The sequence below is a fragment of the Panicum hallii genome, chromosome 2 (assembly GCF_002211085.1).
Source record: "Panicum hallii strain FIL2 chromosome 2, PHallii_v3.1, whole genome shotgun sequence".
Lineage (NCBI taxonomy): Eukaryota > Viridiplantae > Streptophyta > Magnoliopsida > Poales > Poaceae > Panicum > Panicum hallii.
The window spans coordinates 39854589-39926677 of NC_038043.1; the positions used below are offsets into that span (position 1 = coordinate 39854589).

A 72089-nucleotide genomic window follows, 5' to 3' on the forward strand; every position below is an offset into this window, starting at 1 on the left:
CATATACACGACCTTTCGACAATTTTTCAAATACAAGCTTTCGGTTTCTTCTAGATAGTGGGTGCAGGCTTGGTATCCCTTGTTCGATTGTCCGATAGATTACCAAGTGCAGGCCAATCATTGATAGTTACGAAAAGAATTGCTCGGAGGTTGAAACTCTCCTGTTTGTACTCATCCCACACACATACACCTTCTTCCTTCCACAACAGTAAAAGTTCATCAACCAACAATCTTAGGTACACATCAATATTGTTGCCATATTATTTTGGGCCTTGGATAAGCACCAGCATCATGATGTACTTCTGCTTCATGCATAGCCAGGAAGGAAGGTTGAACATACATAGAGTTACACGCCATGTATTGTGACTACTGCCCCACTCGCCGAATAGATTCATTCCGTCCATAATTAAACCAAACCTTATGTTCCTTGCGTTGTTATCAAAATCTGGAAATTCTCTATCCATGTTTCTCCACTGTGACCCATCTGCGGGGTGTCTCATCTGATCCTGCTTACGCTCTTCTTTGTGCCACCGCATCAACTTTGCGTGTGCCCTGTTCCTGAACAAACGCTTCAAGGGTGGTATTATAGGGAAATACCACATAACCTTAGCGGGTATTTGTTTCTTAGTAGGCTCGCCGTCAACATCACCAGTATCATTTTGCATGATCTTATATTTCTCTACGCTACAAACATGACAAACATCCTGTTTCTCATATTCGTCGCCGCTATAGAGGATACAGTCATTAGGACAAGCGTGAATCTTCTGTACATCCAATCCAAGAGGGCAAACAATCTTTTTTGCTTCATATGTTGTCGAGGGCAGTTCGTTACCCTCGGGAAGCATGTTCTTTACGATTCTCAATAGCTCCTCAAATCCCTTATCGGTAATACCATTTGCTGCCTTCTACTGCAGCAATTCCAGTATGATACCCAACTTTGTGTGACCCTGTTTGCAATCTGGATACAACAACTTTTTGTGATCCTCCAACATCTTCTCAAACTTCTTTGACTCCTTCATAGTGTCACTGTCTTTCTGTGCATCTAGCAACACCTGACCTAGTTCGTCATGTGGTTGCTCTTCTACGGCATTTTCTTCAGCCTCGTCTATTGGTTCATCATCAAAGGCACCTGCTTCATACAAGTGAGCCAAGTCTGGAATATTGTTATCATCTTCATCGTCTTCCATCAGAACTCCAGGTTCACCGTGCTTGGTCCAAAGAGTATAGTTGTTATTCATCATCTTCTAGAGAATTCCTTGTTATTTCTGCAAATGCGGCATGGACACCACATGAAACCTTTCGATGACCTGTGGGCCTCAGCCGTATTGAGAAAAGATGTTAGGCTATTAATCCACGCCATGGTGCACCGATCGCCATACATCCATTGTTAGTCCATCTGCAGTCATATTATCCACGCCATGGTGCACCGATCACACTAATTTTAATAAGGAACTATAATCAAAGATGCATATTTTTAACTATTACAATAATATGAATAATTAAAAGGTCTGAAATCTCCATCACACAATGTGAATAATAAATTAAGAGGTCCTATATTAAAAGGTCCAAATAACACAATTGTCCAACATGCAACCTAAAAATTCATTCAACAACACAAAGGTCTTCAACCATCCTTTGGTGAGAAAACAGAATGCGCTAACGGATTTTTTGCTGGCGCAGAAGAAGATGGTGGAGCTAGAACCTCCGAGTTTGGTGGTGATGGAGCATAACATCTCAATAGGTCCTCAATATCAAAAGGAGGTTCCTCGCCCTTGCAACATATTGTTCATGTTCTTTTTCCAAATAACGGAGCTGTGCTCTCACCCAAGCTCCCGGTTTCTTCCACTTCTCATGAGGGTCTACTGGAGTTCTGCTCTTCCTTCGAGATGAACCATGATCACACCCACCGGCCCCACTCCCTCTAGCAACATCAGCCATGTTGATTGGGAAATACTTGTATTTTTTAAAATACGGTGAAACATTATTAGTATTATGAAGGACTAAATTTTATTTCTATCATCATATTCTATATTACTTTTCAAATGATTGCGTACCAACGCCCGAGCGGACGCACGACGCTCCAATGCATCACGTTGCAAAGCCATTTCTAGGGATTAAACCATCCAAAAAAAGTATACACATGTCACTTAAAAATAATTGAAAAAAATCACTCTACATTTGCCACAAGCAAGCTATCCAAAAAATCTTCTCTCAAATTCAAGTCATCCCTTCTATATATCTCAAATGAATGTATAATTCAAAAAATCATGCTCATTCTCACTCTTTCTAATAATCACAAATTTCTCTAACTATAGAGCATGAAACGAAGCATAAAGACCATCAAAGAAGAGAGGATGAAGTTGCTAACCTTTTGAGCACTTGGATGAGTGAAATCCCCATAAATCTTGAGAAAAATGGACAGCACCTCCTCTCTAAAATGCCATGGAGAAGAAGAAGCCCGAGCTCGGCCAAATGGTTGGCTCGAGCTCGGGAAGGAAGAAGGCAGATTAGTACCGGCTGGTGGCTCCAGCCGGTATTATATCTCTCCACTTAGTACCAGCTGGAGCCACCAGCCCGTACTAAATGAAACCACCAGCCAGTACTAAATTGCCTCCGAGAGATATCTAGCCGTTACCTCCGATGTGTGTAGGGCACTTTAGTGCCGGCTGGAGGTTACAGCCGGTACCAAAAGGCTCCCCCGGGAACTGTTCTTATGGCCCCGTATTAAATGCATGCCTTTGTACCGGCTCAAAATGCAGCCGGTACTAATGCCAGGGACGAATGCTCACTTCTCTGGCTGTGGATATGCATGACAAAAATACATAAACTCACACAGATGATGTACAAGCATCCGCCCATGGTGATGGATGCATGCCCCTATTTCTTCATCAATGCATGGTACTTCTAAATCTGCTTCAATAACCAATAATGCACAAATCTGCTCCAATCCCACTCCTTGGCTTTCTTTACATCAACTAATGGGTACAGGTACTCGATGCTGGGATATACTCTAGAGTTGACATAAGAAAGTCACTAGTGCAACGATAAGAAAATTGCACACAACCTCATCGTCATCTAGGTTGTCCTTCAACAGAATATCACCACAAGTCTTGGCAGATGGCAAAGTTGTCATCTTCATGATATTAAGAAACGCAAACTTTCCACTCTCGGGGTCTGCTTTTGAGATTGTTTTGCCGCCAATTGGTATGCCTAACACATCATGAATAATCTAAGGGGTGATGGGGATAGACTTTTTCTTCAAAACAATGTCCCAACTATCTATATTCACACGATCTACCAACCAGCGGGCAAAAGGGATGGGTATTTGACACTTATCAGACAACAAGAGGGACCCAAATCCATAAGACTCTATAACACGGCGTTTGTCTTTGTTTAGTAACTCGAGAACGTCAAAAAAAATATGACACATTGAGCCTAGTAATAGCCTTTGTCGCAGCAAAGTGCCCAGTGCCATGGTTGGACTTGCTACCACCAACAGATCTAGCTGCACTAGATATAAGCTGCCTCAAAGAACTGCACACCTAGAGAAGAAGAGAAAGTCATGAATCGATTATTTTACTTACCAAAAAGTGAAAAAATCAACTTGTAGTAGCTGATGAAACAACACAGAAAAAATATAAAGGCTTGCCGTAGGGAAAGTACACACCAATTTCTTAACAACACCAAATAGTGTCTCGTCGTCAAGACATGCTAGGTGCCCTTCCACAGAATTTTGTCCATGTGATCGCTGGTTTGCACCATCCATGTGAGTTTGATAATCAGTCTCGTCATCAGACTCAGCAACTTCATCATGGTCATCATCCAACTCATCGCATAGACTGCCCCCATCACTAGGCATCATCTAGTAAAAAAGTATATAAAAATAGATAGTATTATAAAGAAGAACACCTAGTTTATTTAAATCAATGAATGACTACATTGCATGGCTTTCAACTAATAATTATTCATTGGGTTCAAAGAAACACAACACAGACTACTATTTAGTATCCATTTACAAATCAGTCAGCCAACTGAAAAACAAACTGTAGTGGCTTAGAATAACAGAAATTAAAAAAGGGAGAGACAACACAATAATACATATCAAATATCTAGACTTACAAACAAAGCACAACCTAGTTAAACACTAAAATCCATGAAAATATAAGTTCCGCCAACAGTCACACAAAGTCGCAATACAAACTGGCCTCAAAACAAAAATAAATTCATCTTGCATGTCCTGTCAGAATAATTCAAGACATAAAAAACAATCATTTTGGAAATTAAAGACTAAGTACAGTTTTACAATAAAAATATAAAATTTCCTTTAAATAAAGATCAATCATTGACTAATGAAAAGAGATGTCTAATGAATATCCTACCCTACCAACCGACATGTTGCATGAACCAAAACATAAAAAAAATAAAACAAGCCCGATCCCATAGAAATGTCCAAAACATAGGCACATATAGGGTGGGATTGACAGTCCATGTAAAACATAGGAAATGAACCACCCCTATCACATACATCATATTGACACCACAACAAGTTAAAATAGAGAAAATCACCATAATCGACACCCCCAAAAAGGCCAAACCGAATACGAATCTAAAAAAAGGCGCATGAACAAGTGACACACGAAATCGAAATGGAATCCACCTCATGCCAACTAAAAAGCGACAAATAGATTCTAACAATAAATCATCACAAGGGGGAACCGCTTCTCTATAGCCACAAATCATCACGAGGGGTACCGCATCTTCACTTTTAACCCACCCACTCAACCATGCGAGTTCAAGGGCGTGGATAAAAAAATCGATAGTAGGTGAGGGGGAAGTGCTCGAGATGGGATTACCTTTAAACCAGATGTTCGCGCGGGCGAGGGCGTAGCCGCGAATCGAACAGCCCTCTCAATTGCCGCCGGTGTGGCAGCAGATCCGGGGATGAGACTTGAGATCCCCGCCGCTTGAGCTCCCCAGCCCCCCTACTCGGTGGCGATATCAAAGCTGGAAAGGCGAAAAGAAACCACGCGAAGACAGAAAAATCACTCTGCACCTCAGCCTCACCGTGGCCCCACACCCCACACAAACAGGTCCACAACTCAACAACCCATTAACCAAAACAAATGGGCGTGCAGGAAAAGACTTGAATGGGCCCGGTAGCATTATTTATGTGTGAGGCAATTCCCCCGTCGATCTCGCATCCAACGAACAGCAACGTCGATTGACAGGAACACAACTTCTCAAGAGTAATACACATATAATAAATAAATAAATATAAGAAGAAAAACAAAAAAAGCAAATTGTGGAAAGGCGATGTTGAAGCTGGAAAGGCAAAAAGAAACCACGCGAAGACAGAAAAATCATTCCGCGTCTCAGCCTCACCATGACCCTACACCCTACACAAATGGGTCCGCAACTCAAAACCCGTTAACTAGACCAAACGGGCACACAGGAACAGCCTCGAGTGGGCCCAGTAGCATTATTTATGTGTGAGGCATTTCCCACATCGATCTCGCATCCAACGAACATCAACGTCGATCGCTAGGAACACAAATTCTCAAACACGTCAAGCAAATCTACTAAACATATTGGAGCCAATGTGATCCCAACATACTCCTAGATATTGGTGGACATATCTTAACAAATGGCATCCCCAAACCATAACGGCTCCAACGATTCCAACTCTTAGGAGTACGTGCCGGTGAGCAGCAAGCTAGAGCTGGGTTCCTCCGCCTACACCGACTCTGAATCCAATGATAGCTAGCTAGTTCGAGCGACCACCCCGACTACCAGCTGCCAAAGAAGTTGGACGACAACATCGACATCAAGTTCAACCCTGAACCCTATCTCAATATCGACTCACCTATGTGTTACGGTCCTGCTCGGATCAATCGATCAGATAGACAAATTTGGGGGATAATCAGAGTGAGAATAAGGGTAGAGGAAGAATAGGGGATGGGGACAGAACAGAAGCAGGGTTGGGGAACGAGTTCAGGTGAGTCTATAAATCTCTTAAGGTGGCAGCTATAGGAACCATTACCTGAAGGATCGGTACAACTGCAGGACTGTTTTCAAACGTAGCGCTGCCTGATGATTCCACCAAAAGAGGAGAAAGATTCTATGCATGCAAAAGAGGACAAAAATAATAATATCACCCGCATGCTACAAATCCAAAACTACAAAAAGTCATAAATATTAAATCGAGCATCCAAATTAAATTTGGTTTGCACCATTGTCTTCCTTATGACAAGATCTTCAAAACAAACCGAACTTGCCTATGTTTGCATGAAATTTTGAAAAAAAAACTATACTAAATAATTAATTTCGGCTACTGCTACTGGGAACAAATATTATAGCAACATGAACAAATGATTATTTTCTACTAACAAAAAGTTAAACATTGTGGCAGAACCGCTCGAATTATTCCGGCTCAAGTGCGTTATTGATCGTCGTACCTTTGCAAATAGCATAACGCACTTCAAACGAAACAATCCTTTGGTCTGTTGGGTCTCCGCCCGATACAACCACGGTTCAGCAGGATCGAAGCAGGTTTACCTCGCACGATGGAGAGTTCACGTCACAGAATAGCTCATCAACTTTTAAATTTACAGCCATACATACTTTATTACAAACCGAGTCTCAAAGATAGGTAAACTTATACAAAACCATGTTCAACTGACAAGCATAACAGCTTGTCCAACTCACAGCGGAAGAAAAAGTTTTACGCGACTACATTCGTCGCGAAGGCGAACACCAAGCTTAGTCCAGGGCCTGGTGTCACTTCGGAGGGTCAGTGCCTGCCGGGGACGGGTCCCACTCCACGGACCAGCCATACGGAACGGACGTTGGCCACACAAGGTTGTCCGTGGGGTTTTCAAAGGTCATACCTAAAACAATTATAGGCAAGGCTGAGTATTCTAATACTCAGCAAGGCTTACCCGGGGCTGGGTATACTTTAGCCCATAACTAGACTCATGAAGGCATTGTAAAGGCTCTGGGTTTATTTTCAGCTGAAAAGCAACAAAGAGTATGAACTACTTTCAAGTTTTTAGCTTTCATCTTCTAGTTGAGTATTTATTCTAAATTAGCACCTACACTAAGCAAGCAAGGTAGTGATTATCATCCATCAAGATTATCCATCATTAGTTCCATTTCTTACTCAATGTGGCAGAAGGGATAAGCAGTCTCAATCCTCGTGAGAGGCGGACGATTCGAATCGAATTTAACCTTGCAAGGTAAACCTAACTCACACGCTCGGAATACCAACAGGGCATTCCGAAGCAACCGTTTCCCTCATATTCCGGGTTATGGATCAGGGCCACCACAAGCGACTGCAGGACCGTACGCACACCCAATGTGTACAGGACATACGACTGTAGCGCGACTACAAAACCCGTATTCCTGTCTGCCTTGCAGAACGTACTCCCACACGTCGGTGCGTGTAAACATAAAATAAAAGTCGACTGGTGGAGACAAGTCCATTTGCCGGGCCAATCGGGTACTAGGCTTACCGCTTACCATATTTCGCGGCATGTGGCTAGTACTTTCAAAAACTTAGCCACCACTACCACACATCTCGACCTTAAGGCTTATATCAAAACAGACAGGGTAAACTTCCAGGTCATGATACAGCACATGACCCTGTCCGTCATCCTTATAGTGGTTGCAGAAATGTAAACATGCAACTCCTATTTCGTGCGAGTGACAGGAAATCACCCGACTTCTACCGGTCCTATTAGCGAAGCATCTAACCGATAAGGACTCGGGAGCATTACATTGGATTCCTAGGATTCATGCATCTAGGGTTTCACTTCAATTCCTAGACTTAATGCAAGATATAATATAGATAGACATAGATTGCAGTGTAAATAAAGTAGTGGGAGATGTCCGGGGCTTGCCTTCTGGAGTGGGGGTAGGGGCAGGAGAGTCAGAGGTTTCCGAACTCGGGTTTGGAGCTTCAGTTAGTCCCTCGATGACTTGCGCTGGATCTTCTGGGAAGCCTTGGTCTTGTCCTAAGACCAATTCGTAGTCCCCGTCGTCGAGTGTCATTGATTCTATATGAGATGCAATAAAGTAAATAAGGTGAAATTTAAATTTAGAATTTCACATTTCAAATATTATAACTCATCCAATTAACACATAAACATACATAAAATAAAGAGGTTTTAGATTTAAAATACCATTTATATAGATATGGTAGAGTTTATTGTAATAAAAGCTAAAATATTTGCATTAAATTTGAAATGAACTAAAATTTGAATTCAAAACTTTTAAATAAAAGATTATAGAAATTTTATTATACATTAAACATTATAAAATATCACATTAGTGGATGATGAAAGATTCCAATTAGATAAGGCTATACATTGGGTTCATTTTAAATTTGAAAGTTTCAAAATAAAAGAGGTTAAGTTTAAATCAAAGTTAAGTTTGTGACTTTGTACAAAGTTATTTAGAGTCTCACAGAATATTTATGCCAAACTTTATAAGAAAAACAAAAGAGCATGAAATGACAAGGTTGAGTGTATATTACCCCTTAATCTTAGATTCGAAATACAGGTAGAAATATTTTATTTCAAATTAAACTCTATTAACAAAAGTCATAGAGTTTGAAATCTAGTTTCTAACAAAACTAGTTTTGCTATTTTTGGATTTTTCTGTGAATTGTTATGAATTTTACAAGACAGGAAATCATACACACATGAAATAACAAAATCACTAGGGGGGGGGTTGGATATTTTGCATTGGGGTCCCTAAAAGAAAGTTTCTTCTCACGAACAGACCCTTGCCCGGTCTCGACACGGCTGGAAGCCCGGCCTCCGGTGCGTTCCCACCGGCGGCGAGGTCGCCGGCGCTGAAGGGCCGGTCAAGCACGACCAGGAGAAAGAGAAAAACACGTTGGGCAAGGCGGGGTTCATCTGACAGAAAGGAAATCCGGCCGACGGCGAGAAGGGGCGGCGGCCGTGACGGCGCAACGCCGTTCCCGGTGAACGGCCGGCGAACACGGAGAAGTAACGCACGCACGAGCATCACTGGAGCACGGGAAAGCGATTTCCATACGTGGTTCGGTCGGGAAGATGGCGAGACGGCCTGTCGACGGTGGAGCCGAGCTCGGCGGCGCCAATGGAGGGGCGGCTCGGGGTGGGGCAAATCCGGCAAGGAGAGGGGTCAGGGCTGGTTTGGATCACGTGGTGGAGCAAGGGGGGGAGGTGGGGAAGCTCTGTGTCAGCGGGATTTGGGCGAGATGGAGTGACTGCGGTGTATGCCGGTGAGGAGTGCGGGCGGCTCCGGTGATGCAGGGAGGAAGAAAAGGGGAGAAACAGTCGAGGGCAGGGGTTTGGCAAGTGAATAAGCAAGGAAAACAAAGCAATGTAGAGTTGCTAATCCCACTGAGTAGAAGAGAGGGAAGGATAAGGCAAGCCGGTGGAAATTGCGGCGGCGGCAGGAACTCCGGCGTGCAGTGCTGGCAGCCGGTGGGAGACGTGGCGCTCGGGTGGGGCGCCGGCAGCAGAGAGCTAGAGCGGTGGGTGAGCAGGGGAGCAACGCGTGGACCGGGGGGAAAACAGAGGAGATGGCCGGCGATGACCAGAAGCGGCGCATTACGCCGGCGGCAGGAACACCAGGGGAGCAGAGCAGGGGGGGGGGCAGAGACGCCAGGAGGGAGAAGGGGAAAGAACTGAACTGAGGACTGATTTGTGAAATCAGAGAAAAACAGGGACCTTACTGAAAAGGACTTACAACTTTTAAACTAGTACTCAAATGAAGATGGTCCAAAAAGCAAAAGTGCATGGTTTTTCAAACTCTACAACTTCTCTTTAAGGTTCATCTGCATTTGAGCAATAGTTTTGGAAATAAAATAGACTTAGTAATAAATTCACATTTTATGTAAATCCCATGAGTAAGGTTACTTTTACACATATACCCTATGGTAATTTCATATATTTTTGCAATTTAACCACAGATATCACTTTTTGCAAACTAACCCTTATGCTTTTAAACTCTTCCCCCATCTCCACTCATTTTGCATAAAAGGACCTTTAGTAAATATTAATTACATAAACATCACTTCTTCCATAATATTACATACATAAAATACACATTTGCCAAACTTTGAACATACAAGCATACTAAAACTCTAATGTGTGACCAAGCTAATTACCTGAGTGTCACAGCCTTCCCCCTAAAAAGAATCTCGTCCCGAGATTCCGAAGCAGGATGGGACAGAAAGATCAAGCTCGAAGATTGGTTTGGAAGAATTCGGGAAAGTTATGCTGAAGATAAGATTCGGTTTCCCATGTTGCTTCTTCTTCTGTATGATGGTTCCATTGAATCTTGTACATTCTGGTGGTTTCTTTTCTGGTGCTTCTCTCTTTCGCGTCAAGGATTCTGATTGGATGCTCTATGTAGGTCAGATCTGGTTTGATTTCGATAGCTTGGGAATCGATGATTTCAGTGGGGATCCTAACACATTTTTTGAGTTGGTATACATGAAAGATGTTATGGATGGCCATTAGTTGGGAAGGAAGTTGGAGACGGTAAGCTACAGGTCCACAGATTTCAAGGATTTCAAAGGGTCCGATGTATCGAGGAGCAAGTTTCCCTTTTACACCGAATCTTTGAACACCTCGGGTAGGAGATACTCGAAGATACACGAAGTCTCCGACGTGAAATTGTAATGGTCTTCTTCGTATATCAGCGTAGCTTTTCTGTTGAGATTGGGCGGCCTTTAGATTATTCTGGATAAGCTTGACTTTATCCTCTACTTCCACAACTAGATCGGGTCCAAAAATTTTACGCTCGCCGGTTTGTGACCAATTCAAAGGAGTTCAGCATCGGCGACCGTATAATGCTTCAAATGGGGCCATCTTAATACTTGTCTGATAGCTGTTATTGTAAGAGAATTCTGCTAATGACAAGTATTTATCCCAATTTTTGTCAAATTGGAGTACACAAGCTCTGAGTATATCTTCCAGAATCTGGTTTATTTGTTCAGTTTGCCCATCTGTCTGAGGATGATAGGCAGAGCTTCGAATTAATTTCGTCCCAAGAGCGTCATGAAGTTGCTCCCAGAACCTAGCAACAAATTGTGCTCCATGATCAGAAATGATCGTTTTAGGTACTCCATGAAGTCGAACAATTTGATCTAAATAGATCTCGGCATACCTTTTGGCATTATATGTGGTATGCACGGGAAGAAAATATGCAGTTTTGGTTAATCGATCAACGATTACCCAAATAGAGTCATGTCTCCGGGAAGTGTTGGGCAGGCCAACAATAAAGTCCATACTGATATCCTCCCATTTCCACAAAGGAATGGATAGAGGTTGAAGGATACCAGCAGTCTTCAAATGACTGGCTTTGACTCTTTGGCAGATATCACATCCCGACACATATTTGGCTATTTCTCGTCGCATACGAGTCCACCAAAAGTTCTGTTTCAGATCCTGATACATCTTTGTACTGCCAGGGTGTATAGAGAATTTGGATAGATGGGCCTCATCCATGATTTGTTTACGGAGTTTATGGTCCTTCGGTACAACAATACGCTCGTTGAACCATAATACTCCTTCAGGATCTACTCGAAAGCATTTATACTTCCCTTCTCCTTGCATTAACTTCTGTTTAATGATTCTGACCCCTTTATTACGCTGTTGCGCTAGAACAATGCTATCTCTAAGTGTGGCTTCAACCGAAAGATGGTTTAAGTCACCTTGGGAAATGATCTCTAAGTTGAGCTTACTCATTTCCCAACAGAGAGTTTCGTCGAATGCTTCAATGGATAGGCAAGAACAATGTGATTTGCGACTAAGGGCATCTGCAACGACATTGGCCTTGCCTGGATGATAATGCACTTCCAAATCATAATCCTTGATAAGTTCTAGCCAACGCCTTTGCCTCATATTCAGATCTGCCTGGGTAAAGATATACTTGAGGCTTTTATGATGAGTATAAATGTGGCATTTCGTACCCATCAGATGATGTCTCCAGATCTTTAGGGCATGAATAACAGCTGCGAGTTCGAGATCATGGGTGGGGTAATTCTGTTCATGAACTCTAAGTGCTCGTGATGCATATGCAATTACTCGGTTGTCTTGCATAAGTACACAACCAAGTCCCGTACCTGATGCATCACAATAGATGTCAAAAGGTTTTGAGACATCTGGTTGAGCTAAGACTGGAGCCGTCGTAAGATGATTTCTGAGAAGATGAAATGCATCTTCGCATTTTTGATCCCAGGAGAATTTCACACCTTTCTTTAGTAGTTCGGTCATAGGTTTGGCTATTCTGGAAAAGTCAGGAATGAAACGGCGATAATAGCCAGCTAGACCGAGAAAACTACGAATTTGATGGACGGAGGTCGGGGGTTTCCAATCCATCACTTCTTGTACTTTACTGGGATCGACAGATATTCCATCACCAGAAATGGTATGGCCCAGGAATTTGATTGTATCTAGCCAAAACTCACATTTAGAGAATTTGGCATACAGATGGTGGTCTCTTAATCGTTGAAGGATGACATGAAGATGCTTAGCATGATCTTCTGAAGTTTTAGAATAGATCAGGATGTCATCAATGAAGACCACAACAAACTTATCAAGTTCTTGCATGAAGACGGAATTCATGAGGTACATGAAATAAGCTGGAGCATTAGTAAGACCAAATGACATGACAAGATACTCATATAGACCATACCGGGTGGAGAAAGCTGTTTTTGGAACATCACTGGGTTGAATCTTAATTTGGTGGTAGCCGGAACGAAGATCTATTTTAGAAAACACCTTGGCTCCAGCTAGCTGATCAAAGAGGATATCAATGCGGGGTAGAGGATATTTATTTTTGATAGTCACCGCATTGAGAGGACGGTAATCCACACATAGCCTCAAGCTACTGTCTTTCTTTTTCACAAATAAGGCTGGACAACCCCATGGTGATGCACTTGGACGAATGAAACCTTTGTCTAAGAGATCTTGGAGTTGGGTTTTTAATTCAGCCAACTCATTGGGAGGCATACGGTAAGGTCTCTTAGAGATAGGGGCTGTACCAGGTTGGAGTTCAATAATGAACTCAATATCTCTATCTGGAGGCATTCCAGGTAAGTCATCCGGAAATACATCTGGATATTCACAGACGACTGGAATGTCCTCTAGTTTAACCCCGGACGTAGCATAGGTGCAAGAATGAAAGGACTTTGGTTGTGGAAGATAAAGAATGGTAGGCTCATTTTCCGGGGAACCTATCTCCACGGTTCTTGAAGGAATATCTAGAGACACATGATGTTGGGTCATCCAATTTACTCCTAAAAGAACATCTATTCCTTTTAGGTCTAGTAAGAGTAAATCTGCCTTCATCAGATTGTTACCCATCTGAATTGGTACACTTCTACAAACTTGATTTGAGGAGATACTACCACCCGGAGTTGTTATCATATATACTCCATTAACAGGATAGATATCCAAACCTATTTTAGTCCCACAATCCATACTGATAAAACTATGGGTGGCACCAGTATCAAAAAGAACAATAACGGGATGATAGTTGATAGAAAATGTACCCGTCATTATCGGTGCCCCTTCAGGGAGTTCGGAGAGTGTGGTGAGATTCACCCTCCCTTGTCGGACCTGCACCACTTGTCTCCTACCCTTGCCCTTGTAGTTTGGATTAGATGTTTGCCCTTGGAATGATTTCCTAGGTTGAGGGCAATCCTTAATGAAGTGGGACGGGCTTCCGTAATTGAAACAACGATTATTGTTGTTTCCGGGAGTAGCTGGCGGAAAGCTCGGCCGCAGACCTTGTTGGGGTTGTTGTTGATTTTGGGGCAGGGGTGGTCGGTTGAATTGTGCTTGTTGGGGAGGTCGGGCTACCCATCTGCCAGATATATTGCCTCGAGGCGGAGCTCGAGGGGCATTACTCGGGACCAACCGATACCGTGGCGACTGTGGAGTTGCAAGCCCTATGGGTGCTTTTCGTTTCTTTTCCGCTCTATGGGCGGCAATGCAGTCTTCTTGAGTTATAGCCATGTTGACCAACTCATTGAAATTGTTGGCCTTCACTAAATTCAGCCATTCCTTGAGCTTGGTGTTTAGGCCTCGACGGAAACGATCACATTTGCGGGCATCCGTGTCCGCATGTGATCCCGCATACTGGCACAGGTGATTGAAATCCTGTGCATACTGTGTAACCGTACGGGTACCTTGGGTCAGACTTAGAAATTCATTGAGCTTCCGCTCAATGAGTCCTGCTGGTATATGATGTGCGCGGAAGGCAGTCCGAAACTCATCCCAAATAACCACATGTTCGGCGGGTTGCATTGCATGAAACTGGTCCCACCAAAGACGAGCATGGCCTCGGAGTTGTTGGGCGGCGAAGAGCACCTTGTTCTCCTCTGAACATGGAGCTAATAGTAAAGCAAACTTAGACTCGATAGTCCGCAACCAGGCATCTGCGTCCAGAGGCTCATCGGCCTTATGGAATAAAGGGGGTTGGGTGCTAAGAAAGTCCTGATAATTGGCCGACAAGGGTTCACCTCGGCCTCGAGGTTGTTGCTGGAAGTGGCCCATCTGAGCTTGCACAAGTTGATCTAGAAGCTCAGTTTGCCGGGCCATAACCTCGGCAAGATTTGGAGGTGGCGGTGGTGGTTGCTGAGAACTACCAGATTGTCCTGCCCGGAATCCTTCCGGGGTCCCACGAGTAGCTCCAACCATCTGAAATAAAGGAGACATCCATTATCAACCATAATCTTGCTCCAATTTTAGATAATATACGATTATCAAACTGAAATGTAATGCATATACTCCATTCAATCCACTCATAATAGATGCACCGATATTGAACTAGATAACCAAAACTCAGGATTTGGATTACTACATAGATACTAATATCCTTACACCTCATATTGATACACTCGCACTATTACAAACATTTACCTAACAACACATGCCACATATACAACCAGTGGCTCTATAACTAGGTAAACTACACACCACCTAAGTTACATCCAGTACAGCGAGGAGAGCGATAGGCTAAAAGTCATCAAGGTTTCCCACTGACGATACTCTTCCAGAAGAAGAGTGGTTAGATTGGGGATTTTGGGGCAGGATCACCGTGTTCAGAGTCAAGACCCGATTCTCCTTCTATTTCTTCTGACTCTTCTTCTTCTTCTTCTTCACTCTCACTTTCTTCTGGCTCTAGAAATGGTGCGGGTTGCTCATGGAGATCGTTGATATGGTTAACAGCATCATCAAGCTCAATGGTGAGATCTTGAACCTGATCCTGGAGGAACTCAATAATGGTATTGCGCTGGGCAATAACTGTCTCCCTCTCATGGATTTGGTTTTCTTGATTGTTGATAATCACATCACGCTGGGCCAATAGGTCAACTTGGGCATTTGTGACAGTGTGAAGCTCATTTAGTTCATCAAGCTACTGGGTGATAGTTCCATGGTGAGCTTGAGCTAAGTTAGACAACTGATTCATGCTTCGACGTTGTAGCAGCTGATATTGATGCTGCACGTTCATGAATCGGAATAGAGCTTGCAGCATCTCATGAGACAGATCTCCCAATGGATGACTATAATAAGAGATCCTGAAGGTCCACTCAGAGTCACGAGGATCTGTGGCTGGGAATAAACCAATCGGATAAGCAGCCACTTCTTCAGGGTGCTTGTCACAGAAAATGTGAATAGCTTCAAGTGCAGCAGACTCAAAGGTATCCACAAGGCGGTGGCCAACCGTGCAAACTGTGACAGGTTGCCACAAGTAACGAGAAGGATGCTGCGGAATGGTCATCTTCACCCTACACCAAGGAACGCCTGCTTCAACAAACTCATATCCATCATAGAGTGGGGGTACATCATAGCCGAATATCTGAAGTGACTCCCACAAGAGACGGGGAAAGCCCTCCCAATGCAAGGCATTGGTATGAGCGTGTCCTTCACGATCCCAGCGAATATTTGGAGTCTCAGCCATCTGAAGCAAGATTTCGAATGGTAAGATATAGAGATACAGCAACACCGAACAGGAGCCCAAAGGATTGAGGACACAATTGCATTGAATGGCTGAAATGCAATTATTTTACAGAAGACTCACAAGATAACTTTACTTGAGATAACCGATTCTGGTAACAGCAAAGGCTGGAAAACAGATGGAAAACTATGAATCTACATAAGATACCCAACCTAAAGCTATCCTTAACACTTCGTTAGCCCATTCCAAATACAAACAACATATCCTTCATATATGAAAATATTTTTGTTATTAAAGGATGCATGCGCGCACTACTCGTCCTCACAACCAAAACAATTGCCGAATATGTTCGGACTTACGTAGTTAATTCCGGTGGCATAACCATACGTCTCTCACTATATATAACTAGTCGATAAACCCTACGCATCCTAATAGCGTAAACGTGGTTAGTGTACCTGCAAAAGAATACACATATATATATATATATATATATATATATATCTCATGAACCTTTCATGGCAGCATGACATGAAAGCGTCCCCAAGCATTACTGTTCACTATAGAAACAGCATCTGTACAATTACCGCCGTACAGACAACGTTAACATACGTTATCGAAACAACGTATTCACGGGGGTACCGCAAAATGCGGGGGTATGAACAGCGATCGCCATACCCTGCGCCGAACCATATACTCCCAATATAATCAACCTCAGTTGGTATATTGGCAGCATCTCAAGTAGGCCACTGCTTGAGAAACAGCGTTCGGTTTGCATCACCGACAGGAAGGCCAAGCTCCCTCAGTTGGCTGAGGATCCTTACATCCTTACCTCCGTTCGTAGATGTCGTTACTGAAAGTAAAGTTGGATTGTGCAGAAATTTAAGTTTTGACAGAAAGTAGTGCTGCAAGTCAGATTTATATATATATATATATATATATATATATATATATATATATATACCAATAGCCACCTGATACTTTCCCATATAAACCCCTAGGGCTTTACGTTCTAATCACCAACCTTAACGGATCCAACGTACTTTGTAAACTCATTTGTTGGCAAATTTTATCCTGAAAATACTTTTGAAGAGCTTCTCCAGATGTAAGAGTAAACCTACAGCTCTGATACCAGTTGTGGCAGAACCGCTCGAATTATTCCGGCTCAAGTGCGTTATTGATCGCCGTACCTTTGCAAATAGCATAACGCACTTCAAACGAAACAATCCTTTGGTCTGTTGGGTCTCCGCCCGATACAACCACGGTTCAGCAGGATCGAAGCAGGTTTACCTCGCACGATGGAGAGTTCACGTCACAGAATAGCTCATCAACTTTTAAATTTACAGCCATACATACTTTATTACAAACCGAGTCTCAAAGATAGGTAAACTTATACAAAACCATGTTCAACTGACAAGCATAACAGCTTGTCCAACTCACAGCGGAAGAAAAAGTTTTACGCGACTACATTCGTCGCGAAGGCGAACACCAAGCTTAGTCCAGGGCCTGGTGTCACTTCGGAGGGTCAGTGCCTGCCGGGGACGGGTCCCACTCCACGGACCAGCCATACGGAACGGACGTTGGCCACACAAGGTTGTCCGTGGGGTTTTCAAAGGTCATACCTAAAACAATTATAGGCAAGGCTGAGTATTCTAATACTCAGCAAGGCTTACCCGGGGCTGGGTATACTTTAGCCCATAACTAGACTCATGAAGGCATTGTAAAGGCTCTGGGTTTATTTTCAGCTGAAAAGCAACAAAGAGTATGAACTACTTTCAAGTTTTTAGCTTTCATCTTCTAGTTGAGTATTTATTCTAAATTAGCACCTACACTAAGCAAGCAAGGTAGTGATTATCATCCATCAAGATTATCCATCATTAGTTCCATTTCTTACTCAATGTGGCAGAAGGGATAAGCAGTCTCAATCCTCGTGAGAGGCGGACGATTCGAATCGAATTTAACCTTGCAAGGTAAACCTAACTCACACGCTCGGAATACCAACAGGGCATTCCGAAGCAACCGTTTCCCTCATATTCCGGGTTATGGATCAGGGCCACCACAAGCGACTGCAGGACCGTACGCACACCCAATGTGTACAGGACATACGACTGTAGCGCGACTACAAAACCCGTATTCCTGTCTGCCTTGCAGAACGTACTCCCACACGTCGGTGCGTGTAAACATAAAATAAAAGTCGACTGGTGGAGACAAGTCCATTTGCCGGGCCAATCGGGTACTAGGCTTACCGCTTACCATATTTCGCGGCATGTGGCTAGTACTTTCAAAAACTTAGCCACCACTACCACACATCTCGACCTTAAGGCTTATATCAAAACAGACAGGGTAAACTTCCAGGTTATGATACAGCACATGACCCTGTCCGTCATCCTTATAGTGGTTGCAGAAATGTAAACATGCAACTCCTATTTCGCGCGAGTGACAGGAAATCACCCGACTTCTACCGGTCCTATTAGCGAAGCATCTAACCGATAAGGACTCGGGAGCATTACATTGGATTCCTAGGATTCATGCATCTAGGGTTTCACTTCAATTCCTAGACTTAATGCAAGATATAATATAGATAGACATAGATTGCAGTGTAAATAAAGTAGTGGGAGATGTCCGGGGCTTGCCTTCTGGAGTGGGGGTAGGGGCAGGAGAGTCAGAGGTTTCCGAACTCGGGTTCGGAGCTTCAGTTAGTCCCTCGATGACTTGCGCTGGATCTTCTGGGAAGCCTTGGTCTTGTCCTAAGACCAATTCATAGTCCCCGTCGTCGAGTGTCGTTGATTCTATATGAGATGCAATAAAGTAAATAAGGTGAAATTTAAATTTAGAATTTCACATTTCAAATATTATAACTCATCCAATTAACACATAAACATACATAAAATAAAGAGGTTTTAGATTTAAAATACCATTTATATAGATATGGTAGAGTTTATTGTAATAAAAGCTAAAATATTTGCATTAAATTTGAAATGAACTAAAATTTGAATTCAAAACTTTTAAATAAAAGATTATAGAAATTTGATTATACATTAAACATTATAAAATATCACATTAGTGGATGATGAAAGATTCCAATTAGATAAGGCTATACATTGGGTTCATTTTAAATTTGAAAGTTTCAAAATAAAAGAGGTTAAGTTTAAATCAAAGTTAAGTTTGTGACTTTGTACAAAGTTATTTAGAGTCTCACAGAACATTTATGCCAAACTTTATAAGAAAAACAAAAGAGCATGAAATGACAAGGTTGAGTGTATATTACCCCTTAATCTTAGATTCGAAATACAGGTAGAAATATTTTATTTCAAATTAAACTCTATTAACAAAAGTCATAGAGTTTGAAATCTAGTTTCTAACAAAACTAGTTTTGCTATTTTTGGATTTTTCTGTGAATTGTTATGAATTTTACAAGACAGGAAATCATACACACATGAAATAACAAAATCACTAGGGGGGGGGTTTGGATATTTTGCATTGGGGTCCCTAAAAGAAAGTTTCTTCTCACGAACAGACCCTTGCCCGGTCTCGACACGGCTGGAAGCCCGGCCTCCGGTGCGTTCCCACCGGCGGCGAGGTCGCCGGCGGTGAAGGGCCGGTCAAGCACGACCAGGAGAAAGAGAAAAACACGTTGGGCAAGGCGGGGTTCATCTGACAGAAAGGAAATCCGGCCGACGGCGAGAAGGGGCGGCGGCCGTGACGGCGCAACGCCGTTCCCGGTGAACGGCCGGCGAACACAGAGAAGTAACGCACGCACGAGCATCACTGGAGCACGGGAAAGCGATTTCCATACGTGGTTCGGTCGGGAAGATGGCGAGACGGCCTGTCGACGGTGGAGCCGAGCTCGGCGGCGCCAATGGAGGGGCGGCTCGGGGTGGGGCAAATCCGGCAAGGAGAGGGGTCAGGGCTGGTTTGGATCACGTGGTGGAGCAAGGGGGGAGGTGGGGAAGCTCTGTGTCAGCGGGATTTGGGCGAGATGGAGTGACTGCGGTGTATGCCGGTGAGGAGTGCGGGCGGCTCCGGTGATGCAGGGAGGAAGAAAAGGGGAGAAACAGTCGAGGGCAGGGGTTTGGCAAGTGAATAAGCAAGGAAAACAAAGCAATGTAGAGTTGCTAATCCCACTGAGTAGAAGAGAGGGAAGGATAAGGCAAGCCGGTGGAAATTGCGGCGGCGGCAGGAACTCTGGCGTGCAGTGCTGGCAGCCGGTGGGAGACGTGGCGCTCGGGTGGGGCGCCGGCAGCAGAGAGCTAGAGCGGTGGGTGAGCAGGGGAGCAACGCGTGGACCGGGGGGAAAACACAGGAGATGGCCGGCGATGACCAGAAGCGGCGCATTACGCCGGCGGCAGGAACACCAGGGGAGCAGAGCGGGGGGGGGCAGAGACGCCAGGAGGGAGAAGGGGAAAGAACTGAACTGAGGACTGATCTGTGAAATCAGAGAAAAATAGGGACCTTACTGAAAAGGACTTACAACTTTTAAACTAGTACTCAAATGAAGATGGTCCAAAAAGCAAAAGTGCATGGTTTTTCAAACTCTACAACTTCTCTTTAAGGTTCATCTGCATTTGAGCAATAGTTTTGGAAATAAAATAGACTTAGTAATAAATTCACATTTTATGTAAATCCCATGAGTAAGGTTACTTTTACACATATACCCTATGGTAATTTCATATATTTTTGCAATTTAACCACAGATATCACTTTTTTGCAAACTAACCCTTATGCTTTTAAACTCTTCCCCCATCTCCACTCACTTTGCATAAAAGGACCTTTAGTTAATATTAATTACATAAACATCACTTCTTCCATAATATTACATACATAAAATACATATTTGCCAAACTTTGAACATACAAGCATACTAAAACTCTAATGTGTGACCAAGCTAATTACCTGAGTGTCACAAATATGACGCACGCAAACATTTGATTGTATAGGGTGAATAATGGAAAATCAATATCGCGAACAAATGAGTCAATATCACCGAACAATTTATTCTATAAAGCATAAAATAATTTGGTACTGCGAACAAATTTGTTACACATAGATAAATAATTTAACATGAAGAACAAATGCATCTACATTGCAAAAAGTTTATGTTTATAAGCATACATACATGTGCTAAATAAGTTAGCATATAAAGAAAATAAATCATTTCACACCCCAACTTAAAGTCTACAATACAAATAAATTAGTATACATTCACCATAACTCACTCTTAAATGGACAAATAATTTTATACTATAGTAGTAGGTAGGTATAGGTCTGTTAATATTTGAAACAAATATGGTTAATATGAATTATTAAAGGTAAACAAGAAATTCAAATACAGATTATGTATATAACAATTATAATCAGAAAAGAAAGAAAGAGAACAATAAATAAATATATACAAAGGATTAGCAAAAGAAGAAAAACAAAAATGGAGGGAAAGAAATAGAAAATAGAAGAAAAGAACAAGAGGAAAACACATATAAAAAATGTATAAATATAAGAAGAAAAATAAAAAAAGCAAATGGTGGAAAGGCGACATCAAAGCTGGAAAGGCGAAAAGAAACCACGAGAAAACAGAAAAATCACTCCGCATCTTAGTCTCACCATGGCCCCACACCCTACACAAATGGGTCTGCAACTCAACAAACCCATTGACCTAATCAAATCGGACGTGCAGGAAAAGCCTCGACTGGGCCCGGTAGCATTATTTATGTGTGAGGCAATTCCCCCGTCGATCTCGCATCCAACAAACAGCAACATCGATTGACAGGAACACAAATTCTCAAACGGTTGATGTCGAGCAAATCTACTAAACATATTGGAGCCAATGTGATCCCAACATACTCCTAGATATCGCTGGGCATATCTTAACAAATGGCATCCCCGAACCATAACAGCTCCGACGATTCCAACTCGTAGGAGTACGTGCCGGTGAGCAGCAAGTTAGAGCCGGGTTCCTCCACCTACACGACTCAGAATCCAATGAAAGCTAGCTAGTTCGAGCGACCACCCCGACTACCAGCTGCTAGAGAAGTTGGATGACGGCACTGACATCGAGTTCGACTCTGAACCTTATCTCAATATCGACTACACCTATATGTTAGGATCCCACTCGCATCAATCGATCAGATAGACAGATTTGGGGATAATCAGAGTAAGAATCATGTTAAAGGAAGAATAGGGGTTGGGGACAGCACAGAAGCAGGGTTGCGGAACGAGTTCAGGTGAGTCTATATATCGCTTAAGGTGACAACAATAGGAACCATTACCTGAAGGATCGGTACAACTACAGGACTATTTTCAAATGTACGGCTGCCTGATGATTCCACCTAAAGAGGAGAGAGATTCTATGCATGCAAAAGAGGACAACAATAATGATATCACCCACATGCATACAAATCCAAAACATAAAAACGTCATAAGTATTAAATCGAGCATCCAAATTAAATTTTGTTTGCACTATTATCTTTTTTATGACAAGATCTTCAAAATAAGACCGCACTTGCCTATGTTTGTACGAATTTTTGAAAAATATTTTTAATACTAAATAATTAATTTTGGGTACTGAGAGGAAATATTTTAACATCATGAACAAATGATTATTTTCTACTAACAAAAAGTTAAACATGATGCACAGATATAATGTACTACAAAGAACATATTAAACATCGCAAACATTTGATTTGATTGTACAGGATGAATAATGGAAAATAAATATCACGAACAAATGAGTCAATATCACCGAATAATTTAGTCTATAAACCGTACAAATAAGTTGGTTTGCGAACAAATTAGTTACACATAGATAAATAACTTAACATGAAGAATAAATGCATCTCCATGGCAAAAAATTATATTTATAAGCATATATACATGTGCTAAACAAGTTACCATATAAAGAAAATAAATCATTTCACACCCCAACTTAAAGTCTACAATACAAATAAATTAGTATACATTCACCATGACTCGCTTTTAAATATGGACAAATAATTTTATACTATAGTAATAGGTAGGTATAGGTTTGTTAATATTCAAAACAAACATGGTTAATATGAACTACAAAAATATTAACTAGAAATTCAAATACAGATTATGTACAAAATGATTATAATCAGAATAGAAAGAAAAAGAACAATAAATAAATAGATACAAACGATTATCAAAAGAAGAAAAATAGAAAATGAAAGGAAAGAAATAGGGAACAGAAGAAAAGAACAAGAGGAATACACATATAAAAAGTAAAAAGTAAATAAATATAAAAAGAAAAGCAAAAGAAGCAAAAACAATGTACAGATGCATTTTGACGTATTAGAGATTAGCCAAACAAAATAGATAAGAAAAAAATAAAATAGTCTGACTACCTAGTGGATAGGTTTGCATGCACTAACGCCAAAAGTAAAGTCTAGGTTCACATCTGACTAGCTAGTGGATAGATTTGCATGCACTACTGACATCAAAAGCAAAAGTTTATGCACGTCCTTCTATACCTCACATGTATCATATCTATTTTCCGAATTCAATTGTAAAAAATAATGGTACATATCACGAATTTGGAGAAAAGAATCATATAAGCACTATAAGAGAAAAAAAAGAAAAGAGTAAGTACGAGGAATGGAAAAATAAAATAAGTAAAAAAGGAAAATAGAATAAAATGAAAACTACATGGCAAAAAAAGAAAACTAAATATGAAGAAAATAATCACTTATTTTTCATGGATGCAAAAGAAAAATATAATAATAATTAAAAAGGAGAAAAGAAAAGTAAAATAAAATAAAAAAATAAAAAGAGAATGCATGATACAAATTAAGAAAAATAAATAAATAACACATGGGTCAAAAGTTGAGAGAGAGAAATAAAAAAATTAAAAAAAAATAATACTTTATCGGCACACATAGCACACCTAGAGGCATGCAATGAAAGTGATATCTAGTAATTCTATACATATATCGGCGCACTAGCTGTATGCATGCATCAAAAGTCATATCTACTAGGTCCAACAATGATTAGACTTGATAGGCTGAAATAGTTTATTGGACCAACCCATCTCGGACCACCTAAAATAATCTTCAGGCGACAACCTAAAATAATCTTCAGGCGACAAGAGGATACTTTATAAGCAGGCGGTATATAGCCACGCCGAACGAGTTCAGCTATTCATTTCATACCGAAGGCGGTAGGCGGTCAGCTGTCGACAGCTTTGTACAGTTCATGAGCCATCGCTTTTAGGTTGCGTTTGGTTCTACTTTCTGAACCAAAGCGGTTCAACTTTTCTGCAGCTGCTTTAAAAAAGCTGATTTTGTATTGTACAAATTTGAAAGCAGATTGTACCCTGCTTTTGCAGCTTTTCCGAATTTGTGAAAACTACGCACCTACTATTGGTCACATATATACCCTTTCAATTTTTTTATATATAAGAAAATAAAGATTTTCATATATAGAAAAATAAAAATACAAAAATACAAAAAAGTTAACTCCAAATATTTTCATATATATAAAAATAAAGATTTAAAGGAAAAAGAATTTGATCATCACAAAGAAATATTGTATACTGTCAATTTGCATAAAGATAATATATAATTTTTTCACAGTCGATAACTCGCAGCAGTTTGAACCAAACGACTTTCAACTTTTTCGTAGCAGGTATCTCACAGCAGATTTTTCACAGCAGACATCTGACAGTAGCTTTTTCGTAGCTCACAGCTGAACCAAACGCACGCTTACACGGGCTCAAGGCCCAGAGGCCCAGATACGCTCGAGTCAACTCAGCAGCCCAAGCTTCCTCTACCCACTGGTAGTACGGCCCATAACACGATGCTAACAAAGAAACGAACTTAGAGTTGGGCTATGATTGTAGAACTCTGTGTGCTCCGGTTGTAAGCAACATATCCTTTAACGCCAATTTTAGTTTAGCGGAAAGAATACAATATACAATGCAAATCACCTGGTTTGTTTTCCAAAGAGAGCCGACACTTAGGGATGAGCGCAATACTTTTTTATGTCGGCTCTGCATCTCATCAATTATTTAAGGCACGAAAAAGGTCACATGTTGGCTTTCTAATTATTGATTTCGTCTTTACATCAGTTAATCAAGGATACCACTACGTGTAAAATCAACCATGAAACGGCTGTAAAAAGGTCACATGTTGGCTTTCTAATTATTCATTTCGAGCAGATACAAACACCAGGTAGATCTGGTAGGTACGGGCACACGTATATGTCATCCTTTACATGCGACTGTTTACTTTTGCTCGCTGTATCGCATGATCCCATGGACATCAACGATGCCGGGGGGGAACACCGGATCTGTCGCTGCTCTCACCGCAACCTTAGCAACGGAGGTAACACTCACTGGGGGTGTCAACAGCGGACCAACAAGTGGTAATCTGGTCAGTGGCTTTACGTTTTGGAGCACCTGCAGAGATAGATCACCTTCACATTTAATCAAGGCACAATGTGAAGAAATTCGTAACGAAATAAATCATGTAAACCACTAGGCAAACAATAATTTGCATTGAGAACTATGAAATAATAATCACAGCAGTTTCTGCCAGCAAATCAAGGAGGAGCGTAGCTGGGTTGGACGACCACATTAATACACAATAAATCATTGATATAATAGTTCTGACAAAGAAATAGAAAATAGCCACAACAGTTGCCACCAATTCTCTTTGCTGTATAAGGCATGAAAGATGCATTTCTGTATGGCAGTCAATCAATGATCCCATACGTTAACTTCTTTGGAAAACCTCGTCTCCAACTACATCCACCCTTTTATCTTTTGGGAAGATGGAAAGAGAGGGGTTTTGGTCAATGAATTTATCAGGAACTAATCCAATTAAAACCCTTCATTGCCATGAGGGACAAGGACAGGTTGTAGAAACATTTAGTTTGCTGTCCTATCAAAAGAGAAACACATCTAGTCAGCCACCTTGCAGTGGTTGCATTTGGCATGCAGTGGCTTCTCAAAAAGGTAATTTATACTAAAATATATTTTTGTTTACTTGCCGGATCAGTGCTAACTAGTTTCAAAATAGCATTTAGCTGCTGTCGGCGGATGCTTTTTCACAAACTGTGCACATTACTTATTTCAAATATAGCAGTTACGATTTCAAGAGTGGCATTATTGCCACCGCGACCCCTAATTGAAGATTTGCCATCCAAATTTGGCACTGAAAGTATTTCAATTCAGTTTGATTTGCCACTGGATTATACATGAATTACAATTACAAATCCATGGGAAAGGACCTATCACAACTGATTTTAGAAGCATACTTCCAACTAGTCTATTCCCGATGGCCGAAAACAAAAATATGCCAATGCCAAATATGCATATCACCCATAATAATAGAGCTCCACCTATCTTTACATGAACTGAAAGAAGCGAGGAGAGAGAAACCTCACCATTTCCATAGGGGCACCAACAACACCAAGAGGTATCTTTACACTGCCCACTCGACGAGTTCCATGAATAAAACCAGGCCTCAGTATCACTCCTAAAGGAACCAAAACAAAAAAAAGAATATGAAACCATCGTGCAAGTGTCAGACTCCAAGGATGGGGGCAGATAAACACGTTTTCAGTGTGTGTGGGGGTGGGTGGGGTGGGGGGGGTGCAGTTTGGCCTCCACTAACGTACACACATGTAGCAAGTGTTTGCCTCACATCCAAAATCTACTTACGGTGGAATGAGCCTCCATACGCATAGTACCACTTATGCTTTCATCCTTGCGACGTGTAAAAGGATTAACATAGAGGTGCTATACTTGGAACACAAAGGCTTATACACGGGCCTCAACCCACCTAAACTTCCAAGGTGACGCTAAACCATCAACACTAGACCACATGGGCCAACACCACTAGTAACACGCTGCTAATGGGCTGGGGCATTATATTAACCAACTGAAATTGGCCAACAATCAAATATAACTTACCTCCATAGGTGAACTTTGACAGCAATTCAGCTTCAGCAGCTCTCTGAACAAAAAAAAATGTTTACATATATACATCAATTATTGCCAACAACAGACTTACAGAGGGACACAAACTGCAATGCGATGCAATGGAACAACGGTGTCAGGCTTACTCCCTCAGCTTCCTAGTACTAACAACTTCTGACTAGCTCACTCATAACTAGGAAATTAGCTTTCAATAGAAGCAACTGAAATATTGCCCGAACAAGATAGTGTGGAGCACTGTATAGGTTTAACAATGCCATATGTGCCAACTAGTCAAGAATTTAGAAACCAACAAATAGTGCAAATTTATTGTTTTTCCAAGTCATAGTGGCAAATGCTATTAATGCGAACTCCTTATGCTTGATTGTAATTTCAGTATTAGCTATGTGGTGTACACAATAGAAACAAATCTAGAATTCTTCATATATATAGGGGGCAGGTATGGAAAAAGGAAAAGTACAAGGATACTGAAGAAAAGCACTATGGAATTTTTGAAAAGGTGCAACGTCTTATATAAGACAAAGAACAACACAAATGAATGAATGAATGCTATCATGAATGCATCATAAACCTAACACAAATATTTTTTTCCATGATTGCATTGTTTAACCTATTCATAAGAAAAAAAGAGAATGAATCAAGGAAACAGATACAAGCATTTAAAATATGATAACAATGTCTTTTATCGAAAAACACTGGTGACAATAAAGAAATGCACACCCTTAAGACTATCATATACTGCCCCTTTGGTACAAAGTGTAAGGCCCCATTTGGCACCGCTCCATCGGCTACGCTCCTCGCCGGATTCCATGGCACTGCCAAACGGCGAAAATGGCACCTGATTCTCCAATGAATTGAGTGGAATCGATTGGCGTTTTTGTACATCGGGTGGGGAGCGCAAAAACCTGCTCCCCCTGATTCCCTTCGGCTTCTGCCCCCTCAGCTGCGTCTGCCGAGCATCCGCCCACCACCCGCACGCCTGCCGTTAGCTCGTCCTCGCCCGCATCCCGGCCGCCTAACGCGCTCATCCTTACCCACCTGACCGCTCGCCGGCCGCCCGTTGCGTTCATCCTCGCCCGCACGCACGCCGGCAGCCCGTCCTCGCCCGGCCGCCCGCCACCCCACGCTCGTCCTCGCCCGCACACACGGCCGCCCCACACTGCTCAGGCCTCGGCGGGCCCTCGCGACCTCGCCCGTCCGTCGGCCGCCCCACGCTGGTTGTACTCGTCCCCTGTCCACAGGAGTCCAGGAGGAGGAGCTCAATTCGCTGCTCGGCGAGGTCGATCCGCTGGAGGAGTAGCTCGATTTGTTGCTCAGCGTGGTTGATTCGCGAGAAGTGCAGCTCCATTCGTTGCCAGTGTGGATGAGGGTAGCCATCGCTTGAAGCTGGAGCCATGGAGAGCGCCACCAAACGGTGTATTTGAGGAAGAGGAGCGGCTGGGAGCGAGAGCAGCTGGAATCGAGGAGCGGAGCGGAGAAGAGTAGATTTGGAGTGCTACCAAACGGGGCCCAAGTTGTTTTAGGACACTTGCTCAATCTTTTTATGTTTTTTACCATTAATATATAAAAATTATGCAGATTGAAAATATAAAATGATACCACTAGATTTATGGAAAATACTTTCATAATATATAATTAACTTCAGTTGCATGAACATATTTTCAAACAAATTGGTAGGCTAAGACTCATCTAGGAGACCCTGGAGATGCGTAAATGACTTGAATTTTGGGGATCAGATGGAGCAAAAGTTAATTTCCAAGTATACATGGCATATCAATAATATTGAGAAGTTACCTTGCCATCGTAATAACCTTTCAATAAGTAATTCACTAAACCGAAGTCTGCAGCCGACACATATACAAATCTCTTTACACCTGCAGGTGAAAACAAGTAAATTAAAAGGCAAAAGAAGATGCTTCTCAAATAAACTAAATTTCGTTTGCATTTTTGTCTGCTAAAATAGAAAATAATGGAATTTTAAGAACCGATTGGAAAATTAAATAAAATTCAACAGTTGTGGACCAGCCTAATGCGAATATATTAACAGAATCATATCTGCAAGCATAAGTAATAGATTGCACCCAATACTTTTTGGATACTGATAAGTGTCAAAACCTGAATTGGTTACAGCTCCCTCATTCGGAAGAGAAAATTTGGGCATAAAAAATGTTTTAGACATAGAGTTCCATGTCAAAATCCAACTCAAACATGGCATGTCATATTCAGCAAAAAAATTATGGTCATGAGACTTGTTATTCGAATATGAGCACGAGTGTCAGAACCAGACTCCACATGCTTTTGTCTTGACACAGATGTCCAGGTAACACGAACTGCATTGAACCAGGATTCATGCAAGCAAACAAAAATGGTAGGGAGGGATGGAAACTTAAAAGTTCGAGCTGTATATAACTAATGTGTAAGCTGCAGCTCAATAGGCCCTCCAGTCTACAGTTGGCACATGAGGCCCATGTTGTGTTTTGTCTGTGTTATGTTTGCCAGCACATTTTCGTTTAACTCTGTTTCAAACGGTATAACAATGGGATTGTAGGAAGCACTAGCCAGAAATGGCTCTTACCAGAGCTTAGCCTGCGCCCTTCTCCCTCTTTTCCTCTATTCATTTTCCCCCCAAACCAAGTGTGTTAGCAATGTCTATTCTCTTGAAGCATGTCTAGTGTTATTAAACGAATTCCCTCTTATTACATTTATAACCTATTCAACGAATATCTATTTATCTACCATGTCCGAACCCCCATATCTGCCTAAGGTGTATGAAGTGTCAACATAGCATCATATGTCCGCAATCTTTCGCTTTAGTGAAATGATACGCAATTCTCCTGCATTGTTCGAGAAAAACAATATGTGCAAATCGTATCCTCTTTGTAAGGTACCACATCCAAAATCTGCTTTGTGAATAGAATGGGACTGCATATGCGCCCTATCTTACACTTTCCTCCTTGCTTTGTGAAAAAGGGTTGATCCAAAGGTTCTATGTTGGGAACAACCAGATTATATGCTGGCTCCCACCCACCTAAACTTCCAAGGTGGCAGTAGACCACACCACCACTGCCCACACAGACCAACACCACCACTACTAACATGCTGCTAACAGGCTAGGGTATTTCATAGCCCCACCCCTTTTAACGCCCAGAAACACCCCTAAGTACATGCCTTCGGGCCATGCCACAAGCCTATCCACAAGCAAACATGCACATGCAGCGAGGGCTCATGCTCATATGTAACACCACGGGTCCAAAATCTGCTTATAACCTAGCTCCAACGTGGAACAGGTCTGTATATGCATAGCACCTCACACGTTCATCCTTGCTTCATGTAAAAGGGTTAACAAGGAGGTCCTATGTTTGGAACAAGGATTATAAGCTGGCTCTCACCCACGAACCCACCTAACCACACTACCACAACGACACCATTGGGCCACATAGGCCAACAGCACCACTACTAATAGGCTGCTAACGGGCTATGGTATTACACTCTTCCTGATATTATTTTCTATTTTCTATTTTTTTTACCTCTTGGTTCTTGGTGGGGTTGATGACTATTCACTACCCTACCCCACTTGCTTGGGATAAAAGGATTTGCTATTGTATCAAGTAGCTACGGTTTGGAACTAGTCAGATAAAGTTGAATCAAGAAAGGCAAACATTCATACCAAGTAGAACACTTTTATCAACCATTTATTTGTAGCTTAGCCCATAGAGCCACCCTGTGAGTACAAAACACTCAACCATGGCGAGAAGCATCCCCCTGGTTTTGCCTTAAGAGAGGGGCGCACCAAACCCTTTATGAACATACTCACAAGTCACAAGACCTGCGAGAACCTGGGTGGCCCCTAAACTAGATGCCCTGAAACTGAGCTATTGTTTGGTTCTCGGCCTGTGAGTAAAAAACATGAAAAGGGAAACATGTGCCCTATTTTATCAAGGAAAAGAGAAAGTAAAAAATTGAAACGACGGTGAAGCCATACAAATATCAATTCAGTGTAAGCAAGCTGCAATCCTAAAACCCAACTGATATTTCTAGCATCTTCGAAGACCAAGGGACCACTTTATTTTTTTTTAATCACAGAAATGAGCCAGAAAATCAACATTATAATCATACAGAAAAGATGAATTCACTAAAAATAATTACGCACAGTATTTCAGTAAACCAAGCAAGGGAACGCAGGAGTTTTATCTCAGAACTGCAATCATAACCATGGAAAAACATAATTTTTCACAATGATGACATCAATAGTAATGTACCTTTCTCAGCTGCAGCCCTAATGGCATTGATGTTTGCAGTCCCATTAATCTTGTACATGAACGAATTTGACCCAAAACCTCCAACACAAGATATCTGCAATATTTTTTCTCATATGTTAGTGGTACATCAAACCAGTGCATGCTTGGATACTTCATGTAATAGTTACGTTATGAGTTATGACTTATTCAAGTCTCAGTACATAGTTGAAAAGTACCTGATATTTGAGGTATCAAGCCATACACTTCTTATTGTTCTAGCATTCCTAGAACCAGAACTGATGGTGAATACAGCAATTCTAGTTTGTTTTTTTTTTTGAAAAGATTACAATTCTAGTTTATCTACAGCTACATTATTGTGTAGAGATAAAAGGTGCCTCAGATGCTATCCATAAAACAGGGATAATAGTGGTTGAATCACTGTTACTATGCACTAGGAATAAGAAAATAACTAGCAATAGTCCATGAAAATTAAATTAACCTAGTCATAGAAGTTAAACAAGGGCAACAGCTTCATGATACTAAGTTAAAATCGGAAGTCTGGGCCTCGAGGGTATTGGTGCCAATTGTTGGTGTGAGCCCTAGCCAAGTAGCACTTGTACATGATCATATCAGAATGGGCATAAATAGGTCCTGCAGCACCAAATGTCACATAAATGAAAGGGCATGCCAACACTGGCAGCATCACCAACATCATCAGATCCATACAAGCATCGTCCAGTGATGCCTATTTGAGTGCTGCTCAAAATTTGTGTACTGCTTGAGGTCCTAGAGTGCTGGACCTCTGGTGTCACATTTCAGAACTACTAATATTTTTTTTACAAAGTCCGATATTAAGACCTGCATGACTCAAATAAGTTTTGTAGCTATGAAAGATTTACTTAAAACAGTTGGTATAAACAAAACAAACACTAATACAAGTTTAGGAATTTTGCACATGAGATCACTTTATCCAAGTTCTTTCTGTTATGGCTGGGAGTGTGGGTGGTTCCTGAGATTGCCGGAACGCTCAATGGCTGGGTGAGGCTTATAGCTGCGTCTCCATGGGGCCATGGTGGAGGAACAGTACAACAGGAAGGCACTAAGGAAGGAGGGAGGAAGAGAGGAGAGGAGAGAGGATATGAACTTCTGCTTGACTTTAGCAGATACCTCTCCTTATAAAGATATGGTCCACTGCAACAAACCAAATCTCTTATCCTTATAAGCTAATCTCATCTAGAAGTTCAGCATAATGCGAAAGCAATAGGCAAGCAACTAAGCTGCCCACTTCACGTGATCCTTGTTGGGCTGCTTGTGGCATTGAATTTGTCCTGCCCAACATAACAGTTTCAAGTCCAATGAGCCTACGATTTTCCATTTCCAACAAATCTACTGATGGTAGACGGTGCAGCGAGGCAAAAATTATGCTGGCATTGGTACAGTACCATGAGTTTCCATGCTCAACTCGTAACTGTGACATTGTCTCAGACTAAGGCGTTGTCTAAATTGATTACAAAAAAAGTTGTTGAATTCATGCCATCTTTGGCTAGATTTTATCTATTGACCAAAACAAACTAGAAGCAATCGTATGGTTTCCCTCACTTTGAACAATAACTACTGATTTGCTCTTCTTTTTTTAGCCCCTGTTTGAATCTGAGTCTGCCGTTTGCTCCTGTTTTCACACACCGTTAGTGGAAAAAATAGGGAAAAAACCAGTGAAAGAAAGAACAGTGAGGGGGGAACAGAACTACCCATGAGCTTAAACTCTTGCCTGATGTGCAGCTAAACTTATTCTCTCCTCCCTCCTATCTGCTTGGTTGCAGGCAGCAGCGTGGCTGCAGGAAGGGAGCATGGGGCACATCAAGCAGACCGAGTGCTGGCGCATCGGCTGCGGGAAGGAAAAGAGCAGAAGGTTTGGCTTGTTTTGTCGACTTGTAGATTCATTCCTTAAGGTGTTGCCATTTGTGTGTACAGCCAAGAATGCGAAAATGCATTTCAACAATTGCTTCAATAGTGTCATGTTTTTGTGAGAGGTCATTTATTCTAAATATATGCAAACTTGATCAATTTTTGTAGTCAAAATTTTATCCAATTTTAGATGATTTATGATATCAAAATAGTTCCAGAGTTGCAAATTCAATTGAAAAGGTAGGGGTAATCGTGCAAGGGCAAAATTGAACATTGACTTAATAGCGTTAAGTGTTAACTGGCTTAGACGGAATAAGGGCAAAGTGAATGTTCGGTTTGAAAAACTAAGGCAATGGCGCAAATTCAAAAAAAAGGAGGGAAAATCGGCTGTTTGAATTCAAAGTAGAGGCAGACATGCAATCACCGCAACAATCTATGGCCATCCATGGCCATCACCTGTGCAGACTGCGGACATTTACTGTGCCAATATATTGTGGCATGTGTCACAAATATCATTTAGTATGTCCTAGTAAAAAAACTGGCTCCCATGTGAAACATGGAGAATTTGCGAACATGAAATTTGATTATGTGGTATCTTTCAGCTTACCCTGTGTTTAAGTGTTGAAAAATGTTGTTATTATATTGCCACCCTATAAACTATTCTGCATGGCACTATTAATATGCAAAAACGAAGTAAATAACAAAATCAACCATAAGAAAAGAAATTTGTACAACAACAGACTTAGCTCAAATGGTTTTGGGGATGGGGGTGGGAGGCTTACCACTGCAGAAACATCATCCATAGCATCCTTCAATGAAGATGGTTCCAGGAGGTTGCCTGTCCGATAGAAGAAGGTAGATATTAACTACGTTACCATTGATAGAACAAAGTTAACCTCAGTAGCAAGCAACCTTGATTCCATATAACTTTGTCAGCCCAAGATTCACTTAAGGATGGCTTTCCAGATCTAATGACAAAAAATAGCATTGGTAAGAATAAGAAACTACAGAACGCATTAAGAAGATGAACTTTAAGTATGAAAAGGTCCATTTTATGCCATTAACTATTCATTTATAACCTCATACAAAACGATGACTCGATTTACTCCCCCCTAAACTGTTCAAACAGGATCAAATCACCCTATATGATGAAATGGCTTCTTTTTGTCCTTCTCATACAAGTTGTGTCTTGGGTTCAAATTTTGTGTCGTGATAGTTGATGTTAGACCTTTTGTTACAAGAATGATTTAGATCTTTTTTAGATTATTTTCATTGGTCGGGAACATTTGATATTACTTTAACCATCAAGATATGGAAGTGCATGGAAAATAACCACTGGATTATCAATGTATTTTTCTAACATTGGTACTGGTGTGTTTTTTTTCTCAAATATGCCAGACAGCTGCTCATCATTGCATAAAGAGGAAGAAGAGCATAAAATACAACACACACCCCAAACCCTCCCTCCCTCATGCACACACACATACACACACACCCCACCCTAGGGGAGAAACAGAAAAGATATATTCCAGCAGGGGGTGACGACCAATTGCATAATTTGGGGCAATAAATCGAGTCAATATTTTTATAGGGAACCAAACAGACAAAGTGGATCGTTCAGGGTAGTAAAATGGATTTTTTTTTCCTTTTAAGCATATAGAAGTACCCAGGTACAATTATGAGATACTGTGTACTGTGACTGAACTATAGGCCAATCAAGCTAGTACCATAGATATTGACTCTAATTTATTTAGGAACTGCTTATATGTTCTTAATTTGTACTAAGAAAATCTCTTTAAGAATATTAAATTGACATATCTTCAGTTTGTATTGAATCAATCTGATTCTCCTTTCCAATTCTATAGAGGGTTTGCAATTTATCCTAGTTCTGGACTCTGGTTTTGTGCTGACTGCTGCTGTTCATACTTTATACTATAGTTTACCACCAATTTTGCTCTTTTAACAAGAAAGTTGGAAAAGGGCTCATGGGACATGAATTTCTCTAGCCTGATCCATATAACAAACACTCCTCACAGCAGTAAATTGATGGCTAGAACTGCACAACTGAAGACAGGAGAATGAGATGTTATCATCATTAATGCTAAGTCCACAAAAGGAATCAACAGAAACTTGGTCAATTATCATTTATTTGAGGATTATTGTTGGTTGCAGTTTTCCATGTATGATATCCGAACAAAGTTATGTGGTGATCTTTAAGTTGACACCCTAGTCAAGTATAAATTTTATTATCATTTGGATGTTTCTAGCCTATTTTATAATGGTTTTTGACATATTACAAGCAAAACTTAGCGTATCTTAATAGAACAGAAAATCAGAACAAATAGTGTAGTATGAAATAAGAGAACAAACTAGCTTATGGAGTTACCGATTAAGACTAGAGACAACAAATCCTTTGTCCAAAGCCTCTTTGCAAACGTGTGATCCAACAAAACCACTTCCTCCGAGCACTAGCAGCTATACCAACAAAGATGTCAGAAGCAGCTCAGTAATCTTCATAAACTATAATTTCAATAAATTAAGAAAAGAATGACTGGAAGCACATCCTTTGTTCCTACAAAACACAGGAGAGCTGCATTTCATTTCATTAATTAGAGAAAACAAAATTCAAAGAAGGGGTCATAAGGATCCATATAAAGCAGTTACAGGCACGCCACTCACAAATTATTTAAATGACCAGAGCACCTATTTGGACTAAGAGTCCAGATAAGCGATCTTGACCTATAGTTGCAAATTCATTGGCTATTACATGTAAAAAAAAGACCATGAAAAGCAAGAATGATTGATAAGATATATCACTCTCAAACCTCTTAAATGTAAGTCGGGTTACAGTAAGGAAGATAAAGAGATTATCGATAGTGATTTCTGAGTTTCCTAAATAGTCTCTCCAGCACTGAAAAAAAAAAACCTTGTGTTTTCTCATGGGCAAGCATGGATAATTGGTTTACCACCAAATTCACCATTAAGGTCATTGCATAACGATTGTTCAAAAACATGATTGACTGACAGAAAGGACAGATAAATCATAGAAACATGGAGCACATGGATAGGAACAGAGTAAACGTACAAAGCTTTACAAACTTCAACAAAATAATCTCCACAAACAAGATCCTACATGAAAATACATTTCCACTACGCTAGAGGCAAACTAGAATCTCATCTTCCCCAACATCATTACCTTGTCTGGAGAAGGTGGTTTCACCTTCACAGTTTCTGCCTCCTCCACCTTAAAAGGCTCCTCGATGTGCTTCGGATCACTGGGTATAGCACTGCTGAAGAATGCATTCCCAGTGTTCAGCAAGACCGGTGATGAGCTGTCGGAACCCCCAACACAAAGGAGAATTAGCAATCTCACAAAAAGGCAAATAGCAGCCCAACTGCCTAGAAGCAATGTAGCAATCAAGAATACGCCGGAAACAGGCCCGGCCCTGGGCCAGAACAAACAAGGTGATCACCCAGGATCCCCATAGTCTGGGAGTAACCCTGTCTTGCAAGTCTACAAATGCAGCCAAAGCGCCCTTGCTGCTCACGGTCAAGTAATCACATGGAGCACTCGTAGCTGGCCATCTGTTTCTTCCCTGGGTGGTGACGTACCAAAGCGCGGCCATGACTATTAATTGAGGACCAACATACCCACCTGTGTTTTCACTAATTTCTCTTTTTTTCCCTCCTTTTTCACTCTGCAACAAGCATTTTGGTGGTTCTTGGGTTTTCTGGTTCAGTAACTAGGTAAACGGTTGCGAATCATTCTTGTTACTGTTAGCCTGCATGTTGTCATTCTACAATATGCAATGCAAACAATTAAAGCTAATGCCATAAGAGATTGAAAAGGCGATACATCTGGCCAATTCTGCTCATATTCTCACACAAGGGTTCTGCTATCTGGAACATATCAATATCTCCATTTACACTTCGATTCAGGTAAAACAACTAGCCTTGTTCTAAAACGCCTTAAGATAGGATAGGGCAGATGGAGGCCTACAAAAAAGCAATCAATTGTATTATCTTATTATACAAGAACATTAACATTCTTTTTTCAGTGATGATGAGAGTGAGTATCCATAAGTAAACATATATTAGCTGCAAACGTCTTAAATCTTAACACTAGAGTAATGATCAACATGTAGTTGTACTTTGGAAACACAGTCCACACAGCACATTTTGTAATCAATGGATAATTGAGGGGGGAATGCATATATCTAAACTAAGGGCCTCCTCTTTCTATTTCGCCCAGGCCTACCAAACAAACCGCGGCTCGTTCTCCAATCAATTCGCTCTAAGTCTAAAAAATCCCCTCGACCTACAGAATTGCCGCATGACCCAAAAGAACCCATCCACCGCAATGCCAAATATTACGCAGGACATGAGGGGATCGCTCACCTGAGATGGGAGGTGTTGGCGGAGGTGGAGGAGGAGGAGCGGATCAAGCGGGCCACGGCCGACCTCATCGCCGCCGCACCTGTACTCACGGTGTTGGCGAGGGCAAAGCGGGGAAGGAAGGAGGAATCGCGTGCGGATTGCGGTTTGCGGGAGGGAGGGGAAGGGAGGGGAGGGGAGGGCAGGGCAGGGGAAGGGGTTCAAGGCTTCAAGCCTCCAGGATCTGGTGGCGGCGTGGCGCTTCTGGGTGGAGTGGAAGCGCAGGCGAGCAAGTGCCGCAGCCAGGGGGCGCCACGTCCGGGTCTAGCGTGTGGTGCCAAAGCGGCCGAATCAGCTAGGCAGCGCACATTTCAGAGCCAGCTTGGTTGGATGTTAAAATATTAACATATTAAAAATATAAATGTTTAGTTGGATGTTAAAATATTAGCATGTTAAAATATAAGCAAGTCAAAACGTGAGCATACCAATTCTTTTACTAAAATCTTGACAAATTTATAATAACACTTGATTATGTGGGCTACTTCTTTTGACCTTCGATCAAACGAGTGTCAAAATTTATGAACTTGCCTATATTTTGGCATGCCAACATTTTGGCAGCGAACCAATCAGACCCTGAATTTAAGGTGGTTGGTGACTTAGTTAAAATTCATTTCTTTGCCGATACAATTTAAATTTAAATTTAAATTTAAATTTTTTTCATGATTTTTTTAAAACGTCATATGCTCATGTTATATTTTAATTTATTCTATTTGTAAAAAATTATTGTGAGTAAACCGAGCTATGGGCGATGGAGGTCAATCGAACAGGACGGGTTAGGGATTGCATAGATGATTTATGGAAGGAGGATTTTAGTCATCTTTGATGACATATAGAAGTTATTAGAACCGGATCGGAGGTTAAACCGGTGGTGTCATTGGTTCAAGGTTCAACTTGTATGAGCCTTTGGATCAAGTGGACAATAGTATTGATATGCTAATTAGTTTCATTCCCAGGAAGTGTTGATGGGTTACCATCAGAGCATATGGTTGCTTGTGATAGGCTGCAAATATTTAGCGTATCTAGGGGCTGTTTGGAGTGCCGCCTAACCCGCCACGGCGCGCCACACTTTTTCCGCCGCAGGTGTGGCGGCCGTTTTGAGCGCCACAAGTTAGGCAGGGTGTGGCGGGTTAGGCGGCACTCCAAACAGCCCCCTATACTATTGAATCGCTCGGTCCAACAGGTCAGACCAGTTGAACCGTGAAAACCATAACACTGACGTAACGCGGTGACGCCGAACGTATTCGCTGTGATCATTACCCACTTCTGTCTTGCCATTATTGAGATAAAAGCATAAATTTTAGGTCCTCAGGATCATGTACAGAATCATCTCGAGGTTTGGATTTCAGGCAATCTGATGATCATCATCTTCCCCAGTTAGATCTTGGTCGGTTGCAAGGGAATTGAATGCAAATACTAGCAGTCGCGCACGACGGCTCGTAATATGGTCCCAGAAGCCACATAAGTGGACTTTTTAGTTTATATTGGCCCATGACGGCATGCTTTTGTCAGATGAGAAGCCAGCACCACCCGCATTGACGTGTTGTACGGAATTTCGTGCAAACGCATGTTAAAGAAAAAAATATAGCTTGCAAACTAGATATTAAATCAAATGCCGATAACGTTATTGTGTTTCTCTCGATCGAGATCTTCAAAACTAGACCAAACTTGACAATATTTGCATAAAAATTATATTTTCTAGAGCATTTTCTTATAAATATATTTTCTAGAGCATTTTCTTATAAATGTGGATAAAAATATATTTCTGACCCAAGTATTTATCCTAATGATACGAAATACACCTTATTATTTTAAACCGAGGAAGTATGTCAAGTCCCTCCCATCGCACCCAAACATCATATCCATCCATTAGTGTAGAGATAACCATGCCATATGCGGATGACGTGATAAGAGATCACAACTAATTTCTTTTTTTCTTTCATATAATAAATAAGAAAAGTGATAAGTGAGAAGATGATGGATTGCACCATTCAACACCGGAGCAGGTACGAAGAAAGCGAAGGCTTAACACAAGATGTTCTAGCTTCACAGTCAAATTATTCCACCTTCACAATCAAATTGTTCCAACTAAACATGTATCTGAATTTAAGCAAGTCTAGTCTTAATTTGAACATCTTGTCATGAAGAACACAATAATAAAGTCGGTTTCTAATTTAAGTATTTGGTTGGAGAAGTATTCATATTTTTTCATTTAAAATTGTAGCTGTCCATTAGCTCTGGACAAACCAAAGGTAAATAGGCCAAAAGGCCCTCCTAGCCCATTAGCAGTAATGGGCTGAACTAAAGCACCTTTTACAAAGGATCCAAGACCGCGGGAGGCCAAACGCCTCCCCGGAACATGGCGGTCTCTTCGTGGAGAAGGGATTCACTTAACGACGCATTTAATGCGCCCGCCCTGCTACGATCGGACGAGGCCCACAGGCGGCGTGCCTTCCCCGTAAAACAACATGATTACGAGGGAGGCGTGCTCACAAACGGCGGGGTGACCAGAGCAGATGGAGCCCCCTCCCAGGTCACGTCCCATCAATTGGTGATGGACGGTGGGGTGGCCCCAGCCACTTGCACCTCCTGCCGCATCGGGCAGGCATGGAGATGAGCGCCTGCGGTCCCGGGCAACGCATAGAAAAGACCCCCGAACGATGCACGGAGCACGGGAGAGATCCCGAGGCATCCCGGGGTCCCTCGAGGAGGACACTGGGAGACGACAACCCCGGCTCACAGCGCAGGACCCTGACGGGCGGGCGCCACTTGCAAGCCGGCGCTTTCATAAGGCACCACATTCACACTTAAGGCAGTAAGTGTCTTCCCGGAGCCCACGGGGAGGCTATAAATAGAAATAGAATAGATGAGCAACGTTTAAAAGGATGGAATCAGACTCAATTGAATACAACTATCAGCTCCGCATAGGATGTAGGTCGCTACACTCATAGCGGTCCGAACTTGTCTAAACCCCTTCGTCACACGGCCGGAATTCTACTGCGTATTACATCTCTGACCGAATCTCTAAACGGAGTTCCCACGAATCGCTGCTCGCAATACTCACCCACCATCAGTAGCCTTTTACTCTCATTACGTGTGCTAGTCCATCATCACAAGTACAGCCCATATAAATAGCGTATGGACCTTCGCACTCGGTTAGGGTGGGCAGCGTGGCTTCTGTGACGCATCAGTTTCTAATCATGCGTATGGCTCGGAACACCCCCCCCCCCCCCCCCCCCCAATTGAAAGGGGATTACAGGGCAACAAGTCAAAATCTCACTCAATTCCCTTCCAACCCTCCTCAATCCTCTTGTGGAGGAAATTAACCGAACAAGACCTTAAGGAGATCAATAACACATCCTCATTGTCTACAGCCTACAGGTGAAAGCCCCTGACAAAAGATAGACCAGTTTGGCTCATTTGCAGGTATCCCAAGGAATTAAGAGATTCAGATTCCTCAACAAAATAATTGATCACCACATGGATCCCAAAGGATCACTTGCTGATCCTCTACGATTCTAGTCAAGAGCCGACCATTGAGCTTATGCTGAAGTCGTACCAAAGATTTCAAATACTGAAGCACATCTCTCTGGCCTGAAATCTGAAGTATTGCTTACTGTGTTGTTTTCCAACCAAACACACCAGAACTTGTGGTACTCGTCACTGGCCTCTGGTGCACATTCGCCGAACGTGGGCAGTGGATGGCAGGCTCAACGGCGAGTTCGACACGCAGCAGATGGAGCATGTGCTCATCAGAGCCTCGATCACTGCCTCAGTGTGCACACACCCCGAACGTGGCCAGCAGCCGTCCATGGCGGTGCTCCTGTTGAAGGTCGAGGTCTGCAACCGTGTGTGTACGCCGGAGGATTCGTGCCATCTACAGAGCAATGCGCGTTGTGACTACTTCGCGTTTTTGTGCATGCTTTCACTGTAAGTGAAGTAGTTCAATCAGAGAAATAAACGCGCCATGTCAAAATTCTCAGCCAGGAGAGTAACAAGTCGAGAAGACAAGATGCACAAAGAACAAGCATGCATCAAAGTTCTCATCCACTTTTTTGCTGCTGGCAAAAGATCCAATCCAAATTGGATGAACACAAGTTATCACATACATCATCGAGGACACAAGTTATCGAATATGTTAATCAGCGAAAGAACACACAGTTAATCTGAAGAATCCATTTACACAGATCCCGTCCACTCCTCGACGACGTAATCTGCTGCCGCTACAGCGTCTCGACGATGAGGTCCCGCAGCGCGCGCCTTGACGCCTCGACGTCGCGGCGAGTGAGGAACGGGTGCCGGAGCAGCTGCGGCACCGTGGCGCGCCGCGTCGGCTCCCACTGCAGGCACGCGGCCACGAACCCGCGCAGCTCCGCCGACGCCTCTGCTTCTTCCGGCACGCGCAGAGGCTCCCCGTGGCAGATGGCCAGCTCCAGCTCCGCCGCAGACGCCTTGTCTGCATCCGGCACGACGGCGAACCGGCCCAAGAAGAGCTCCAGGACGGTGACCCCGAGGCCCCACACGTCGGCGGCCATGGCACCGTGCGGCCCGGCGCGGGCTCTCGGCGCGAACCGCTCGGGGCTGAAGTAGGCGAGAGTCCCGGCAGTGATGGGCACCTGGAGGCGCTCGCCGGCGCTGCCGTAGAGGATCCTCGACGTGTTGAAGTCGCTGATCTTGATCTCGCCGCGGGAGCTGGCGAGGAAGTTGTCCGGCTTGACGTCCAGGTGCGCGACGCCGCGCGAGTGCAGCTGGGCCAGCCCGACGACGCAGTGCGCGGCCGCCTCGGCGAGCGCCAGCTCGGGGACTCCCCTGCTCCCCCGGTGGCGCCGGCACAGGACGCGGCCGAGCGAGCCGGCGTCCATGAACTCGAGCGCGAAAGCGGGCTCGCCGGCGGGCCCGCGGAGCAGGGCGTGGCAGTCGACGACGTGCGGCGACCCGGCGGCGCGGCGGAGCACCTCGGCCTCCTCCTCCACGTCGGGGTCCGCGTCGAATGACATCTTGAGCGCGAACACCGCACCGGTGCGGCGGTGGCGCGCCTTGCTGACCCTGGCGAAGCCGCCCGCGCCGAGGTCGCCGATCCAGTCGAGGTCCGACAGCCGCAGCTCCTCTGGCGCCGGCGCCGGCGCCGGCGCCGGCGTTGGTGCCGGAGCCGCTGGGACCCTCATCATCATCTGGTGCGGGAGGCAGCCGGCCAGGTGGGGCGCGATCGGGAGGACGGAGCAAGCCATCGGATGCGCGGCGCGGTGGTGCAGTAGGCGACGGCAGCGAGATGCAAGATGCAACGGGGGAGGGGCGAGGGCTGCAGACGCGCAAGATGGGAGGGAAGCAGTGGAGGCGCTGGGATTATTTATGGCGCGGGATGGATTGGAACGCACGTCTCGTTGGAAGTTTGGAACCGAATCGAACTCGATGCGGAGTCGCGTCTGAGGCGGTGGCGATTCTTTCCATATTTGGAACGGATGGCGGGAACAGAGTCCGATTGAGCAGCGGAGGGAGCGGAGAAAACAGCTGGAGAGCGGTGGTCGGACTCGGACACCATACAGCAAAGGCGCGTCTCCTTTTCAGCGTCGCGCAGTACAGCTGGGAGCTGTGGTTCCGCTTCACCTTCCTGCTGCTCGTTCGGCGTTCGCGACGCGCAGTACAACAAAGTTTGACTAGCGTGCTGTCTGAAACTGGATTCTTTTGTGCATTTCAGCTCATTTAGTAACTGGTAGTTTCACTTACACCTGCAAGCCTGAATTTTCGGTTATCTGTATCCAATGTCATCTACCATAAAAATCTGAATAACAGAACCACATTGTAATAGAGGTTGGTTTGCATCTGAATTTTCCATTCTCTGTATTCATTTTCTATTCTCTGAATTCAGTTCTGAATCTTCAGGCTACCCAAGTACCACCAAATGTAATTGCAGCTGCTACAGATTGTAGCCTTAGGTACTCTAATCTCAGGATAATATGAAATGTGTGCGAGCTTGTTCTGCAGCACAATTCCTATTTCTTCTGTGAAACAGATATGTTTGTGTCTTTATTGAGTTGGGTCTGATGTCTTGTTGGCTTTTCTTTAGTTGATAATTGTGACACAGAGGGTCTGGAGAACAGTGAACTTCCAAATGAACTATGGTGCTCAATTAGCAGGGTAATGATTTTTGGATCATTTTCTCCCCATGTTGTGTTCATCATTGAAATCCATGAGCTTATTCCCTCAAAAATCCAGACGAGTGGAGGGTGTAATGCTGGACCTTTTTGCGGAAGAATGGCTGGAACTTCCGAAAGAGAATTGAGGGATAATTTCTTCAATTCTTCAGGCTGATAGCCCGTGAAGTTCTTTTGTTTCTGTCTCTGGTTTTAAGCAGCCGAACTTAGCAGTAGGAGTACTGCTGTTGCCTGGTGTCTTTCATGCTTTGTTGCGTCAGTAGAGTTTCTGGTTTGAAGTCTGTTTTCTTCGCAGTCTGTGTACTGCATTTGTCTTTTGTTGGATGTGGACATTCACCGGGATTTTCCTTTATCTAAAAGAATTCTCTCAAAATCCGTAAGCATAAAACATATTACTACATACTAAGTGAAACTGGTTCAATTGTCTACGTAGCTACATTCTGATACGTGCTAGTTCCAAGGAAAAAATTTGAGGTGATTCCAAGAGCAAACAAGACATCTGCATGTACTTCAATTGTATCCACTCAAGAGCATTTAGCCTGCAATTATTTCACTTAGAGCATATCAAACAATCTCCTTTTCCCCAATAAACTGATAATATTAGGAAGAAAATAAATTCCAGCAGTTCCCCAAAATCTCTTCCTTTTCCAATAATTATTAGGATATTCCAATATTTCACTTCCAACTTCCCTCAAATAAAGGAGAATTATGGCTCTCCCAATATGTTAGTTGTATTGGGATGAGGCTATTGGGGAACTGTAAAAGCATCTCTCCTGATAATATATGAAAGTGGTATTGGGACATTCCAATACTATCTTATTGGGGGATGTCTATTCGGAAACTGGTGGAGATGCTCTAGCTTGAATTTTCTATTCCGCGTATCCATTTTCATCTACGATAAAAATCTGAAGAACAGAACCACAGTGTAGTACAGCTTGGTTTGTATGTGACTTCGAGTGCACCTTTTTTCTTCTTTCAGATATTTAGATGACTTTTTCATAACAAGCTTTTATGCTCTTTGACATGGATCCATCATATTCGGCTGTGCCGAGACAATGTATGAAAATGGCATGGCCCAAGCGGCTGCTGCTGTAGGAAAATGTATGACAATAGTAAACGTATGCGTGCAGTAAATTGTGAATACAAGAAACACAGTTAAATTATAACTCTCTGTTTTTTAGAGCAACTATATGATCACCGACCATTACGCAACATGTCACCCAAAACGCTGTAAAATAGTCTGTTCAACTTGAAGCCCCGCGCTTGGATGTTTTCTAAGAAAATCGCTAGATCGATGAGCAGTTTTTGAAACCCCCCTAATTTTTTGGCACAACAGAACAATCAACGCTTATTTTTGTAAAATTGACAAATAGAAAACATAGAAATTGTAAAAAAAAAATCCTGCTGCTATCCCCTGAGCCCAATGGGCTTCCACGAGTAGAAATGCACAAAGCTATTGGCCAACTACACAGTCAAGGCCCTGCTCCGTCCTAACCCAGCCCAGACCAATAATGAAAAACCACGGTGACGTTGTCGCTGACGCGTGGGACCGTGTTCGCAGGGACCCACCTGTCAGGAACCACGTCTCCTTGGCTCCTTGCAGTTCGTTTGATCCTCTCCAATTCCCATCTCCGCACAAGCAGGGAGGCGGCGGCAAGCTCCAAGCCTTCGCTCCTCTTCTCGAAGCCTCGGCGTGGGCACCGGCCGGCGCATCGAATGTCGGGTGAAGACGACGAGCTCCTCGCCGGCGGGGGCGTGCCTATCCGGCCCCCGCGGCTGGAGGACGCGGGGCTCGAGGACTGCGCGCTCCCGCCGGAGTCCATCGCCGAGGCCTTCTCCCTCGCCGCCGCGGCCGTGTCCTCCCGCCTCGCCCGCTCCCCCCTCTCCGACGACGAGGAAGACGAGGAGTACCGCATCCCGGCGACGCGCGGAGGCGGCTGCGTGGACGACGCCGGGCCCGCCCGCGGGGCAACCGTCCCCGACACCGACGCCCTTGTCGTCGGCAGCGGCGGCACGGGCAACGGCGGCGCAGATGAGGTCGTGGTTGTTGGCGGAGGGCGCGGAGGCGGATGCGAGGACGCGGTGGTGGTCGGCGGCCGCGGGGAAGAGCAGGATGGAGTCGTGGTTGTCGGGGAAGGGCGGCGCGGGGACGAGAAGCTGGGGAAGGAGGATGGATGCGTCGAGGGGGATGGGGAAGGGGTCAGGGAACCGAGGCGCGCGCAAGACGGCGTAAAGGACGGCGAGGAGGCCGCGGAGAAGGCGATCTTGGTGCCAGATTTCGACTGAGCATGTCGTCGTAGCTTGGGCCAAGGTGTGAATTTCTTTTTAGCTTTGTTCTTGTTAGAGGCAGCTGCTATGGTCACATCTTCCGCTGCTTGCTGTCTGTTTGACTGTAATGTAATGTATGGTTTTTAGGCTCAGACGATGTATTCTACATTGTTTAGCCTTAGTGGCATGGCTTAAGACTTGAGAGCTACTAGTATTTTGTGCCTTACTGATGGTTCTTAGCTGTTATGCTCCTGCACAATTTTTGCTCACTGATGTTGTAAGAGTAGGACAGATTGAAATGGAATGATTAAGGAATCACTGGTCTGGCAGACAGATCTAAAGAATTAAACTAGAGAACTTGCTTGTGTACAGTGGTAATGTATTATGTATGCTGTGCTTTGTTTTCTGATCAAATTATGTGAGAAAAAAGGGACTAACTGGACTAATATTGAGAAAGAAAGATCAAATTTTCGATGTCTGTAGAGGAGTTCTCTACAAAAGTGCCGTGCCTCCTGAAACCATTTGTCACATTGCTTCTTATAGAAGGGCAAAGTACCAGAAAACTATTTTCTGGTGAACTCATAAAGAGGGGAAATAGGATCTACGGTTGAATGTCTCTTATGAACTCAACATATACTGTTCCAAAAAGAAGTGAACTTGATTCATTGATTGAAATGGTACATACTTACAGACAAGCAAACATCTTCCTTGTGTGTGCTAAAAGAAATGCAAGTGGAACTTGTGTAAGTTTTTTGGTCAAAGTCGGAAAATTTGTAAGCTTGATAGCCTTGCTGAAATCCAGTGAGATTTGTGGAACTGGATAAAGAAATAGTAGCTTTCCTACGAACTAGAAGATTATCCAAAATTTCAGTGACTGGTAGAACAGCTTCAAAGGTTTTGCATTTCAAGCAACTTGGATCTAATTTAGTTCTCTGGGGGTGACATCAATCAATTACTGCTTCCGATGGCTATTGTGACTGATGAATGAGTCAGATCAATGTGCCACATCCAAACATGGAGCAATACTGAAACTCGTGTTCTTCTGTTCTAAGATACTGATAGTAATCAATTAACTTAACCTATAACTTGCAGACCTGATGAAAATTGTCTATGATTGGAATAATAATGATAACAGTTAAGGCTCATTCAGCCTGGTGGGCAATGTTCACTACTGACATGTTCTCCAGTAGATCTGAGTAAGCCTCGCTGGCAGAATTACTGCAAACGAGGCCATCACAGTTGTATTATTAGTTTCAAGCTATTTTTTAGAACATCCATGGCATACAGATGTTTCCATATGAACTCGAGCTTTTAGGCAATAAACTAGTTTGGATAAGAAATACAAAATTGTCAATTCTAAATATTAAAAAATTTGACCACCCATGTGCTTCATCTCCTGCTTAGGTATAAATAAATACTAATACATATCATTCTTGCTATGTTTGTTGTGGATTTTAATTTTATCTATCTATAGAAAATTGGATGGATAATACTGAATTTCTTGTCACCTAAGTCAAATGTTCATTATAAAATGTGGCTGTGAAACAGAGTGCTTACATTTTTTCTGATGAGCAGATTGCTGACATGTGAATATGGGTAAGCATGTAAGAGGCTTGATATGGGCCAGTTGGTTGAGAGTGGTTTTCTTTGTTCCAAACCAAAATGGTGAAGTGCAGGGGGTTGCTGGTAGGTTGGGACATGTCATCAGCCTATCTGGTTCGTGCCTATTGGATTCGTATGTACAATTAAGAGGTTTTTATCATCATTTCACAAAAAGAAACTGATACATACCTCTCGCCATCCTGATGTTCACTGCAAGTTTGTACTCTCGTCATGATCGTATAAATTGTTCCGATACTAGCCAATAATGAGCATGCCCGGTCATGCTCACAGTGCAATTCGGTACTTTTAGTTTGGCCATGCTGCATGCATCGTCTGCTGATCCGAGTCTCGTACTAACTGAGGGGCGGACCTAGAAATTGGATGTGCCCCGGGCAAAACCGGTGTCTGTTCTATGGTCCTGTGGGCGAGCTTGGCTGATTTTGGCCTGTGCTGTACCTCCCTCCCTCCCTCCCTCCCTCTCTCTCTCTCTCTCTCTCTCTCTCTCTCTCTCTCTCTCTCTCTCTCTCTCTCTCTCTGATATCACAGAGTTAAAAGGGATTACCTGAGCTGCAGCGCTCCACCCCGGGTCCTGGATCTGCCACTGGTTGTAAACAAGCACTCGAGAACACAACTTTTTTCGCTCTAGGGTGTTCCAATTTTTATGTCGTGTATTTCTCCTTCACAAGGAAGTAAGGATCACCAACTGAGCATCCTTGTTCTTGGGATAAGGGTTTGGAGACTCAGAGTTAGCTAAACATAAAGCATTGCCTGTTCTTTTCATGTCCTTTATAAATATCAGTGCGGAGATGCACTAAAGCTCGAACTCAGATAACCAGTTTCCACCACAAAACCAACCTATATAACAGTTGGGGTATAGAGCTGTCACACCGCCGCATGCACTGGCCTGTTTGGAGTGCTGCCCCACCTACCACGGCGCGCCACACTTTATCCGCCGCAGGTGTGGCTGCCATTTTGAGCGCCACAGGTTAGGCACGCCGTGGTGGGTGGGGCGGCACTCCAAACAGACCTCACTGTGGCAGAATCGTTCCGTGCCGTGCCGCGCCGCTCAGCTCGGTGCGATAAAAAGATCACGCTGTGGAAATAAAATTCTGGATGGTTAATTTTAAAATATTAATAAAAAAGGTTAAAAATGAAAAAAAATCTATAACAGTTGGCCGTACGTAGCATCTACCGTTGGATCCACCGCTGTGTCCTGCTAGTCCATTATATTGTCGACAACAGCTGTGCTCCAACCTTACCTATGGTGGATATCATGCATCCTCCGCACTGGACTGCTGCCTGCCACCGTCCGGCCGGTGGATTTCGCTAGGCCCACCACATTCCGATTAATTTCCACTCTGAACCTCTAAATCCATCCCTTACTCTAGACCCTCACTTTGCCTAAAATTTCATCGGAGTTGGGGGATGGCTACGGATTATTGCGTTACACGTTGCACGGTAACGACATGCTCATCAAGCAAGCTAAGCCTCCGAGAAAAGAAAAGCGCGCGAGTGATCAAGTGAAGCACGAGGTGCATCGATCTATCTGTTCCAGGATTTAGGAAATTATTGTTTGCACCAAAAGCCAGACTGCAAACCTTCCATGATGCTCTTTTGGTCATTTAGGGCTGGTCGGAAAACATTTGTTCAGTAGTCAAAAGCACTGCGTCCAGGCATGCGCGTGACCCGTCACCGGTCGGACTGCGCACTATATGATCGATATGTATGACAGAGGGGTAGCGTTGGATTCTTTTTTCTAAAAGTATTGAACATATGCTTGCATTAACATACATCCATGCACACTTATTCTATGCAATTCCGTATGTACACCATAATTGCCTGAGCGTCTCCGGAGAAGCCGGGTTATATTAGCGGATATTTTTATTGACGAAGTCGTCACACACATCTTGCTTTATTTTGACAAACACATCAAAAAATAATTAGTCAAAAATACAAGCGCTAATGCCGAGTCAGGAACTTGAAATGGACGGGTTTCCACCTCAAAGAATCGAGCTACAACATTCAGCTGGCGCAGCTGACGTTGGATTTTGGCGACTCAAAGCGGTGAGGGACGATGGTATGGCATGTTGAACCGCTAGGATTGATCAACCTATCCTCTATAAAAGGAACTTAGAAAATCACAAAAAGGTAGGAAAAGGGGCATGCGTGAGAACGGAAGAGCGGATGCACACGAGAGAACTGCGTTCGCGCGTGTGCACGCACTAGTACAGGCTCCGGGCCACACATCATGGAGGGACCAATGCAAACCACAAGTTAAAGCTTGTGCCTTTCCCAAACAAAAGTATCGGAGCTTTGATCTAAAGCGCGGGAGCACTAGGGTTTTCAAATGCTTAGTTGTAAGCCAAAACCCAAAGGCAACGGCACTCGTGATTCTCGTGAACCGCGTACGTATTTTGTACTAGTACGCCGTAGCCAAGAAACTTGGAGCAGCACCAGCTGAAATTTGTTGTGCCAACTAATAACGGCCTCAGTAGGCTGTGCTGCCGCTCGTTGCATCAGACTAGGTTGCATGTTTCAATTTATCGAGGTGCTTGATTCGACCTCAAACTTATTCAAGTGATCCAACTTGCATTGGGTCCGTAGATGGCCACCTGCCATCCTGATCCCCGCCGGCCAGAGCTCAGCTCTACGACGACGCAGCTCGGACTCGGCGCCACACGAGGCGCGCGAGTTTGGAGAAGGACATCGAGAGCATTTCTGCTGTATAAATCCGCCCCCCGACCGATCGAGCTTCACGAATTCTATCAAGTTTGTCACATAGGTTCTTGGCTTCTCGACAATCGAACGAAGTCTCCGACAAGCACGTGCTTGCAGTGGAAGAGCACCGTTCCGAGTTGCGGGGCGCCGAGCTTTGTGCATCAGATCGGAGCTCTCCTCGCCGGCCGGCCCCGCGGCGGCGCCGGCTGGGACGGGAGTGCTGCGTAACTTGACGCGCACCGGCGTTGGCGGCAGCTCGTACCACCATGTCTGGCCGGTAGTTCAGAAATGTCGAGTATTTGTTTGCCATTGTTCAGTTGCCACTCGCTGTCGTACTAGCTTGTTTTCTTTCACTCTGCACTATTCTAGTTTGGTGTATTTTAGGTTCTGATGAATGCTGTCCGAACTCTGAACACAGCCAATGGAATTGGGATGGCGGATCGTGCTGGGGTCACTGATCGGCTTCTTCGGCGCGGCGTTCGGGAGCTCGGCGGCGTCGGCGGTGGCGGCATCTTCGTGCCCATGCTGGCGCTCATCATCGGCTTCGATCCCAAGTCCTACGCCGCCATGTCAAAGTGTGAGCATCCCCAACCTGTGGATTTCTCTTCTTGCTGTCCATTCTCTGAGACCACCTATCCTGCATCAAGCCATCAACTGAGGTCACGGCATCACTCTGTACTCTTTGTTTGGGGGCAGGCATGATCATGGGAGCATCTGTGTCGACCGTCTACTACAACCTCAAGCTGAAGCACCCGACTTTGGACATGCCGCTCATCGACTACGACCTCGCCCTGCTCATGCAGCCTATGCTCATGCTTGGAGTCAGCATTGGTGTCATTTTCAATGTCATTTTCGCGGACTGCTCTCCTGATCATCCTTTTCCTATGGGCCGGGAGTATTGTATCCCCGACAAGGCGAGAGAATTTTTTTTCTTCCGAATTGCCATTGAGGCTATGATTGACCACGTTTGCATCTCCAAATTGAATAACAGTCACATCGACAAAGGCCTTTCTCAAGGGTGTTGAGACATGGAAGAAAGAGACGATAGCAGAAATAGTGAAGCTGCATTTCTGCTTATTTTCTTCTGCTAGTGTCCTGCTATACTAATGGGAGTACTTTCATCTCTTCCAGGAGGCTGCAAAACGGCTGGAGAAAATATGTAAGAGATGGAAAGGGAACCATGTGCTTATATATAATTACCTCATCTGTCACAAGATTCAAAGACTATCTTCTTTATTAACTTTTTCGGCACTGCAGGTAATGAACCGGAGCATGTAACAACAGTCCCTGCAGAACCAGCTGCTGCAACTGACGTACAAAAACCTTCAGATAAGAAGGTATAAACATATAATGATTGTACACAATATAACCTGCAACTTTTTGGAATCATAATCAAAGGGTTTTATTAAGACTTCCAACGTTTCAGACGTCAGTTCTGAAGAACGTTTACGGGAAGGAGTTTGATCTCCTTGAAATTGTATGGATTACATTCCTTGCGCTTCAGGTCTCAAAGGTAAGCATTTCAGGTGGCAGTGAATATCATTGTCAGCCTCGTCTCCATGGGGTTGTTGCCAATCCTCTTCCCTGCATCATTATCCTCTTCAACAGTAGTAACGCCGGTGCTGTTTTCTTTTCTTACTTGTAGAACTACACTGCTTCCTGCTCCGCCTTATACTGGGTCCTGAACTCTCTCCAGGTACTGACTACTTAAGGATGGATGGTGTATACTAAGTTGCTAACAATATTAGCAATACACCATATAGGATTTGTTTTCTGAGGTGGATTGCTCCAATTTCCAGAATTCAGTTCAAATATAAACTAACCCTAATCATTTATTAATTGCAAATTTGCAATCCTCTGACTAGAAATAGACATTTTGAAAGCATAGCATGATCAAGTCTTTCTGGTGGTTGGATACTTGGATGTAGATCCCAGTGGCAGTAGGAGTAACCATTTACGAAGCACATGGGCTGGTGACCGGGAAGAGGGTATTATCATCGAAGGGAAGCCAACAGGGTACCCTGAAACCTCGGCAGCTCTTTGTGTACTGCCTATTTGGCATCATTGCTGGACTTGTCGGGGGTCTCCTAGGTCTTGGAGGTGGCTTCAATTATGGGGCCATTGTTCTTAGAGCTCGGCGTTCCTCCCCAGGTACGCTTCACCAAGAAATCGTATGTTTTCCTCTAGCTATGCTTTAACAATGAAAGACCTCCATACAAACTGGAACTATGGCAGGTTTCAAGTGCCACATCAACATTTGCGATGATGTTCTCATCTTCCATGTCGGTCATCGAATACTACCTCTTGCATCGGTTTCCAGTGCCTTATGGTACAATCTGCTCCTTTCACATTTCCTCCTTACATTGATAACCTTCTCTATACTCAATACATGCATTTGCCTTCTTCACGTCTTCAGCTGGTTACTTCGTCGCTGTTGCATTCGGTGCTGCCATCATCGGCCAGTACTGTGTGAGGAAGTTGATAAATTGGTTAGGGAGAGCATCATTTATTATCTTCATACTGGCTTCCATGATCTTCGTCAGCGCGCTCACTCTTGGTATGGTGCCATCTTCTTCACCTGAGCTTTGCAATTCACCAAAATTCGAGTGCCCAAACAATGTTACCAAAAGTTGCCCTTTTTTTTTGACTTGCAGGTGTGGTAGGCATCTCAAACATAGTTCACAAGATGGAGCGCCACCAGTACATGGGATTTGAAAGCCTTCGCAATTATAGGAGATAAATGGAGGGTCAGAGGATGTGAAAAACTCCTTACTTAACTGTAGAAAGTGGAACTCGATTCGACAATAGATTGGTGCAAAGGTCACAATGCAACTCTGAAGGGAGTTATGAAACATACAATAAAACTAGCAAGCAATAGATTTTGTCACGTAGTAAACTGCAAACTGAAAATAGAATTACCTCGGCAATGGGAAATGGGCTGGCCTACAAATACTAGCACTATTCTGTCAAAACAAAGAGTCATGCACGGTTTTTCATTGTGTACATACGGCACACGAATAAACATTATATTGTACCTCCGAGGGTGATGCTATCTCCTTTAGCATTTGCTTGGCTAACCAGAGAAAATGTCCACATCTAACCTAAGCCAGCCTTAGAACATGTTATCTGTTTGTTTCCGACCACCCAGTTCATGTCGGAGTTGTAAACTAACCAAGAAACTGACTGCTCATTTGGAGCTCTTTTGTTATGATCCCGTCATCTGATAAAAAAATCGAGAATATGTAGTGTTCTTTTTGCTTGAATAGCTCAGTTCATTACGTCAAGAACTCAAGATAGAAGCATATATCAGTGGCTCCGAGTAGTATTTAAGTCGGGTACGATGAAACTCGCACTCCATATGGAGTAGTCTCCGAGCCTTAGATTGAATCGAAGAATTAGGCTAAGGGTCAAATTAGTCTTAAATCTTCTTTCCTTATCTTCCAAAAATTTAAAAAATAAGCCGTCGATAACACGTGTCCCGCAGCCCCCGAGCCTTGAATCCAAATCCCTTGGTTTGGAAAAAAAGATCCAAAAAATTAAGAGTTTGAATTAATGGTTAAAATAGGTAAATTGTGTCAGGAATTCGAAAACCTCTTTTTTTGAGATGCTATCCCTGAAAAATAGTTAAACAAATAACTTCCTCAAAATAGTCCTAAATCACCGCTTAAAACAAATCTTATCTGGAAAAGACTCCTTGGCTGCATAGTGACCGTTGGCCTTCCACGGTAGCGCCCACTGGTTATTTAACCCAACGGTAAATCTAGGAGTTTTACCCTTCCACTGGTCAACGCTCCAGCATTTTAGATTTACTCCACAAGAACCCTAGCACCACCGTCACCTAGCTAGATCGCCATTTCCTTGCAAATCGGTAGTCATTTTGCCTTGTCCTGCATCCACCCAAGCCAACAATCTTTCCTCCATGAGCCCCCGCGAGTGTATGCGCGAGAAGCACCTTGTCGATTTTTGGACGAAGATGCTGAGGGCCAGCACTACCGGGAGCGGCGGAAAGAGGAAGGTGCGTGATGGGGATCAGTCTCCGCCTTTCAAGGCTAGGAGGATTGATGCCGGTAAAGGGATATGAGATGGGCTACGCTAGCGATAAACAAAAATTTTCACCGTATAAATTAGGAAAACTGCTGTTATAGATCACGAAATTACCACTAGACGCGCGGGTGCGGAACTTCTGTAGCGCGTCGAGGTAGTGCAGTCGGTCGCCGGCAGTGCAGTTGCTAGACCTCCTCACGTTCGGCTCATCCTCGTGCAGCAGATGCAGCACCTCCAAGGTATCCACACGTACGGGGAAGAAGGGTCGCACTCCGGATTGCTAGGTCCGCAACGGCAACCGTGGGCTCGGGCGTGGGAACATGCGACTGCCAGCAGGCGTGGAATTAGGGTTAGCCCCTCCATGTGCCCGCACCCCTTCTTTTATAGGCGCTCACTAATGGGCTTCCTAACCGAGGCCCATTAGTGCATCTAAGCTCTATCTAATTCGGATCATACCCTCATTAGACTTCCAGCCCCTTAAGTGTGTGACCCTATGGGCTCGCGTGCGAACAGACATGGCCCGAGTACTCCTACTCAACCAATAGTTGACAGCAGCCTCTAGCAAGACGTGTCAACTCCTATGCACGCGCAAAGATCATATTAGACGAGCCGTCATAATCCCATACATGCTATTCCCTTTGCCTCACGATATTTGGTCTAGCTCCAAGCTGACCTCTCTTTCTTGATGCCGTGATCCGGAATGCTTGGTTAACACTTAACCCTAGCACGGCCATGCATTTCTTGATCCGGTCACTCGAGGGGCCCAGAGATATCTCTCTCAAGCAGAAAGGGGCAAGTCCCATCTTGACTGACCATGTCTCACAGCATATTTCTTGACAAACCCGAGAACCACCTTTATGACTATCCAGTTACAGAGTAGCGTTTGATGGCTTCTAAGTAGGTCGGTTCACATCTTGAGCACATGCAATAATCTCAGGTCTAAGGATACAGCGTACATATTGTGTAATAAGCAATCACTATTTCTCGAGTTGGGTCAGTCCAGCCTTATGTCATACATACACCCACATTATTAGTTTGACATCTCCATGTCCATGACTTGTGGAACACAGTCATCAACTAATACAAGTGCTAGTCTAATATTCATGTGTGTCCATACATCAACTCCAACTAGGATGAACTTTAGAATAACCATACAAGCAAAGAGTCTCACAAACAATTCACATAATTGCCGATCAATACAATTTGCCTTTCATGGATATTCAATGAACACATGATACATCATGGATACAACGAAATATGATCATCTCTATGATTACCTTTAGGGCATATTTCTAACGGTCTCCCACTTGCACTAGAGTCTAATCTAGAAGATATCTAATACCCATAGCTCTTGTGTGCACTTCATGCTTAGGCTGTGGAAGAGGCTTTGTCAAAGGATCAGCAACATTCAAATCCATGTGTCTCTTGCATATCTTGATCTCACCCCGTTTGACGAACTCTCGTATGAGGTGAAACTTCCACAGTACATGTTTGTTCTTCTGGTGATTCCTTGGCTCCTTAGCCTGCGCTATTGCCCCATTGTTGTCACAGTAGAGGTCCAATGGGCGACGCATTCAGAAACACATCAAGCTCAATGAGGAACTTCCTCATCCAAACACCTTCCTTTGTAGCATCCGAAGCTGCAATGTACTCGGCTTCCATTGTAGAATCAGCCACGGTATCCTGCTTGGAACTTTTCCAACTTACAGCACCACCATTCAATATAAACGCAAATCCTGATTGCGACTTTAAATCATCTTTGTTGGTTTGGAAGCTAGCATCAGTGTAACCTGTTACAGTGAGCTCCTCCTCACCTCCATAGAATAGGAACATGTCTTTAGTCCTTCTAAAGTACTTAAGAATATTTTTCACCGCTGTCTAGTGACTCTCACCTGGATCAGACTGGTACCTATTCATAGCACTTAGAGCATATGAGACATCTGGGCGTGTATTTATCATCGCGTACATGATAGATCCAATTGCCGAAGCGTATGGAACCTTGCTCATGCAATCTAGCTCATCAGTCATCGAAGGACGTATGCGTCCATAGTGTCCTTGTTGATGTCCCACTCCTTGTTGACTTGTTGAATTACCAGCAAGGAGTCGTTGTAAACAAGTAGTCGCTTGATGGCAAGGGAGACCGCCAGGCGCAGCCCGTGCAGTAATACTTCGTACTCGGCTTTTTTGTTGGAGACCTCAAATAATATCTGGAATAAGTATTTGAGCTGTTCGGCTTTTGGGGAGATGAAGAGTACTCCTGCGCCACCACCTTCAAGCTTGAGAGAACCATCATAGTACATAACCCAAATGCTTTGGCATGTTGGCTGGAGCTGCAACTTGATTTTCGCGCCATTCTGCCATGAAATCGACTAGTGCTTGCGACTTGATGGCTGTGCGAGCCTTGAAGTCAATGCAGAGAGCTCCCAGTTCCACTGCCCACTTGAAGATATGTCCACTGGCTTCCCGATTGTAGAGTATATCCGCCAATGGGAAGTCAATGACAACTGAGATCTTGTACTCGTCCAAGTAGTAGCAAAGCTTCCTGGATGTGATGAGTATAGCGAAGAGAAGTTTCTGAATTGAAGGGTAACGAACCTTAGATTCAGAAAGAACTTCGCTAACGAAATACACTAACTTTTGTATGCCAAATGCATGGCCTTCCTCATTGCGCTCCACCACAATAGTTGTGCAGATGATGTGAGTAGTCGCAGCGATGTATAGTAGCAGGTTTTCGCCTAGCAACGGGGCCGTGAGGATCGGGGCGACTGCAGATGATGCTTGAGATCTTCTAGTGCCTACGCCGCCTTTTCTATCCACTGGAACTTGTCTTGCCACTTCAAGAGCTTGAAGAAAGGTAGTCTCCATTCCCCAAGTCGTGAGATGAATCTGTTTAAGGCCGCCAAGCACCCTGTGAGCTTCTGGACATCTTTGATTGTCCGTGGAGCCCCCATATCTGTGATGGTGGTGATCTTCTCTAGGTTAGTTTCAATTCCTTAGTGACTGATGATAAAACCGAGTAGTTTCCCTTGCGGTACGCCGAAGACGCACTTAGTCGGGTTGAGCTTCCATGGGAATCTGCGCAAACTGTTGAAGGTTTCCTCGAGGTCGGAGATGAACTCATCGTGGATTCTAGTCTTGATGACCATGTCCTCCACATAGACTTGCCATGTAGCTGGTCAGCGAGGCATACCAGGATGGCTCGTTGATACATGGCTCCCGCGTTTTTCAACTCGAAGGACCTAGTTGTGTAGGCATATGCTCCAAACGGGGTAATGAGCGCTATTTTGATCTGGTCTTCTTCCTTGAGGGCAATCTGATGGCTAGCTGTGGAGTCGATGACTTGGTCGATGCATGGGAGCGCGAAGGGGTCCTTCGAGCAGTGCCTATTAAGATCAGTATAATCTACACACATCCTCCATTCATTATTATTCTTTTTTAAAATGAGTACAGGGTTAGCTAGCCACTCTAGGTGATAAACTTTTTTTTTAATAAAACCAACCGCAAGTAGTTTCGCTAACTCCTTCTTGATGGCCTCCCTCTTGTTTGGAGCAAACCGGCGTAGTCATTACTTCTTCAGGGTGGCTTTTGGATCGACTTTCAGGCAATGCTCGATCAACTCCTTGGGCACCCCTGGCAAATCCACTGGTTTCCACGTGAATATGTCTCGGTGAGCCCTAAGGAAGCTGATGAGCACAGTTTTCTATTTGTCATCCAACCTTGCACAGATCAAGGCTGTCTTGGATGGGTCGCCCTCCTGTAGTTGGATGGACTTCACGCCGACATCGCTGGTGTTGGGCTTCACCACGGACTAGCTCGACTTCTTGGTCAGAATCATCATCTCCGACTGGGAGAGTTGTTGCACGGCTGTGAAGACTTCACCTGAAGGTTCTAGCACTCGTGTAGTCTAGGCGTACTCGATTGCCTCTTGGTCACAGTCGTACGACTTCTTCAAGTCGCCGCGGAAGGTGAGTACCCATATCTTGTCTGGCATCTTGAGGAGCAAGTAGACGTAGTAGGGCACGGCCATGAACTTGGCCAAAGCGGGTCTACCGAGGATGGCGTGGTACGATGACTTGAAGTTCGCCATCTCGAACTTGATGTACTCCGTGCGGTAGTTTTCCTTTGTCCCGAAGTTAACTGACAGAGTCACCGAGCCGATCGGTGTAGCCGTGTTTCCTGGGACGATACTGTAGAATGGAGCCTTGCTGGAGGTGAGCATCTTGGAGATGTCCAGCCCCATCTTCTTCGGTGTACTCGCGAAGAGCAGGTTGAGGCCACTCTTGCCATCGATGAGTACACGAGTAAGCTGCGAGCCCGCCACTACAGGATCTAGGACGAGCGAAAATTTTCCTAGCTCATAGAATCTGTTCCACTGATCGTCTCTGGAGAAAGAGATCAGGACCTTGCTGTATCTCAAGGGCCGCTGTATGGCTGGCTCGATAGATAGGATTTCATGCAAGGTAAGCTTCTGCCCACGTTTGGTTGGGAAGCTGCCATCTCCGCCGGAGATAACTTGGTGATGCTGACTAGTTTGAATTCTCTCGGGTATTCGTGTAAGGATATCTTCCGAGTGAATGCAGGGAAACGGCCATTGTTGTCACGGTTGCGAAATCCCTCATCACATTTCTGGCGTATTGAGTCGATGATGTTTCGGGCGTCGCGGCTGTTGTTGATTTACTCCCTCAAGTCACTCGTGGCCATATCGTGATAGGGCCTGCGGTGGCCTTGGCCTCCCGTGGGCTGGCCTCCACCTGCGACTTGTTGGTTACCTTGCCTGCGTGGGGGCTGATGAACCTCTTGATTGCCTTGGCCGCTTGTAGAGTGCTCGACCTCCTGGTGGCCGTGGCTGCCCTGGCGGTCATTTTCCCTTCTAGGATTGAGTCTGCCTTTAGGTGTACGACTAGCCTAAGGGGCAACACTTGCGCTCCTCGAGTGGCTGTGACGTACCAATGGCATGGGGTCTCATTGGTCCAACCGGATGATTGCCCGTTGAGCTAGCTCTATCGCCCTTGTAGTCTCTAGGTTTTGGGGTAGTTGCTGGAGCAGTATCGCTGCTTCAGCGATGTTTCCAATTGGAGTTGCGTACTCGTGGTCTTCGGTTGCTGCGAAAGTGCCATTGAGGTTCCTGTGGAGCGGTGGGTTCTGTGCGCGAGCCTGCGCATTCCGTCTACATTTGGCGCGCTTGGCGTTCTTTGCACGATGTATCCTCCTACGCTCCTCGTCCTCGTCGTGAGGAGCGTCCGTAGTTGCCTCATCCATGGAAACATCCGTGAGTAGCTCTTCGTCTTATTCTCTTCCAGGTTCTTCGTCATCGTCGTCATGGTCACGGATGGAAGCCATGTAGACATGGCGATCCAGCGAGAATTCGCTGCTGGAGCTGCACTGGACTAGTTGAGTCTTGTCCTCTCCCTCCTCATTGATGGGAGAGAGGGGTTTGCCTTCTTGAAAAGGCAATTCTTGTGTGAAGGCCACAAGGTGGGAGTCATATTCGAGTAGCTTAGAGGGCTCCATGCACTTCCAATACATGAATCGGCCTTGCGGAGTAGATGTTATAGTTAGGCCTAGATGACCTGAGGGTGTTTCGGGGTCGTAATCTGAGTCCGAGTACTTATCGAAGACGGGAGCCTCCCGGCAAGCGGTGGCTTCTCCTTGTCCGATCTTGAGCAGACGATCCAAGTTCTCCTCGAATGCGTAGATGGACTTGAACTGCATGGCCACCTGGTAGACGGTGGCCGTGTTGCATAGCCCGAACGGGAATCGGGTACGCAGTTTCTTAGATCAGATTGGATCCGACCTGAGGAGTACTGGTGCAGCACGACTTGGAGTCGCGTCGAAGATAGACTCCTCCTCGATCTCCCTGGTGAGGTCAGGGAGCAGCATCTCGTCGAGGTTGTCGATGAATTCTCGAGATTGTCGCATGAAGGTGCTGTAGATGCCTCCGGCTCCCTAGTGTTGGCCAGGTGGCTGTGGAAGCCACCCGAGCCATTGGCGATGTTGATCGAGGAGCTCAAGACAAAAGTCGTGCCCTTGTCGAGCACATCGTTGGTGAAGTTGATAGATACCATCGAGTTTGCAGGTGGATGCTCGATGAACATCCCTACATGGCGCATCAGCTGTCAATGTTTTACTGCCAAACTCACCGAGGGATAACCCCGAGGTGGTAGATTGTAGGTGAGGTGCCGCTAAGATCAGGAACTCAAAGATGCAAGGAACACAAGATTTAGATAGGTTCGGACCGCAAGGAGCGTAATAACCTACGTTCTATGTGGTAGTTTGTATTGCCTTTGATTGATATGCTTTGAAGGGATCCTGCCCGCCTTTATGTAGTCTGGGGGACAGGGTTATAGAGGATCCCAGTCAGATACGTGCTTTGGAGTCATACCCGGGTGCCGCTCAGGTAGTTCCTTCTGTTCCGACTAGTCTTACTCGTATCGGAGTAGTTACAACAGGGATAAGATATGGGAGATGCCTATCCCTTATTTAGAAAGTCTATGCCATGTGCGCAGTCCTGTGGCTCCGGACGTGACAGCACCACGTTTCCATATGTGGCTCGAGCTTCACAAATTCTACAGTGTTCTTACAGAGGTTCTTGCCCTCCGAAGTTCTGGCTGCCACATACATACTTGCAGTGGAGGAACACACAGAGAGTTTCGGGGCACCGAGCTTTCAGCTCCGTGGGTCGGGCTGGAGGCCAGGAAAATGGCCAGGATATGGCTGTTGGTGGACGGCGTGGGAATAATATTTCAGGTGCTAATAAAGTCCATACAGTATTATAGTTTGGGATCACTGTAGATGAGGGTACAATAACTCGTGATCGACTCCATCAGACAGTAGTTCGAACTTCGAACTCTACCTGGCAGCGTCCTACCCATGCCTTCATTTACTCACTTTTTGAGTACTACATCGTTAAACATGTTAATCGCCTCATTTCCTTCATTTAGTTCATCATTCATACTAAGTCAAAGTCTCAAGCCATTCAAAACTGACAGAGCGACGTGGCTTGGTTAATTGTGTGGTCAGACAACTTCGCGTGAGGCTTCATACATTTATGCATATGTTTATGAGAGTGCCAAACTGAGATGAGATCCATCCCTATCGTTGCAAATCAAATATGAATGAGGCGAATGGAGCCCGGTCAGGATGAGTATCCTATACTCTACTCCTCATCAAGTCAACTTGCAACATGTGTGGCGTACTAATCGACACTAGATCACGGCGTGTATATATACCAAGTTAGTAATGTCATCCCTGCATTGGGAGCCTATAAATAGCATCTCCCAGTACTCTATGATATATAGGCATCAACCTTGCTCCATCCTAGCCCATCATTCTGTTACCATCTCTTTCTCTGCATATCTTTCTCTCTAGAAATAGCAAGCTGCAACCCTGCTGCATCCATCCAACAAATAAAGCAGCAATGGCTTCATCAGGTGCAGCTGCTCTTAAGGCGGCTGCCGCCGTTGCTATTTTCGCCATGCTGGTCATGTCTTCGCAGGGCAATCCGAGGACGGGACCGCTATGCAGCAGCTGCGCATCCAAGTGCAGCTTCGAATGCGGCACCATAACCGCCACGAACTGCAGCAGTGCCTGCGGCTACCCACCCGAGTGCTACAGCTGCCTAGATCGGGTTTACAATGGGTACGAGGACTGCTGCAACAACGCCACAATCAACAGCAGCTTATCCTGCTGCGACAATGGATGCTTCGGCGACTGCGTAACATGCGCACCCTGCGACGTCAATGGCCTGCTCACAGTTCGCTGCATGGACGTCTGCAAGCTCAACAATACAGCTTGCGAGGCTTGCAAGGACACGGTTAGCCAGCAGTGCAATGCCACTTGCAACAAAGACTGCAGCAAAACCTGCGTGAAGAAAAGCAATGGATGGTGAACATTCATGCTTATTGCTGTGCACGCATCTACATGATGATGTATGCATATGTACTTTAGTTTTGTAGCAGGTCGACATGCGTATTACTCCTTTTTAAAGTGTCATGTTTGTCTCTTTGATTAAACGAATAGTGGCATGTTTGTCGGGTTGATTAAACGAATAGAGTATCGTGTTTAACTTGTCTGCTGAATTAAATGAATAAAAAGCGCTCCGTTTATCCAGTTAATCTAACGAACTTTCAAAAATGCTGCTTCTGGAAGTGTTTGACCTCCATGAGCTTTCAGCACGAACGTGGCCGAGATGAGCCTAGCTACCCTAGCTACCTGACAGTGGCGGAGCTAGAAAAGTTCTCCAACCCGGGTTAAACCAGTAAATAAGCATTGAGTTTACTAAATTTACACTAAATATTACTACTTTCGGTCTAAATACTGAATAGATTTACAGGTGTGAACTGGAGTGGATCCGTGCTGCAGTACGCCCAGCAGGGATCCTGGCTCCGCCCATGCTACCTGACACAGTACAAGTGCATGAACCGGACCACTGTGGCGAATGCCATAACTTGTCGGTGTTTTACCACCATGCCCATCGAGGGATACCGCTGAGGTGGTGAGATTGTAGGTAGGGTGTCACCGAGATCAGGAATTCGAAAGTGTAAGGAACACAAGGTTTAGACATGTTCGGACCGCCGAGAGCGTAATACCCTACATCCTGTGTGTGGTTGATCGGGTTGATCTTGGGTGATCCTCCATGAGGCACGAGTTATCCCTCAAAGTCCTATTCAAGGAGGGTCTCAGTCCACCCTTATATAGTCTGGGAGGACAAGATTATATGGAAATCCTAACCGCATACAAGCTCAGGAGTCCTACCCGACTACTTTTTAGGTAGTTTCCTTCAGTTCGGACTAGTTCTACTACGGTATAAGCAGTTCTACTACGTTACGAGTAGTTACAACTAGTGTAGAGCATGGACCATATCCCACCTCTTATCTTGTAAGATGTACGCCATGTGCACGGTCCCGTGGGCCCGGGTCTGACAAGCCCCCGAGCTCTTCTTAGTCGAGTACTGCAGGCTTTCGAGTACTTCTGAAGGCGTATTCGAATTCTCCCAAACTCCATCTTGAAGCTGTCTTGCGAATACTTTCTTGGCTGCATCGAGATTGTGAGGTGCTCATGCCCCAAGTAGTTGTCAAGTCTTTTTTTATATGAGGTGCGATTGAACTTGCACTCCATATGGAGTAGCCCCTGAGTCTTAGGTTGATTCAAACAATCAAGCTGAGGATCAAATTAGTCTTGAATTTTCTATCCTTATCTTCCAAAAGATTTGAAAAATAAGTCGCTGATGATACGTGTCCCGCAGCTCCCGAGCCTTGAATCCAAATTCCCAAGGTTTGGAATAAAAGATCCAAAGAATCGTGGCATTCTATATACGCCGGTAAAAATTTGATGGTTAAGATGGGCAAATTGGTTCAGAAATTCAAAAACTATTTTTTCGGAATGAATTCTCTGAAAAAATAGTTAAACAAATAACTTCTCCAAAAAGCGGCCTACATTACCGCTCAATCAAACCTTGTTCCCTGAGTACCGTGTCGTCTCCAACCCCTGAGCCTGGGAGCTAAATGAGTCACGCAAGATACACCTAGTAGTCGGTGGCACCAGCCCCCGAGCCGAGGCATTGGCCAAGTTGCCACTTGATCTTGAACTGTCGATGAAGCCGACTAGTCGGAGTCGATTCCAATAGTTTTGTAGGTGAGATGAGTAGTTGAAGTAGCCGACGACGCGTAAAACTAGTCGAGAACTAGTAAACCCAGTGTTATGGGAGCGAGGCCCCTTCAGTAAACTGCACGTAGTACCAGTCGTGAACCTGTAAACGGAGTAGTACTCGAAGTATGGGAGTGAGGCCCATGCAGTAAACTACAGGTAGTACTAGTCGTAAACTAGTAAAGGAGTGTTACTAGAAGTATGGGAGGGAGGCCCCTTCAGTAAACTTGCACGTAATACCAGTCGTGAACCGGTAAACAAAGTGTTACTAAAAGTATGGGAGTGAGGCTCATGGAGTAAACTCCATGTAGTACCAGTCGTAAACTAGTAAGCGGAGTGTTACTTCCAGCGAGGTCTCTTTAGTAAACTTGCATGTAGTACTAGTCATAAACTAGTAAACAGAGTGTTACTAGAAGTATATGAAGGTGACTGGAGGTCAATTAGCAAGGGAAAAATAAATCTTGACGGTAGCTTCAGTCGATTCCTTGGGCGGACCATGAGAATTCACATGTTGCCATGCGACAACATCACGGTTGACCTGAAGGAATTGTAGACAAGGTCCTCATGTGGGGTGATCGGTTCCTTGGGCGGGCCAAGATAGGTCGCATGTTTGCCATACGAAGATGTCTCAGTTGGCCCAAACGAATAGATTACGCAATCCTTCAGATGCGTTGTTACAAAAGTGGTCGTCGTGAGAAAATGACTCAATTGGCCCGATGGAATTTCTTGGGCGGGCCAAGACAGTTCGTACGGCGCTGAAATATGGATGAACGGACAAGCCTTGTTTTGGGTAAATTCCTTGATTCCCTGACAGAGTGGTTGAACGAATTCTTTAGAAAAAAACCCCTTGTTTCGAGATAAAACTCAACACAATGGTTGAATAAGTTCCCTATAGATCTATGTAAAACCTCCTTGAATTGGGTCTCAGTCTTCACGTGGGCAGCCGTCCAGGTTGCGCGACATCTTGCCCCTGAGCTTGGGACCTAGCGGAGCTGCCGAAAGCACATAGAGTGCCTTGTCGCGCCCAGCCCTTTAGCGTAGAAACCAGACGAGCGTGGATAGTTGTTGATCTTGATTCATGGAAATTGCCGATGAAGCCGTATCGCTCATTGATGGAGCCGCGATGGTTTGTTGATGAGACCCGACTAGTTGGAATCAATTCCGACTAGTCACTAATGGAGTGAGTCCCGCTCCCAACTAGTTTTGTAGTTGAAGTAGTCGGCGGCGGATCGCCGAGTGCCCTTGCGAAGGCGAAGTAGTCGTTGAGTTGGACGTGATCCGATGCATTCGCCTCCGTGAATGGGATTTCTTCAATGAAAACCATAAAGACCTCACGATCTGGCAAGGAGCTTTTGGCGATCCAGCCCTCTTCTTTGTCGGAGGAATCGAGAGGCCTGCCTTCCTAGAACAGTTCTATGCCCGAAAGGTTGTCGAGGTTGATGGCATAGAAAAGTGGGCTAGGGTCAGGTAGCTTGGAGGACTCCGTGCCCTTCCGATGCCCGAGCCTGCCTGACCAAGTTGAAACCATAGAAAGGTGGGCTGAGTCGGGTAGCTTGGAGGACTCCATGCCCTTCCGATGCCCGGGCTTGCCCGACCAAGTTGAAGGCGCAGAAAGGTGGGCTGAGGTCGGGTAGCTTGGAGGACTATGTGCCCTTCCCATGCCCGGGCCCACCCGACCAAGCTGAAGGCGCCCTCAGGCCCTGGTGGCCGTTTGATAAGGGCGATGAGTCATCGATGAAGTCCGAGTAGTCAGCGGAGACGAGAGCCCTTTGATGGACGGTGGCTAGTCCTCCTCCGACTTGTGGTAGATGATCCAAATCCTCCTCCAACTCAGAGAAGAACTTGTGGTACAAGACCTCGGACCGAGGTAGACTTGATTCGAGGGGTTCCAGATTGTCGATCAAGTTATCGATTGCACGGTTGACATCCATGGTGGGTGGTACGGGTGCTTCAGGCAACTTCTGGTCGAAAAATTGTTTTCCGCCGAGACCATTGGCGAGGTCGTACGGGAGCAAGGCCCCTTCAATAAACTACACGTAATACTAGTCGAAAACTAGTAAATAGAGTGTTACTAGAAGTTTGGGAGCAAGGTCCCTTTAGTAACATAGAAAACTAGTCGGGAACTAGTAATCTGAGCGTTACTGGAAGTATTTGTTAGATAATCACGTAGGTGCTTTATTTGGCTAATTAACGGGTTCCACTAGTCATTGCCAAATGAGGTGACCACTTTTGGCAGTCGCATGGCTCAGCTGTGACAGGTTTCCTGAGCTTAGCCTTGAAGAAATTGAGTCATTTTCATCTTTCCCGAGCCCATCCCCACTGGCCCTATCCTTAGCCCTCGAGCATTGGTAAAAAAGGGTCGTGCCATGAGGAACAGGTGACAGGAGTTCAGCTGGAAAAAGGTTGCAATAATTAGGCTGGACGTTCATTGAGCATGTCCCAAAGTAGTATAGCGAGAAAGTCATGATTAACCCAAATAATAAACATAAATGGCGACCCTGACTAAGTGATAAAAAGGGATGCTTTTAGGTTTAAGGAACCCCTTGTTTCGAGATATAGTCCCAAAATAATGGTTTAAACAATCAAAACATCTAAAAGACCCTCAGAAAACCTCCTTGAATTGGGTACTTAATTTATGAATAAATCATTATTCGGGTAGTCACGTCGCCTTTCTTCGTAGTCTTTATTGAGTGGCGGAGCTCCCAAGGCCCTTCGGAGAGTTTGACATTCAAACGCAGAATGCTTGCTCCTCCGGTGCCACGGGCATCGCCTGTGGAGGGTTTCCTCGAATTGTTCCTTCGAACTGAGAGTCTTCTTTCTACGGGTGGATTGTTCCCCAGCTTCTCGCTTGTGCTTTCGAGTTGTCTCTAGGTAGTCGAGAGGGATTTGATAATAGGTGGAGCTGTAGGCTTCCACCTCTTCGTGCTCCAGCTGCTTGGCAATGATGACATTGCGAGCATTCCGGCCAACATTGATGATGGTGCGAAGGTCGCCCGTGGAGGAGCCGTAGGGGTTGCCTCCCCCCCCCCCCCGGCTGGTTCGTCTCGATCACGCGGTGCTTGCGTTCGGCGCGCTTGGCATTGATGAGCTTGCGGTGTTCCTTGTGGATGTCATCTGCATCTTCTATCTTGATGTTCTCTGGGAATTCTATACCCATTGTTACATCCACATCTTCATCGAATGGATCAAGGAGGTAATCATGGTAGTTGTCTAGCTGGACTCGCTCGATGCCTTCACAGTCCTCGCCGGTGTGAATCATGAACACTTCTCGATTGGGCGCGAAGTGTTTGGCACTCCGCGCCACCTGGCCCTCATCTTCGTCGTCGGAAGGAGGGAGAGGTCTGCCTTCTTGAAAAGGGAGTTCGCCGGGTGTGGTAATGGATCGTGGTGGACTTGATTTGAGAAACCTACAGAGTTTCATGCCCTTCCGATGCCTAAACCTGTCCGACCAATCTGATCCCCTTACCAGACCCCGGAGGTTACTTATTATAGGTGTCATATGAGCAGCCGGATCCGAGTAGTTATCAGAAACAGTAGCCTCCTGATGCACGGTGGCTTCTCCTTCTCCAAGTGGTAGTAAATGATCCAAATCCTCTTCCAATATGGAGAGAGTCCTAGGTTGAACCGCCTCAGACCAAACTGGACATGGCTTGGGGGTTTCAAGTTTGCGATGGAGAGAATGTGCGTTGCGGAAAAAGTAGGCGGCGATGCGTAGCTTTGATGTTTGGGCGATTTGTCGATGAAGCCGACTAGTCGGAGCTGATTCCGACTAGTTGTTGACCATGCGGAGCTAGTCGCCAAGTAGTTTAAGACTCGTCTCCGACTAGTTTCTAGTTGAGATGAGTAGTTGAAGTAATCGTTGACTCTGCCGATTTGTCGAAGCAGTCGTAACTGCGGTGCAAGCTGATTAGTCGAGGTCATCACTAAAGCGCGTCGATGTTGTGACGCGAGCTGAAGTTGAGCGGAGTAGTCGAAATATTCCAGCTCCCTAGGGTTGATACACCGAAGGGTGGATTCTGCCAGAGTAATGCAATCTTCAATACCTTTGTCTTCCTAAAAAGGTATTTCCTGCATGAAGGCCACAAGGCGGGAGTCATACTCGAGTAGTTCAGAGGGCTCTAAGCCATTCCAGTACACGAAATGGCCTTGCGGCATAGATGTTATGGTCAAACCCAGGTGATTACCCGAAAAGGATTCGGGATCATCATCTGATTTTGAGTGGTTGTTGAGAACAGGGGCCTCCCGATAGGTGGTGGCTCCCTTGTCCCCGAGTCTTTCCAAGCTCCAACTTGAAGGTACAGTACTAGTTAACGAGTACTTTTCGCCTGAGTCCGAGTAGTTATCGAAAACGGGGGCCCCCGTGAGGCGGTGGCTCCCTCATCTCCAAACTTGAGAAGACGGTCCAAGTCCTCCTCCAAGTCGGGGAGGGACTTGGCCTGTGTAGCCTCTTCAGATCAGTTTGAATCCGATCTGAGTAGTCTTGGTGTAGCGTGAGTTGAAGTCGCGTCGAAAACGGACGTCATCTTGATCTCCCCGGCGTGATCGGGGAGCAGCAACTCGTCTTGGCTGTCGACAAACTTGTCGAGGTCGCTGCATCAAGTTGGTGTAGAGGCCTCCGGCTTCCTGGAGTCGGCTAGGTGGCCGTTGAAGCCACCCGAGCCGTTGGTGACGCAGATCCAGGAGCCGAAGATGAAAGTTGTGCTCTCATCGAGCACAGTGCTGGTGAAGCTGAAAGACACCATCGAGTTCTCCGGTAAATGCTCGATGAACTCCCCTACCTGGCGCGCCAGCTATCGGCGTTTTACCACCACGCCCACTGAAGGATACCCCTGAGGTGGTGAGTTTGTAGGTAGAGTGTCGCCGAGATCAGAAACTTGAAGGTGCAAGGAACACAAAGTTTAGACACGTTCGGGCCGCCAAGTGCGTAATACCCTACTCCTGTGTGTGGTTTGTATTTTCTTAGGTGTTGATCGGGGTGATCTTGGGTGATCCTGCATGAGGCACGAGTTGTCCCTCATGGTCCTGTTCAAGGAGGGTCCTGTCCACCCTTATATAGTCTTGGGAGACAAAGTTACATAGAAATCCTATCCAAATACCAGCTCAGGAGTCCTATCCTACTACTTTTCAGGTAGTTTTTTTTCTGTTCCGACTAGTTTTACTACGGTATGAGTAGTTCTACTACGTTATATGTAGTTACAACTAGTGTTTACCTATAAGATGTACGTCATGTTTGTGCACAGTCCTGTAGGCTCGGGTCTGATATACTTTACCTGTGTGCGCACCCATGAAGAGTCCTATGGCGAGTGCCCTATGGTCATTTTTTAGCAACTCTAGGGTCCTAGCTAGCATAGAGCGTATACATGTAGTGGCACATCTCAGTTAGCTAGAAGCTAGAAGGCACAAGTAATTAAAGAGAAAAAGATCTTCACGAAGAGTAGATCTTTATTAGGGCCAGAACATTTAACTATTGTGTCAACGAGCGTCTCCAACAATGTATATAGTCGATCAGCTAACTATGACTCTGTACACGTAATATTTTTTTTCCACGATGAGAGTTACTATGAGGAAAGGGAAAAGCTAGCTCCTAACTGGAAGTCAATCTATAGCTCATTTTAAGATATGCATGCAAACTTTCATCATTCTTTTTTACATGTAGTAGACTCGTAATGAATTTAGTGGAGACAGACTAGCTAGTTTAATGGAAGGGTTGTCTCATGATGTGTTTTGTATATACCGACTATGACGTAGACAATTTTGTTAGTTACTCCTTTCGTTTCATATTGTGTAAGGTGTTTTCAGTTTCGAATTGAACCATTGCATAGATCCATGCATGTGCTTTGTATATTTTTCCTGATTCACTAACATCCATATGAATTTGGATGGATGAGAGTTAAGAATCAAAGTTTAGTTTTGGATACCGTGCTGTGTTTGACTGCACATTATCTTTGGGAGCCCGAGGGGAGCAGCAAGTTGACTCCACTCTTAGAGGTACCATAATGTAAAACATTAGATATGTCTAAAGAAAAAACATTAGCTACATAAAAATGCACGGGGAATGGAAAGAAAGGAATCTCGTGCACATGCCAAAATTAGCATTGCAAAACCAAATCAAAGTCAGTGCATGCATGTAGCCATGAAACTGCTTGAACAGTGTAGTATTGACTAATGCTGAGTCAAGGACTAGTTGCATGGAACTTATCAAAGGCAAGCTGCCAATGAAAATTGAGCATGTCAGCCCCTTAGCCTTCTTAAACTGCGACTCCAATGACCTTGACTTTATCAAAGTCAATAGTTCATATTTTTAATATTATTACAAAAACTAGTAATTTATATTTTTATTATAGAGGCAAAGAAATAGCTGAGGTTTGGTCCTTGGCAGGACTTACAATAGCATTGGCTTGGTTCTCACGATGCAGGTAGGTCGGGATTGGTCGATCCAAAACCTGACCCATTCTACCCAGTAAATATTTTTTTGATTTTGGGTCAACACAATCCACTGCATCATTGGTTTTTTGGTATTTGGTTCAACCCAGATTACACCAAAACTCCAAAAGAACTGCGCGCTCGCTGCTGCCTGCGACGGGAAGACGCTGGTGTTAAATACTTTGGAGCTCACAAGATAAGCACGATGACTAGATGAGGCACAGGGCAAAAAAAACATGAAGACGCGTGTTGGCCTGGTGTTCACTCAGCAGCCATGGCGTCATGGTGGTGGACGCGGACAAGTCGGATGTGGACCCCACGTGGTGCACGAGGGCAGCAGGCACCCGAATTCGAAGCACCGGCATTGCCAGCGGGCGTGTGGCCATTTTGCCTGCGGGACAGCTTGTCCTGCCTCTCAGCCGCGGCCTCCGGCTGCGCCGGCGCCGTTGCGTGTAAGGAACGAATAGGGTTCCATTTAGGTCATATTTACTGTGATTTTGGTAATTGAGTGATAAAATAATTATTGGGACTAACAAAGTGTCAAGTGAATGTAATCAGATCCTAAGAATATAATACAAAGCCCAAGCAAAGCAAGCAACGAAGAAAGAACTTAAAGAAATGTTGAATTGAAGAGTTCAGCAGGAAAAGGGCGAGCGGTTAAACCGATAACCTAGTTCTGAAATGAGCGGTGCATTGGTGTATTGCTAGTGTGACCAAGATGACAGCACCGGTTGAACCGACGCTATATGAAGGGAGGTGTTGGTGCAATATGGAGAAGACATGGCGATCAAGTGATGAAATGCCAGAGGGACCGGTTGAACCGACAGTCCTGACGAGAGGTGTCGGTGCAAGCATGCTGTGGTTACTCAGTACGCATGTTTGGTTCCATAAGGGTTCCCAAGTAAAGTTTTCAACACCGGTTGAACCGACGGGCGTCGGTGCAAGGTGTCGGTGCAATGAGGTCAGCAGAAGGAGAATGTTGGAATTCAATGGCTAATACGCAGGGTCAGTGTGACTGATTAAACTGACGGTGGTGACCGGTTTAACCAATGCTTTATGCTTTTCCGAGTAAAAGCAAGCAACGACTATGAGCTGCCCTCTAGCCTATACAAGACCTCACCCAAGGTCATTTGAAGAAGTTGGAGTTCGTGAGAAGCTACCCACACTCTGAAGAAGTTCTCTAAGCCACCCAAGAGCTCATTGATCACATCTATAGGCTTTAGCAAAAACTATGAGAGTATCAGTGCTAGATTAGGCCAAGAGAGAGTGAGAGCAAGGTGTAGTTGCCTTGTTTTTGGTTATTGAGTGAACCACCGCTATAATCTTGGTGTGCCAGCCCCTTGGAGTCTTGGTGATTTGCCGGCAAGTCTTCGACCCTCTGGCATGGTGTGAAGCGGCGATGATAACTTTGTGCGGGGGACGAGAAGATCCCTCCTTAGTGGGAAGCTCCGTAATGAAGGCGGCATCAAGGTGACCGGGAAACTTTGCATGAGCCTTAGTGGCCTAGCCTTTGTGGCATGCCAAGTGTTGTCCCGGAAGAGACTTAGTGACCGGAAGCTATACTCTTTATGAGTGCTTCAACAACATGGACTAAGAGTGGCTTAGTGCCTACCGATACCACAGGATAAATCCTCGTGTCAAGAATTTGCTTCCTCTGATCCCCTCCTTTATGTTTCCGTATTTCATACTTGCAACTTGTGTGTCTTTACTTTCTTAGTGCAGTATCTTCCTAGGGTTCGCAATAGGTTGTAA

At 44.5% G+C, this 72089-nt stretch overlaps 5 protein-coding genes and 1 pseudogene across 5 annotated transcripts; 3 read left to right on the plus strand and 3 right to left on the minus strand.

The window, feature by feature from the left end:
- Positions 1-24978: 24978 nt before the first annotated feature.
- On the minus strand, positions 24979-37689 carry LOC112881662 (uncharacterized protein At1g32220, chloroplastic). The gene is made up of 10 exons (XM_025946453.1): positions 37453-37689; positions 36251-36386; positions 35441-35529; positions 33967-34022; positions 33837-33892; positions 31171-31264; positions 28706-28785; positions 26888-26930; positions 26359-26450; positions 24979-25369 (listed from the first exon to the last, which is right to left on the minus strand). Exons 1-10 carry the CDS (start codon positions 37518-37520, stop codon positions 25196-25198), a joined length of 888 nt encoding a protein of 295 aa, XP_025802238.1. The 5' UTR covers positions 37521-37689; the 3' UTR covers positions 24979-25195.
- Positions 37690-41613: 3924 nt separating this feature from the next.
- Positions 41614-42713, minus strand: LOC112881030 (mitogen-activated protein kinase kinase 9-like). Its single transcript, XM_025945741.1, has one exon. The coding sequence runs from the start codon at positions 42711-42713 to the stop codon at positions 41709-41711; it is 1005 nt and encodes a 334-aa protein (XP_025801526.1). The 3' UTR covers positions 41614-41708.
- A 2536-nt stretch (positions 42714-45249) lies between these two features.
- Positions 45250-46238, plus strand: LOC112881703. The gene has a single exon (XM_025946522.1). The coding sequence runs from the start codon at positions 45354-45356 to the stop codon at positions 45921-45923; it is 570 nt and encodes a 189-aa protein (XP_025802307.1). The 5' UTR covers positions 45250-45353; the 3' UTR covers positions 45924-46238.
- Positions 46239-50643: 4405 nt separating this feature from the next.
- On the plus strand, positions 50644-53411 carry LOC112882304 (annotated as a pseudogene).
- A 4762-nt stretch (positions 53412-58173) lies between these two features.
- LOC112881031 lies at positions 58174-58488 on the minus strand. The gene has a single exon (XM_025945743.1). It carries the CDS (start codon positions 58486-58488, stop codon positions 58174-58176), a length of 315 nt encoding a protein of 104 aa, XP_025801528.1.
- A 3198-nt stretch (positions 58489-61686) lies between these two features.
- On the plus strand, positions 61687-62157 carry LOC112881032 (keratin-associated protein 5-2-like). The gene has a single exon (XM_025945744.1). The coding sequence runs from the start codon at positions 61687-61689 to the stop codon at positions 62155-62157; it is 471 nt and encodes a 156-aa protein (XP_025801529.1).
- The last annotated feature ends 9932 nt before the right edge of the window (positions 62158-72089 follow it).

Coding starts and splice junctions, on each gene's coding strand:
- LOC112881030 (XM_025945741.1), bottom strand. CDS start 42,713: ATGGCTTGCTCCGTCCTCCCGATCGCGCCCCACCTGGCCGGCTGCCTC.
- LOC112881662 (XM_025946453.1), bottom strand. CDS start 37,520: ATGAGGTCGGCCGTGGCCCGCTTGATCCGCTCCTCCTCCTCCACCTCC. Junction 34,023..35,440: donor GTTGTCTCTAGTCTTAATCG/GTAACTCCATAA, acceptor TTTTGTCATTAG/ATCTGGAAAGCCATCCTTAA. Junction 25,370..26,358: donor TTGGTGCCCCTATGGAAATG/GTGAGGTTTCTC, acceptor CTATCTCTGCAG/GTGCTCCAAAACGTAAAGCC.
- LOC112881031 (XM_025945743.1), bottom strand. CDS start 58,488: ATGCTCACCTCCAGCAAGGCTCCATTCTACAGTATCGTCCCAGGAAAC.
- LOC112881032 (XM_025945744.1), top strand. CDS start 61,687: ATGGCTTCATCAGGTGCAGCTGCTCTTAAGGCGGCTGCCGCCGTTGCT.
- LOC112881703 (XM_025946522.1), top strand. CDS start 45,354: ATGTCGGGTGAAGACGACGAGCTCCTCGCCGGCGGGGGCGTGCCTATC.